Here is a 72,089-nt window from a genome sequence, read left to right on the forward strand (position 1 = left end):
TTCTGTTTGTAACTACTCGAAATATTCGTCTGAGACCCCATAAAGTACATATATTCTTGATCGTCGCTACATTTTATGTCGATCTAACCATGTCCGTCCGTCTTTCCGTCTGTCTGTCGAAATCACGCTAACTTCCGAAGGATTAAAGCTAGCCGCTTGCAATTTTGCACAAATACTTCTTATTAGCGTAGGTCGGTTAATATTGTAAATGGGCCATATCGGTCTATGTTTTGATATAGCTGTCATATAAACCTATCTTGGGTCTTGAATTTGTGGGTCTTGAATTCTTGGGTCTCTTGGATATCTATAATATCCAATAACTGCGCCAAGTATGGTTCAAATCGGTCCATAACCTGATATAGCTGTCATATAAACCGATCTTGGGTCTTGAATTCTTGAGCCTCTAGAGTGCACAATTCTTATCCGATTGGAATGAAATTTTGCACGTGGTATTTTGTTATGATATCCAACAACTGTGCTAAGTATAGTTCAAATCGGTTCATAACCTGATAAAGCTGTCATATAAACAGATCTGGAGACTTGACTCCTTGAGCTTCTAGAGGGCGCAATTCCTATCCTATTTTATTCTTACTTTCACCAACTGTGTCAAATAAGGTTCAAATTGGTTCATAACCTGATATAGCTGCCATATAAACCGATCTGGGATCTTGACTTCTTGAGCCTCTAGAGCCTCTAGAGGTCGCAATTATTATCCGATTTGCCTGAAATTTTGTACGACGGATTATCTCATGACCATCAACATACGTGTTTATTATGGTCTGATTCGGTCTATAGCCTGATACAGCTTCCATATAAATCGATCTCTCTATTTTACTTCTTGAGGCCCCAAAGGGTGCAATTCTTATTCGAATTGGCTGACATTTTATACAGGTCTCCAACATATAATTTAATTGTGGTCCAAACCGCAGAACAAATCTTTTCTTATATCCTTTTTTTGCTAAGAAGAGATGCCGGGAAAAGAACTCGACAAATGCGATCCATGGTGGAGGGTATATAAGATTCGGCCCGGCCGAACTTTAACGCTTTAACTTCTTCAATATTTAAATAGAATAAACATCCTTTTAGTCATTAATAGGCAAAAACTCATTCACTCATGATACAGGGAATTATTTTTGAAAAAAAAGTAAAAAATCATCACCCTAATGTACACCTTCATGAGGAGTTCCTCTTCCGACCCATTTATTTAGATCTACAGATCCAGTAAAAAAGTTATTGACAGGCAATCCCTAGGAATGGTCGCCCCTCAATATACATAAATATTTCTCAACCTTTATAGAGTTTTTGGCATTAAGAATGACAGACATTTAGGAGAAAAATCTTTTGCCTTCATGTGAAACGGTTTACCCTGCTATGACAGAAGTGTAGCCTCTTTCCATAGATGGGTTATTCGTGAGAAAACTGTTTAAAACATGCTTCATCAATTCTTCAATGTACTTAAACTAATCCCAGGGAATGTGCTCTCCTACAATTGAAATTGCTGGAATTTTTTGTTTTTGTTCTTCTTATTAGTGAGTTTTTGGAAGGTTTACTCTAAACAAGTGGTGGGCAAATACACACATTCTATAGGACATTATTGTGTACGTGCACTGGAACATAAGTCTTGAAAATAGAGAGAGCTTGTGTTAGTTTGCCCACCACTGCTTTGGACCAATTAACAAAGGCCAGAAAATGACATTGAACTGTGGAAAATTTAAACACCTCTTAAAAGGGTCAATGGAAACGAATATAATCGATCACACCACTCTCATGCACACACGCACATAATGAGTAACGGTTTACCATATGGCCCTAAGGGACTGGAAAACAGGCACATGTTTCATCGTCTCAACCCAGCAGCAGCATAATTAATTAGTTTCTCAGAATTATTGAACCGAAGTCATGGACGGTTTAAGAAAACAAAAGAATTGCCGAGAGGAAGATTGAAAGAAGAACACTGGAGGTAGAAGTGCGATATTATCCTGTTTCCTTGGAAAATTTCTAAAATAGGCGCCGAAGCAGTGTTGCCACACGAAATAATTGTTCAAAGCAATTAAGTTTTAGCCCTTGAACGTCCATTTAATGAAAGCAGTGTATATACCTCTGTTTTTCTTTGGTATTTGCGGGAAATTAGTGAAGTGTGAATATCTGTTATATAGTAAACTATTTGGACAGGGCCCGCTCTGCTGCGCCTTCTTTCACTCTCTTATTTTATCTTTGGGGGCGTTGGTACGGTCTTTCAGATATTTCGCCCCAATGTGGATATCATATTGGAGCTCTACTCCCAAATTTCTTTCATTTGAGCCTTATATTGCTATGGTCGGTAAATATGTCTGGTATGGGAATGTTTTTGAGGGTGAGGTAGGGCCCCATGTACCAGATTCGTGATCTAGTCTCAAATACCTTTCATTTGAGTCTAATTTTTAAATGTTTAAATTAGCATTTGGCGGGCCTTGGAGGTGGGGTTGAACGCCCTAGACATCCCACCTTAAATAAGTATATCAAATTTCTGTTTTTGAGTTAATATAAACGCGACAAAAACAAAGTCGCGTAAATCGCAACACCCACCTCTGAGATCTGGCGTTTTTGAAAATAGGGTAAGGGGAGGGCCCGCCGATTAAAGAATGAACTTTAATCAAATATACTTTTTTACACTTTTTTTCTAAAGCAAGCTAAAATAACAGCTGATAACTGACAGAAGAAAGAATGCAATTACAGAGTCACAAGCTGTGAAAAAATTTGTCAACGCCGACTATATGAAAAATCCGCTATTACTTTTTGGGCAACCCAATACATATGTGAGAGCTATATCTAAATCTGAACCGATTTCCATGAAATTCACCAGTAATATCGAGAGTCATAATAAAAATTGCTGAAAATCGGACGAACATATATATGGAAACTATATCCAAATCTGAATCGATATTTTCCAATTTCAATAGGCTTCGTCCCTATGCCGAAAAACACGCCTGTACCAAATTTTTAGACGATCAGATGAAAACTGCGACCTGTACTTTGTACACAAATTAACATGGACAGACGGACAGATAGACGGACGAACAGACAGACGGACATAGCTAAATCGAATCAGAAAGTGATTCTGAGTCGATCGGTATACTTATCAATGGGTCTATCTCTCTTCCTTCTGGGTGTTACAAACCAATGCATTAAGTTATAATACCTTGTACCACAGCAGTGGTGTAGGGTATAAAAATCAACGCGTACCAGATTCAACAGATAATGTTAAGTAGACAACATTGCCTTCTCTCCTACTTGACGTCAGTTGCATTTAAATATGTGTGTGTGCATGGGTATGCAACATATTGATAGATATGTAGAAGAATTATACTCTACACTCGGATTAACTGTAAAATTTGTAATTTGCATGCCCACACGCAGGTAACTGCAGAGTACCAGTGAGTGCCAAATAGCATCCTAATATGGTTTGAATGGCAACACTACTAACTCTGAATGTCATTCCAAGTAAACACCACACAAAAACAACAACAAACAACTCTGAACAAATGGGAGTTATCTAATGTTTGTATGATGGTTGGTACGTACCTTATGCTGCAGTTGCAGTTTGGTTTTTTTTTCGCTGACTCTTGACCTCCTACGTTGCCTAGTGAGAAGAGAAGCTCGTAAACCTTGGGCTCTTTATAATATTTGTTTAGTAGATGATGCTGTTTTAGTTGTTGTTGTCAATTTTTGTCCATGTAATATAACATTATAAATGATAATGCCATTAATGTCTTGGTCCAAATGAGCTGGCAAAAACAATAATAGGTGTGTTTTAGTTTTAAGCTGCTAACATAGAAGTTTGATTTCTATGAAATTTAAAATAAAAACTATTGCGCGGGGGCTAAATCCAGACAAGGCCGACTATTTGAATTCATCACATCACCATAGCAAATATAAGGGCAAAGTTGGGTTAAGGTAGGTATTAAGACTGTTTACTGTGGAAAGTTTTCACAAAACATTGTTTCCCTTGTTGTAGAAATCCTCAAAAGCGCTTTTTGCAATAAAGACATATAGACAATCATCAACATCAACATCAACATTAGGATCAAGAAGTCGCAATTATTATCCGATTTGCCTGAAATTTTGTACGACGGTTTCTCTCATGACCATCAACATACGTGTTTATTATGGTTTTAATCGGTATATAGCCCGATACAGCTCCCATATAAATCGATCTCTCTATTTTACTTCTTGAGCCCACAAAGGGCGTAATTCTTATTCGAATTGGCTGACATTTTACTCAGGTCTCCAACATATAATTTAATTGTGGTCCAAACCGGACCATATCTTGATATCGCTCTAATAGCAGAGCAAATATTTTCTTATATCCTGTTTTGCCTAAGAAGAGATGCCGGGAAAAGAACTCGACAAATGCGATCCATGGTGGAGGGTATATAACATTCGGCCCGGCCGAACTTAGCACGCTTTTACTTGTTCTTATATAGCAATGACCTTCCTGGACAGTTGCGAAACTGTGGTATTCATATGTATGCCGACGACGTACAGCTGTATATGACCTCTTCCCAGGAGAGGCTGATCGATGGCGTACTTCGCCTTAATAGTGACTTGGATAGGATAAACAAATGGGCAAATGCCAACGGACTACTTTTAAATCCAACAAAGTCAAAGTGCCTTGTGATTGGTAGGAATCGGGTGACAATGCCGGCTTATCTAGATGTGGCAATTGCTGGAGCCCCAATTGAGATTGTTTCATCAGCAAGAAACCTTGGGTTGGAGTTTGATGATAGACTTTCATGGAAGAATCATGTCAGTGCAACAGTGGGCAGGACCTATTGCGTTTTACGGAACTTATATATGAGTCGACAGTACACCCCTTTGCTCATTAGAATCCTTTTGGCTATGAAACTATTATTTGTGAAGTAACTCAGGAATAAATTGCACGTAGCCTTTAACGATGTTGTTAGATAAATTTTTGGTTTGCTTGGAAGAGACCGGGAATCTGACTTTGCCCGGCAAGTATACGGTGTCTCATTTAACTCGTACCTTAAGATACCCTCGTTGCAAATGATCCATAAGATTATTTATACCATTGCACCGTCATATGTGGCTTCTGAATTGCGTTTTGCCAACTCTAGAAGAGGTAAACAAGTAATACAAATACGTCATCAGTATCGTGTATCTGAACAACGGCTCTTTGTTAGTGCTATACGTCTCTAGAATAATCTTCCCAATAGTATTCAAATTATAAGTAATGAACGACATTTCAAACCTTCGATTGTCTTTTTTATAACTTTTTATTTATTTATTTTATCAGTGACTTTGATTAAATTGTTAAATTTTCTTTTAAGTTTCTTTTTCTGTTTTTTTTTATATTTTTGACCTTTTTATACCCACCACCGTAGGATAGGGGGTATATTCATTTTGTCATTCCGTTTGCAACAATATCATCGAAATATCAATTTCCGACCCTACAAAGTACATATATTTCGGATCGTCGTAAAATTCTAAGACGATTTAAACGACTAAGACGATGTCCGTCCGTCTGTTGTAAACACTGTAGAGCCTTCAAAAATTGAGATCTTGAGCTGAAATTTGGCACAGATACGTATTTTTGATGCACACTGGTTGAGTTCTTGGACTGGTCAAATCGGAACACTAATGCCCATAAAAACTTTATTTTTCATCCGATATTGCTGAAATTTGAAACAGTGGGTAGTTTGAGGTATTCCGACAGCTGACCCAAATATGGCTCAGATCGGACTATACATAGATATAGCTGCCATATAGACCGATCTTCCAATAAAGGATCTGAAGACCATAAAAGCTTTATTTATTACCCGGTTTCGCTGAAATTTGCAACGGTGGGTTATTTTAAGCCTCCCGACATCTGACCTAAATATGGATTAGATCGGTCCATATTTAGATATAGCTGCCATATAGACCGACCTGCCGGTTAAGGGTCTGAAGCCAATAAAAACCTTATTTATTACCCGATTACGATGAAATTTAAAATGGTGGGTTATTTTAAGCCTCCCGACCCAAATATGGATCTGATCGGACTGTATTTAGATATAGCTACCATATAGACCGACCTGCCGGTTAAGGGTCTGAAGCCCATAAAAGCTTTATTTATTACCTGATTTCGCTGAAATTTGCAACGGTGGGTTATTTTTAGCCTACCAACATCTGACCTAAATATGGATTAAATCGGTCCATATTTAGATATAGCTACCATATAGGCCGATCTCCCGCTAAAGGGTCTGAAGCCCATAAAAGCTTTATTTATTACCCGATTTCGCTGAAATTTGCAACAGTGGGTTATTTTAAGCCTCCCGACATCTAACCCAAATATGGTTCCGAGCGGACTGTATTAAGATATAGCTACCATATAGACCGATCTGCCGATAAAGAGTCTGAAGCCCTCAAAAGCTTTATTTATTAACCGATTTCGCTGAAATTTGCAACGATGGGTTATTTTAAGCCTCCCGACGTTTGATCTAAATATGGATTAGATCGGTCCATATTTATATATAGCTGTCATATAGACCGATCTCCCGATAAAGGGTCTGAAGACCATAAAAGCTTTATTTATTACCCGATTTCGCTGACGCAACGGTAAGTTATTTTTAGCCTACCAACATCTGACCAAAATATGGATTAGATCGGTTTATATTTAGATATAGCAGCCATATAGACTGATCTGCCGATAAAGGGTCTGAAGCCCATAAAAGCTCTATTTATTATCCGATTTCGTTGAAATTTGAAACAGTGGGTAATTTTAGGTCTCCTCACGTCCGTCCCAAATATGGTTTGTATCGAACAATATTTAGGTATAGCTTCCATCCAGAGCGATCTGTCGATAAAGGGTCTGAAGCCCATAAAAGCTTTAATTTTTATCTGATTTCGCTGAAATTTGAAATAATATGTAGTCACACGCCATCCGACCTAAATATGGTAAAGATCGGACTTTATTTAGATATAGCTGTCATATAGACCGATATACCGGTTAAGGGTCTGAAGCTCATAAAAGATTTATTTATTATCCGATTTTGTTGAAATTTGAAATACAAAATTCATCGGTGACTTATATTTATTAGACCACTCAATGTTCATGCCGAATTTGGGTGTATAATTTTTCCAATTTTTACCAGATTGCGGCCGAACTTAACGCCTTTTTACTTGTTTTTATTTACATATTGTATCAGTAACTTTGCAATTTGCTTAAATTGCAAAAATATTTTTTTACCAATTATTATTCTATTTAAATGAAAACTTTTTGAACTCATTGTACTTATCAATTCACCAACCCAGGCTTTATATAAAACAATGTCTTTTGTATGGGTTTTATCATAATAAAATACATATACTACCACTTTGTGAACGAGACGAGGAAAGATACCAGTTGTATCTGCAGATAGACCTAATCTAACATAAATGACATTTCTCAAATTTCCTCATACTTGGCCCTAGTGAGAAAAGCTTCTAAATGAATATAAGTGCCCTGGGGAACTTCCCCCCTTCCCAACATGACGAACCTTTAAACCCCTTCTTCCCATAAACAACAAATTATTGTCTAAGGCAATATTCCAATGTAGACGAGATCACACATCGCATACATCATGAGGTTTCTTTCTCTACCCACAAATATCTGCGAACCGATAAATTCCTAACTATCCAAAATATGTCTTTATGCAATAGTTGTCACTTACATAGTTGCATCGAAAAAAAACACATCTAATATTGGTACTATGGCATTAGAAATAGCACCAACATCAGCACTTATTATGAAATCAACAAGAACAACAATAAAGACTCTTATTACACGCTTAGTCAGTTGCCGACGACGCGAGTTGAAAATAAATTTTCCAAATGTTCGAATGTTCCACCAATGGCATTAGATAAAATAACACCTATCACAACACTTTGACACTTTTATGACTACTTCTTCATTTTTATTGCAATTTTTTTTTTTTTGGTTATGGATATGTGCATGCATAAATTGATACTATTTATAAAAAAAATAAAAAAAAATTTACACTTTTAATTATTCATAAACACGTTGGTAATGAAGAAATTTCATCAGTTGAACAATTCATCTTAAACAAGAGATCTTAATAACAGAAATATGATGACATTTCCTTAGTAAAAATAATGCAATTTGGGTTGATTAGCTTTACAGTTAATTTCTTGGTAATGTTTTTATATTCTGACGTCTTGTTCGACCTTTTTGTTGATTACGAGCTCGAGGTTGTTTCAATAAACAAAGCGGTAGTATTTTTATTTATAAACGTTTTAGGTTTTTAGGGATTGAATATTAATTTTATAAAAACAAAAAAAAAGTAGCCGAACTCAGAACAGATTTCCAAGCACCTCAAGCTTGATCTACTGCACTCCTTCTCCATTTTCTAACATCTAGTTTCGAGAAGTCTTTCTCAACTTGCTTTGTAATAATTTTCGCCTTTCCTACTGTGTGAACCGCAAAGACAACATGACCTAGTCAATGCACCCGTTGTATTTTGATAGGTTTAACCACGCTTATGTTGTCATACAAATCGTGGTTCGTACAACTAGTGGTTCATATTCTCCAACACAGACTGGTTCAGAATCTTTCTCGCAAACACTCCCAGTAGTGAACACCTTTATCTTTCATCTTAAAATCAACAAAAAACCAAAATCGTGCGGTTTGCCGATGATCTATCAGTTATAGTCGAAGTCGAAGCACCTTGACAATGTAGGTTAGGTTAGGTAAGAGTGGCAGTCCTTTACGGACTCACTTAGACAATTTTAAGTCCAATGAGATACCACAGTAGCGACAGGCCACGGCTTCTGGCGTTAATCGAACCCACGACCCCTGCGCTGGTAATCCAAGCACGCTAAAAATTACCGGGCGCCGTAAATGGCAATGTAAAGATGGATACAAACTAATGCATCTCAATTATAAAAAAAGTTCGAAGCTGCTCTTACAAATAGCAGTAGAAGTACAGAGACGTAAACTTTAGACTAAGGTCTTAGTTGAATAATCACTTCTCGGTCAATCAAATACCTAGACGTGAAGAAGACGTCCGCCAGTACTCATGTAAAGTATTCATGCAATAAGGCTGACAATATCGCAAACGCACTTCAATATATCAGAGAATCCCGACAGTATTGCAATTTATCAGTGATTAAATTCACCAACTGACTGGACTACTGTACTGGGCGACACTATGGGAAGATAAGTTGAAAAGATCCGTGCGAAAGAATATTTTTCCGATCTTCAGAAGGAGTTGTGTAAGATTTAAGGCCTATAAAAGCCACATTTATTATCCGATTTTGCTGCAATTTGGGACAGTGAGTTGTGATTCTTCTTCAATTTGACTCAGATCGGTCCAAATTTGGATATAGTTGTTATATAAACCGATCTCTCGATTTAAGGTTTTGGGGCCATAAAAGGCGCATTTATTGTCCGATGTCGCCGAAATTTAGGGCAATGAGTTATGTTGGGCCCATCCAGATTTGGATATAGCTGTCATATAGACCGATCTCCCGATTTAATGTCTTGGGCCCATAAAAGGCGCATTTATTGTCCGATTTCGCAGAAATTTGGGACAGTGAGATGAGTTAGACTCTTCAACATTTGTCTTTAATTTGGCCCAGATTTGGATATAGCTGCCATATAGACCTATTACCTCGATTATAGGTCTTGGGCCCATAAAAGGCGCATTTATGGTCCAAATTAGCCAACATTTGGGACAGTAAGTTTTTTTGGGCCCTTCGACATCCTTCTTCAATTTGGCCCAGATCGGTTTTGATTTGGATATAGCTGCCATATAGACCGTTCTCTTGATTTAAGATTTTGGGACCATAATAGGCGCATTTATTGTCCGATTTTGCCGAAATTTGGAGCAGTGAGTTGTATTATAAAATGTAGAAAGTTGGGAACCACAACTTTAGAACAGTCAGTGAATTTATCTACCTCGGCACCGCCGTAATCGAAACGAATGACACCAGTTTTGAGATTAAACGAAGAATAATACTGGCAAACAGCTGCTACTTTGGACTAAGTAAGCAGTTTGGAAACAAAGCCTACTGTCGACAGACGAAGATTACACTATACAAGACACTGATAATACCCGTGCTGTTATATGGTTCTGAAGCATGTGAAAGCAGATGAGGCAGTGCTTGGAGTATTTGAGAGAAAGATTCTTCGTAAAATATATGGACCAGTTTGCGTTAACGGAGAATAAAGGCGACGTATGAACCACGAGCTGTATGACGACGATAGCATAGTTACACGCATCAAAATACAACGGCTGCGTTGGCTAGGTCATGTTGTCAGAATGGATGAAGAAGCTCCAGCAAAGAAGTCTTTTGAAGGCAAACCGGGAAGACCAAAAGCCCGATGGAAAGATCAAGTTGTGGAAGACACCTCGAAACTTGGTGTCAGAGATTTTAGATTGAGCGCAGAAGATCAAAGCGCTTGGAACGCTATTCTAAGTTCGGCTAGTGGAACAAATATTCAGTCACAGCCAATTAAAGTAAAAAGTAAAGTAGAGTTGTGTTATGCCCTTCGACAACATTCTGCAATATGGCACAGATCGGTCCAGATTTGGATATAGCTGCCATATAGACCGATCTCCTGATTTAAGGCCTTGGGCACCTAAATGGCGCTTTTTTGTCCGATTTCGCCGAAATTTGGGACAGTGAGTTGAATTAGGCCCTTCAACATTTGTCCTTAATTTGGCCCATATCTGTCCAAATTTGGATATAGCTGCCATTTAGACCTATAGCCCGATTTAAAGTCTTGGACCCATAGAAGGTGCTTTTATTGTCCGATTTCACCGAAATTTGGGACAATGAGTTGCGTTAGACTCTTCGGCAACTTTCTGTAATTTGACCCAGATCGGTCCAGATTTGGATATAGCTACCATATAAAACGATCTCACGATTTAGGGTTTTTGGCCCCATAAAAGGCACATTCATAATTCGATTTCGGTGAAATTTGACACATCCGTGACGTATATGGTTCAGATCGGTTTATATTTGGATATGGTTAACAAAAAGGCCAATATTTTGTTCCAAAAAAATTGAACAATGACTTGTATTTATTAGACCACTCAATTTTCGTGTCGAATTTGGTCCAAATCGGACCTTTTTTCGGTATAGCTGCTATGGGGGCATAAATTATACATATTTCAAGGGATTATGACGAAAGGTGGTTTACATATATACCCGAAGTGCTGGGCATCCAATGTTCGGCCCGGCCGAATTTAACGCCTTTTTACTTGTATTTGGTTAATTAGGGGGTGGAAAAACCAATGACGGTTTGGTACTGAAACCAATAACGGTCTGGTGCTATAACAAATAGCAGATTGGTATTGAACCCAATACCAGTTCGGTAATAAGGCTAGTACCGAACGGTACTAATCATTTAATGTCTCATCCATACCATCCAGTATTGTGTTTGTACCATACGGTGTTGCTTTACTATCAATACCGTATGGTACTGAAATGAGCACGTTTGGTATTAACTTTTCTCTGGGTGTATGAGACAGACTATGTATGTACCAAAGGGCCTTCTTTTCTCCTTCAAGGTGTTACAATGAAATGTTATAAGTAATAATACCCCATACCATAATATTTGTGTAGAGTAAAAACGTCAATTTATATGACCCGTCGATATGGGCCAATTTTGAATTAACTTCCACTTTGATTACCATAAAAATCCATTGTAATGATTTTTTTCATAAAAAAAACATGTCTTCTAACAAAGAAAAGTTGACCAAACTCATTGTTAAACATGGAAAAGTGTCAAATGAATAAGAAAATGCCCAAGGAGGAACAAAACAGGACATTATTTTTATTTTGACAAATTCACACCTAACAAAAGCAGTAGCTCTAGAAAAAGAGAACTAAACTTTAGCCTCTGCGATGTGAAAGGAGGTGGGGATTGCGATTCATGGAAGAAGAAAAATAACAAAATAGGACATACAGTGAGACAGATCAACATAAAATTCTCTGAAATAAACAACTCCACAGAGACCATATGAAGGAGGAGTAGGATGGGTAATGGAACACCAATCCATAAATAAAAGGTAATATAGCCAAACAAACAAAAACAAGAAAAAAACACACAGAATGCGAAAGAGAAGAACAATAATAATAGGCAAATTTATAGATATTAATAAAATATTTGCGCACCCTTAGCACACCCTCTGGCCCTCCATTCAACTTTGCTACCAATAGCACCACCACCACTCTGCATTACTTCTACTTTTTTTATATTTCCTTGCTTGTCAACAGCAGCCACTGTTGCGTCAACCATTCATTTTTCACAGCCGCAGCCACCCTCTTTTCAAATTCTTCTTTAGACAGAGGTCGAATAACAAAAACAATACAAAACTACAGACAGGACACCTTTTTGCCCCTGCATGGAATGGGATGTAGTAAGGTGATGGTGGTTGATCTGTCAGCAACACAAAGCCCAGGGTGGATTTGGATAGACCACTAGCACCCGTCTTCGTTCACTTTACTCATCAAAGGTAAGCTGAGAGAAAGCAGAAGCCAGAGGCTGATATTGCAAAAATTGGTAGACAAATGCTGCAAACACAAAAAAAAACCAACAAATTCTAATTTTACCCAAGTGTCAAAGATAACAACATCAGCCAACGTCCTTACACACCACCCATCCACATTTTTCTATTGCCTATCCGACAGCCGTATATGAAAGGCATATACAATTTGCAATTACATTTTGGTTTTATTTTTTTTTTGTCTTCTTAGCGCTTTTGTTGTTGTCGAAATAAAACACGAATCCGAAAAAGGTGGTAGACAAAGCGATATCCATGTGTAAACCCTACAGCAGTAGAATCCGTCTTACAGTTGTGTTTAAAAGTTGTCCTCGTTTTGTCAGATCAATTATAGGAAGGAAGAGCTTAAATCAAATCCTTCAATCTAATTACAGCAATGGCGATCTGACAACAGTGTGAATGGGGGGGACGAACTCCACCCCCTTGCTTATTTTAGCTGTACACCTGCCCTTTGAATAGGCGGATCCGCCCAATGAGGCGGTGCGGATGTTGGTTTGCGATGTTAACGCGCACCACTCACTATGAAGGAGTTAGGATATCAATAAAAAATTTTAGTCGATTTATGACTTCTTCCTAGATTCTGGCCTCAGAATTTACAATGTTGAGGAAATATCTACTTTTCATATTAGGAATAGATACCTATACAAATTAGGCATTTAGGTCATAGACACAACTTTGACGAGTCTCGATGATACTGTTTTGACGGATTGGAGAGTGTCTGAGGAGGCCTCCTTCTCGATTCATAGATATATCTACTTCAATCTGTCTTTCCACTGACGATAATCCATCACACAGGAGTCCTAAGAGAACTAACTGGGACCGATATGCTGAATATGTCCAGGTACAAGGGATCTTGAGTTGGCGGCGAACGAGTTGGCAGGAGCCCAGGTGAACAGCTTGTAGGAGAACTGCCCTCTCATTTATCCAGGTACGCGGTCGCAGTCTGTTTGCTGGAACGTGAAGCTGAGGTGAAAGAGGGAGCAACAAGGCCAATAGTACCAGGCTAGGTACAGATTGGAACCTCTATAAGAAGTCCTTCAACCGTTACAAGGGCGAATTGAGATCGACTAAGAGGGCCTCATATGTCAGCTTCTGTAAGTCGGTGGAGGTGGTGAACTAGTCCTCTAAGTTTGGTAGAGTCTTATCTAAGGACCCGAAGACCCACGGGAGTGTTCTGAGAGATGACAGAACTTGGATGGATTGGAGAGTGTCTGAGGAGGCCTCCTTCTCGATTCATAGATATATCTACTTCAATCTGTCTTTCCACTGACGAAAATCCATCACACTGAAGTCCTAGGAGAACTAACTGGGACCGATATGCTGAATATGTCCAGGTACAAGGGATCTTGAGTTGGCGGCGAACGTGTTGGCAGGAGCCCAGGTGAACAGCTTGTAGGAGAACTGCCCTCTCATTTATCCAGGTACGCGGTCGCAGTCTGTTTGCTGGAATGTGAAGCTGAGGTGAAAGAGGGAGCAACAAGGCCAATAGTACCAGGCTAGGTACAGATTGGAACCTCTATAAGAAGTCCTTCAACCGTTACAAGGGCGAATTGAGATCGACTAAGAGGGCCTCATATGTCAGCTTCTGTGAGTCGGTGGAGCTGGTGAACTAGTCCTCTAAGTTTGGTAGAGTCTTAGCTAAGAACCCGAAGACCCACGGGAGTGTTCTGAGAGATGACAGAACTTGGACGGAGACTAGTTCCAAAACTCTCAAACTCCTTGTTTCCGGGGTGCTCGGACGTTGTCAGTGGGCCGGTGGATCGGTGACTTCCCACGTTACTGTTATCCCTCGGACACAAGGCTGTGCTGAGGCGCTGTCGGTTTTTGATAGAGAATAATCCGGGCGACAAATTCGTTCGAGCCCTTCAAATCAACCGGACCTGATAGGATATCGCCTGCCATTTTGCAAAGGGCGGGGCCGTATGCCATGACACTTCTGAAGGGTATTTTTAGGGCTAGCGTTTTGCTTGGCTTTGTTCCGACTGCGTGGCGGCAGATAATGGTTGTTTTCATTCCCAAGGCGGGTAACTAACTCTCTGCCCAAAAACTTTAGGCCTATCAGTCTGTCGTCTTGAATACACTTGAGAGACTGTTGGATGCGTACTTTAGGGTTCTTCTTGACCCATTGTTGGCAAACGGCTACAATCATGTCTACACCAGGGTCGGGTCGGTCAGTTGATAGTGCTCACCACGACGGTAGTGATGCGTTACCAAAAGGGAAACTTGGGGACAGGTGACTTCACGACTTTCTTGGATATTGAAGGGGCTTTTAATAAAGGGGAGTTGGGGCTATCGCTGTTCTCTGGTTGATATAGGAGTCCCCCCCTTCTGCTGAACTGGATTGATGCTATGCTTAAGGGCAGAATTAGCAATGCATCACTGGCTGAGGGTTCGATGAGGAAGATTGTATCCAGGGGGATGCCGAAAGAGGGGGTTTTATCAAGGAATTCGAAGCAGATGAAAGGTGGGGTGTGAAAAGAGTGAAATTGAGATATAAAATGGTTCCTCACCGCATACTAAAAAATCGAAGGGGTAGTTGACTCAGGAAATGTATCTACTGAACTGATGTCTGAGAAACTATAATCCACATCGCGAAAGTGAGGCAGATTGGTGAAAATATTAAATCCCTCTGTCTCAGACTCCTTTGAAAGGGAAGGGGAAGACTTCGAGAAAGGGTCCGACTATCCCAGTGTGGGTGGGTCATTCACTAGGATAAGTGCCAAGCTCTGCGCCAGCGCCAAAGGACCAAACTCATAAATTGCTTCTACCGTTCCAGATGGGGAAGCATCTAAGGAGAAATCGTCCGCACCACAAGTACACAACGCCCTTAGGAGGTGCCTATAGTTGAAGTTACATACTATTCGAACGCACTAAAAATGCAACTCTGCAAACTCTAATTGAACTCGAGCGTACTTTTGTGTTGACTTACGGGAAATAGGATGGGTATACTTATTTAGTCATTCCGTTTATAACACCTCGAAATATGCATCTAAGATCCCTTATAGTATACATATTCTTGATCGTCATGACATTTTAAGTCGATCCAGCAAAGTCCGTCCGTAGGTCGAAAGTACGCTAACTTTCGAAAGAGTAAAGATATGCGCTTGAAATTTTGCTCAAATACTTCTTATTAGTGTAGGTTGATTGAGATTGTAAATGGGCCATATCGGTCCATATTTTGATATAGCTGCCATACAAACCGATCTTGGATCTTTAGTTCTGAACAAATTTAGCACGTAGTGTTTTGGTATGACTTCCACCTACAGTACTAAGTATGGTTGAAATCGGTTGATAACCTGATATAGCTGTCATATAAACTGATCTTGGTTCTTGACTTCTTCAGCTACTAGTGGGCGCAATTCTTATCCGATTTGGCTGAAACTTCGATTTCCAACAACTGTGTTAAGTGTGATCTAAATCAGTCCATATCCTGATATAGCCGCCATATAAACCGATCTCCCGATGAGACTTCTTGGGCTTCTAGAGGGCACAATTCTTATCCAATACGGTTGAAATTTTGCATGTGTCGTTTTGGTATGACTTCCAACCACTGTTCCAAGTATCGTCTAAATGGATATATAACCTGATATAGCTGTCATATAAACCGACATCTCAGTTTGACTTTTTGATCCTCTGGATTTAGAAATTATTACTCGATTTGCCAGAATTTTCGATGTGGCGATTTTCTATTTGAAAAATTCATTCAAAGAACTTGAGAAATGCGATCCATGGTGGAGGGTATACAAAATTCGCCTCGGCCGAACTTAGCTCTCTTTTACTTGTTTAAGTTTTCCGGTTTGCTTTTGTGGGATTTGTTTGCAGAGCTGCATTTTTAATATGCGCGCATAGTATATAACTCCACCTTATGTTTTGTCATAAGCGCCTGGATGCGTAACTAAGCTAGTCATGATAAGATCCAGCGAAACTTGTGAGCATGAACTCGCTTCGGATGCAGGTGAGGAGGCTAATGCAAGTGTGTTGGAAAATCTGAATTCAGACCATGGCCTGGTTTCTGCAAATAAACGTCTAATTTTGTAAAGCCGCTTTGGCAGCTGCTGACGTAGTTATTATACAGGAGCTATGGCAGGATCAAGACTTAGTCCCTGGCTAAAAATTTCGGTATTCAAACTACTTAAGGGTGCGGGGATAGCATGCAAATAGACTCTGCTATAGCTGAAGTTTTATACCAAGCGTTTTTATATTTTTCTGACCACCTTTGTGTTAAGTCTCTCACGTTTGCTCTTCACTGTATTAGCATGCACAATGCTATGTCTAAAGGTAATATATAAGAAATAAATGAAAAAAGTAATTTATATTTCATAGAGTCTAATTTAATCTCCTCTAATTTTTGCAGAACTTTTCCTTTAGCTTGTTGCTGCTACTGCTGCTGCTACTCCTGCTACTTTCTGTACAGCAACGCCATCGCTGATTCCTATGTCTAGTGGTGGTTGCTGCTTCTGGTATTTTTTTCTCTTATTGCTCCTGTCTGCCACTTTTGTCTGACTTCCTCGTCTGTCTATGCATGTGCCACCCTCATTGTAATAAAATAAAGAAAAAAATATAAATAAATAAAGAAATGAAATGAATATATATTTGGGGGTATATCGCAACATATTACAAGGCACACTTGTACAGTAGGGTGGTTCATAGTCTGATAATTAATGTCACTATTTTAGAGAGTAAGTTATTTTGTTTTTTTGTTTTTTGATTTCAACAACTGTGACTAATGATTAAGTAAAATGTATGACTTACGAATTTAAACCTTAAGACAGATTTTTTTTCTTAGAGAAGTTTTCTTTTGTATGGATAGCTGAACAAACAAGAAGTGGACACGTCTTAAGTTGAACCTTGGGTACTCACCACCATGGATGAAATTTTTTGGTATGTGGTCGTAAGCGCGAAATAAGGCGGGATTTTGTGATATTCATATGTTAAGAAACTAAAAAGTACCAAATAGTACGAAAATAGTGCATGTTTGTCCAGGATGAACAGATAGGGCTTGAATTATGAAATTGAGCTCAAATGAAAGAGCGTCTCGAAAAAAAAGATTTGAAATTACGCAATTTGTACTATTTGGTACGTTTTTTTTTTTGTAAATTGAGCAAGAGTTTCGAATTTTGGTACTTAGGTACACTATGGCAACTTAAATTGGGAGGATAAATGAGGTTTTGGATTTCGGACATTTAGGTAATAGGTTAGGTTAGGTTTAAGTGGCAGTCTGCCATCATACTCACTTAGACGTTTTCATCCATTGTGATATCACGGAAACAGAAGAAGGGTGCCTTCTAGTTCCTACTGTTGAGCCGTCCAGATCGCTTAAAAACCCCCAATAACTTGCAAGTGTTCACATCCGCTAAATCAGACAGGTTCTCAAATAAATGAGAACCTAAAGTGGAACTCGTTCTGACTGCTAGTGCGGGACACACACACACAGAAGGTGTTCTATTGGGTTGCCCAAAAAGTAATTGCGGATTAAAAAAAAAAAGTCAATGCATTTTTAATAAAACTTAGAATGAACTTTAATCAAATATACTTTTTTTACACTTTTTTTTCTAAAGCAAGCTAAAAGTAACAGCTGATAACTGAAAGAAGAAAGAATGCAATTAGAGAATCACAAGCAGTGAAAAAATTTGTCAACGCCGACTATATGAAAAATCCGCAATTACTTTTTGGGCAACCCAATATAGTCTCTTCTTCTTTGATGTTCTCACAGCTTCTGCAAAAGTCGTTGCTGCCAACCTTCAGACTGTTAGCATGTTTTCCGATTTGACAGTGACCTGTCATGACGGACACAATGATTGAGACGCCTGTTCTAGCCAATGACAGCAACGCAGTAGACCTCTTCAAGTCTAGATGAGGCCACATAGTTTTGGAATGCTCACAACCCCCTATTTGTGACCATCTATCATTTGTTGACCTTCGGGCCTGGTCCTGAAAACTTAGTTTACATGTCGCTATAGGCATACCCACAGATTCCAGTGTCCCTGGAGTGTGTTAGGTAGTTCCTAGTCTCGCAAGCTCGCCCGCTTTATAATTCCCTGTGGTATCTCTCTTGCACGGCACCCACAACAGATGAATTTTTAATTTTGAAACGTTCTCCAGGGTTTTATAATGACTGTCTGAGAAGATATTTACGCCAATCGTCGTTATGACATTATATCTAAGCCATTCCACCACTTCCTTAATTGCAAGGATCTCTGCTTGATACACACTTCAGTGGTAGGGTAACCTTTTCGATATGACCAGTTTTAGATCTTTAGAGTACAGCCCAAAGCCCACCTGGTCGTTTAGTTTGGAACCATCCGTATTGAAGTCTATGTAACTTCTGTTACCAGAGATACCGTAGTAATTTTTATCAAAAAGCGGCTTAGGTAGGGTGTAATCCATGCAGCCAGGAACATCGGATATTGTATCAAGGATAACACAGTGTCCGTAGCCGTCACATGACCAATGAAAAAGCTTCCTTAACCTCACGGCAATGGTCGCTGCAATTTGGGTAGCCACAATGTCCAGAGGCATATGATGTAGCATTAAATTCAGTGCATCAGATGGTGTCGTCCTCAGTACGGCTGTGACGCACAAACAAGCCATCCTTTGGATCCGGTTAAGTATTAAGCAGTAGGCGGACTTTTAAAACGCCGTCCACCAGACCACAACACCATATAGCATCATAGATCTGACAATTGCAGTATATACCCAATGCATGACACGCGGTCTAAATTCCCAACTTTTGCCAAGGGCTCTCTTGCAGGTGCCTTTCTTGCTCTTTCCAAAATGTTGGATTTGAAGTTCAATTTCCTATCCAGCAAAACAGACAGGTATTTTGCGCTTTATGTTAATAGAACATTCTCTCTACCCAAGAAAACAAGTTCCACTGTAGGCAACTTGTATCTGCTGCTGAAAAGAACTACTTCTATCTTACACGGATTTATACCAAGAGCACTTTCGGTAGCCCACTTTGCGGTTGCATGTAGAGCATCCAGAATTATACCTCTCAGAGTGCTGAGAAACTTTCCCCTAACCCCAATTGCCATGCCATTAGTATACGCAACCACTTTTACGCCCTTTTCTTCCAGAGACAATAATATATTGTTAATGGCTATTTTTCAAAGTAGAGGAGACAGTACACCCCTTGAAGGCGTTCCTCTGCTGACCCATATTTTTAGATCCACAGATCCCAAGCCTGCCGTAATGCATCTTTTAGTAAGTAAGTTATTAATAAACTTTCTTACGGTAGAGTTGATGCCTAGAAACTCCAACTCCTTCATGATTGACGTCGGTTCTACATTATTGAAAGCACCTTCAATGTCAAAAAATGCTACCATTGTATATTTCTTGACTGCGAAAGAACCCTCTATGTAGCCGACTAGGTCATGAAGGGCTTTTTCAGTGGATTTGCCTTTACTATATGAATGCTGCTGCCGCGAAAGGCAATCTTCAAGGATCTTTGCCCTCAGATATGTTTCTATCAATCTCTCAAGAGTCTTCAGCATAAAGGAGAGACAGACTAATTAGACGAAAATCTTTCGCCTTTGTGTGGTAGGATTTTCCTGCTTTCGGGATGAAAATGACCCTCGTGTCCCTCCATCTTACAGGTATATATGACATTCTGATACAAGCAGAGTATATCTCCTTAAGCCAGAGAACCAGTCTATCAGACGCAGCTTGTAATTCAACCGGAGTCGAAGCTTCTTATTGCCCAAAGGATTTTAGCTGAGACACAACTTCCCTAATAACCAGTGACCATACCAGTGACATCCTCTTCTAGCGCCACGTTATCCGTTGGAAAATTTCAAGGGAAATATGTATCAACGAGTAGTGTTTCCTCACTAAACTTCTCTGACTTCTGAATATACCCCACCGTAAAAGGTCTCGAAGACAGAATCTTCCTTAGCTTAGAGGCCTCAGATGTATCCTCCACGGATGTGCTCAAAAATGCAGTTCTTTCGACCAATCGACAAGAGCCTTTTTTTGAGCGATTGAAAAATTGTGTGGTATCCAACGCGAACAAATTTAACGGTCAAATGTTCATGCAATATTGAATGTATGCAGGTCCCACTATTGCCTAAGGTTGTCTCAATCTCACGATAGGTCACATGACGGTCTGGCAATATCAGTTGGCGCACAGAACCAATGGTTTTTGGTTTTTTTAGTGAACTATGACCTCGCTTAATTTCACCATACCATCGATAAACACTTGTCCTTGATGGAGCCTCATCGCCAAAATTTTTATTAAGTTCATCAATGAACTATTGTTAAGTTAATCCACGTCGAAAGTTGTATACAATAATCGCACGAAAATGTTCACGACTTAATTCCATTTTTTTTGGGCGAGACGAATCTTTTAAATTACTGTAAACAACACAAATAGCGCTCGTATGTCAAAACGTTCTGAGTACGAATAAGCTCAAAAATGTCAAGCTTTACGATAGAGCTGTCAGTTGGCAGATTCCAACACAAGGGTTGTCCAATCTCAAAATATAAAAAGCAACCCTCGTATAAAAGAAATCTATAACTTAATACTCTTGCAACTATTGATTAAAGAAAACCCTGCGTATGAACTACAAACAATTTTGAAAGCTAATATGGAAACACCTTCCTTATGGTATCGGTAAAGGCATAAGCCAGAAGAATTGTCTGTCCCCATAAACTGCAGTGATAAAAAAATAAATGCATTCTTTTATTTTGCCTGTACGCCCATGCATTCATCCTTTCGTCTTTATTGTGTTCGTACTTTTATCACTTTGCCAGAGAGAGGATAACAGAAGACAACGAACATGGGCATATCTTTATTGGCGGCGGCATTTTTTGCTTTTGGTGGCTCGTTGAACATGCATAGGGAACCTGTGAGCGCGCTGTTTGCCGCCTTTGGCTGCCTATATATTGTGGATATGCGTGTTTTGCGCTTCTTTGTTGTAAATTATTTTTAACGAGACAAAAACACGGCAATCTGCTGCGGCTACAAAGGAATCGGATACTCTCTTAATAGGCTGACAGTGGATCCTGGCAAAATTAAATTTTTGGGTTGTGTTCTGTTAAACAACTTAAAGTCACAGTATCGATGCCTTTATTTCATATTGAGCAGATTAAATCACCCATGTTTCAAATTCCACTCTTGTGCACTAAGATAACTTCGAAACTTTGAGCCTTTGAGGGACCGTTGCAGCCACTACGTCACACAGTGAAATAAAAACAAGTAAGACCGTGCTTTGGATACCCACCACCTCGGGTATATATGTAAACCAGCTTTCGTCATAATCCGGTGAAAAATGCATAACTTATGCCCCATTGCAGCTCTATCGAAAAAGGGACAATTTGGACCAATTTTCGGCGAATTTTTGTAAATGTATCCAAATATAGACCGATCTGCCCCATATATGAGACGGATGTCGAAAAACCCAAAATAAGTCACTGTGTCAAATTTCTGTGAAATCGGATTATAAATGCGCCATTTATGGGGCCCAGACTTAAAATCGAGATATCGGTCTATATGGCAGCTATATTCAAATCTGGACCGATTTGGGCCAAGTTGCAGAAAAATGTCGAAGAGCCTAACATAACTCAATGTCCCAAATTACGGCAAAATCGGACAATAAATGCGCCTTTTATGGCCCAAAACCTTAAATCTAGAGATCGGTCTATATGGCAGCTATATTTAAATCTTGACTGATCTGTGCCAAATTAAAGAAGGATGTCGAAGGCCCTAGCACAACTCAATTTCCCAAATTTCGGTGACATCGGACAATAAATGCGCTTTTTGGCCCAAAACCTTAAATCGAGAGATCGGTCAATATGGCAGCTATATCCAAATCTGAACCGATCTGAGCCAGATTGAATAAGGATGTCGATGGCCATAACATAACTCTCTGTCCAAAATTTCGGCAAAATATGGTAATAAATGCGCCTTTTATGGGACAAGACCATAAATCGAGAGATCGGTCTATTTACTTTAATTGGCTATGACAGAACATTTGTTGTACTAGCCGAACGTGGAATAGCGTTCCAAGCGCCTCGATCTTCTGCGTTCATTCTAAAATCTCAGACACCAAGTTTCGAGGTGTAAACTTGATCTTTCCCGGTTTACGTGTACCACCGTGTTTGCTTTCAAAAGACTTCTTTGCTGGAGCTTCTTCATTCATTCTGACAACATGACCTAGCCAACGCAGCCGTCGTATTTTGATGCGTGTAACTATGCTATCGTCGTCATTCAGCTCATACAGCTCGTGGTTCATACGTCGCCTATTTTCTCCATTAACGCAAACTGGTCCATATATTTAACGAAGAATCTCTCTCTCTCAAATACTTCAAGCACTGCCTCATCTGCTTTCACAAGTACCCATGTTTCAGGATCATATAACAACACGGATAGTATCAGTGTCTTGTATAGTGTAATCTTCTTCTGTCAAGAGGTGGTCTTGTTTCTAAACTGCTTACTTAGTCCAAAGTAGCATCTGTTTGCCAGTATTATTCTGCGCTTTATCTCAAAACTGGTGTCACTCGTTTCGCTTACGGCGGTGCCGAGGATAAGATAAAGTTACTGACTATCTCAAAGTTGTGGTTACCAACTTTCTCCATATTCTTTATCTGCTCGGCTGTACAAGGTGTTTTGGGAGTTGAAAATATCCATATCGTCTTATCTCCATTTACTGCGAGACAAATTTCCACTCACTATCTTTCGATTATTTCAAAGGCTGCAGTTACTACTTCCGGTGACCGACCTATGATATCGATGTTGTCGGCATAGGCGAGTAGCATGTGTTCTCTTATGATTAGTGTGCCATATCAGAATATTTAAGATATCACACGATAGGCTGTCTCCTTGTCTCAAACCTCGTTTGGTATTAAATGGTTCGGAGAGATTCTTTCCTATTCTTACTGAGGAACACGTATCAGCAAGTGTCATCCTGCAGAGTCTTATTAATTTTGCAGCGATACCAAACTAAACTCAGACATGGCTTGAAATACCTTTTAGGGTATAGGACTATCGAAAGCGGCTCTGTAGTCAAAAAAGAAATGGTAGATTCGTTGATTCGTCCTTCACGGGTCTTTTCCAGGATTTGCCGCAGTGTGAATATCTGGTCCAAGGTGGATTTACTAGGTCTTGAGCCGCATTGTTAGGGCTCAATTATCTCCTTTTCTCCCGATACCTCTCCTTCATCTAGCGCGTTGCTACTGATTGCAGGGTTGCTCCATATGCAGCATTCTTGGCTTCAGCAGTATCTCGTCACTCTTGGCCGTACCATGGGTTTCTTGGAGGAGGCTTCCGGAACCCAAGTACAAATTTCGCGGCATTTTCCATGGAGTGGGCAATAGTTTGCCACTGTGCCATTATATCATCGGAACAAGGAGGGCTTTCATCAAGCAGTTGGGTCAGTCGAGTGGAGTATGCCGCTGCCATCTGTTGTGTTTGCAGCATTTCAGACCCCTTATCGGGAGATCGGTCTATATGGGGGCTATAACAAAATATAGTCCGATTAACCCGCCTATGGACAAAAATAGGATCTGTGCAAAGTTTCAGCTCAATATCTTTTTTTTTTAAAGACTGTAGAGAGATTTCAACAAAAAACGGACGGACATAGCTAGATCGTCTTAGATTTTTACCAATATGAAGAATATATATACTTTATAGGGTTGTAAATGGATATTTCGATGTGTTGCAAACGGAACGACAAAATGAATATACCGCCATCTTTCGGTGGTGGCTATAAAAAATGTAGAACATTAAAATCGAAAGCCAAGATGTTAATTTTTGTGTTGATCATTGTCTCCTTATATGTCTCTTTTGAACGACATATTGAGACTGATTAAAATTGCTCTGTATATATCATTCTTCACATTAGTAATACTACGGCAATGTTAGTTTTATTGTGGATTCTTGCGCCTTACCCTAAAATACTTTAAGCCTGGGTTCTACTGTAATTTCTTTAAAAATAAAAACAACAACAAGTAAAACCTTGGTAACTTCGGCAGCACCGAACTTTAAATACCCACCACCATGGATATATTAATAATGCTAGTTTATTATAACTCCACTACCATATCCTTTTTCATATTCAAATATGGGCTGGTCTGGATCATATTTGATTCTGGTCCCGATAGCTCCAATACTAGTCACAATTTCAGAGAAATCGGGCAATAAATCCGCTCTTTATGGTATTAAAACCCTAATTGAAATATCCGTTTATATGGTAGCCATATCTAAATATGGTCCGATTTGGACTATACTTGGGTCGGACGAAGGTAGGCTTAAAGCAACTCACTGTTTTAAATTTCAGCGAAATCTGATATCCAACTTTTATGCACTTAATACCCTAAATCGGCAGCACAGTCTATATGGGTCTGGGTCTAATTTCGGAGGTCTTAATACAACTCCCTGTTTCGAATTCCTGCGAAATCGGATAGGTTGAAAAAAGGGTGCAGATATTAATCCGCCCCATGCCACTATGGACATACACCTAAGCCAGTAAAAACTATAAAGTTAACTCTAAAAAGAAAATTTTAAGTTACGAATTCCGTGCTACTTACAAAATCCGTAATTGTTTTCAATACCACTCCCCTAAATTGGTTCATGTCTGGTATTGTGCCTTCACCTAAGTGCCAGCATCTGTTAGACGCGAAAACCGGGCAATGACAAAGGAAATGCTCCAATTTCTCATCATCTTGCCGCACCAATTTTTCATAAGTGAGCTCGTAGTCCTATGTGTGCCGTTATGATACAAATAGTTATCATACTTCTTGCTTCCTTTCAGTAATAGCCTCGTCTTCTCACGATCTGCATCCCCCATAGAATTTTCGCAATCCTACCAACCGTTTCGCTGTTCCACAATGTAGCATGCGCATTCGTCGCCCACTCCCTTAACTCGGACTGCGTCGACCCGAAAGGCTTCGGATTAACCAAGTTTATTGTCGGCAGTCCTCTGGCCTTCACCGCCAAATCGTCTGCCCTTTCATTTTCCCTTACTCCGTTATGGCCCGGCACACAAACGATGCAGATTTTGCCATCCTCAGAGAAGGCGTTAATCTCCTTCTTACACTGCAAGACTGTACGTGACCTTACCGTCCTGGTTATTATTGCCCTTGTGGCAATTTGACTGTCGGTAAAGATGTTCACACTCGACGTCCTCGCGTTAGCACCACACCACGGATCGCACGGATCACCGCCCGCAGGACCGTATTATGGTCAGGCAGTCTAAAACAGTTCTCAGCCACTGGGTTTCCGACGTAGACCTCAAGGCCCACTATATCCTCTAGCTTTGACCCATCCATGTAACATGGTCTTCCAGAGGGCAATACTAGGGTTCCGTCAATCCAAGACTGTCCCGATGGCAGCAGTGCCTCGCACTCGAGTTCAAGGTTCATCTCTGGTATCCGATCGGAAACCTCTTCCCTTCCTTCCAGGTTTCCTATCGTCACCTCAATTATACAGCGATGGTATGAGCTGCTCCCATCCTCATTCCATTCTCCCATCGCCTTAAGTCTCATAGCCGCAGTGGCTGCCTCACACTTAATCTGCATGTCAATGGGTCGGATATCTAGAATAGGAAATGCTCCAACGTCTCATCATCTTGCTGCACCAATTTTACATAAGTGAGCTCGTAGTCCTATGTGTCCCGTTATGATACAAATAGTTATACTGACCTCCTTCTTGCTTCCTTTCAGTAATAGCCTCGTCTTCTCACGATCTGCATCCCCCATAGAATTTTCGCCATCCTACCGACCGTTTCGGTGTTCCACAATGTTGCATGCGCATTCGTCGCCCACTCCCCTAACTCGGACTGCGTCGACCCGAAAGGCTTCGGATTAACCAAGTTTATTGTCAGCAGTCCTCTGGCCTTCACCGCCAAATCGTCTGCCCTTTCATTTTCCCTTACTCCGTTATGGCCCGGCACACAAACGATGCAGATTTTGCCATCCTCAGAGAAGGCGTTAATCTCCTTCTTACACTGCAAGACTGTACGTGACCTTACCGTCCTGGTTATTATTGCCCTTGTGGCAATTTGACTGTCGGTAAAGATGTTCACACTCGACGTCCTCGCGTTAGCACCACACCACTTCACGCTTTCGGTGATCGCACGGATCACCGCCCGCAGGACCGTATTATGGTCAGGCAGTCTAAAACAGTTCTCAGCCACTGGGTTTCCGACGTAGACCTCAAGGCCCACTATATCCTCTAGCTTTGACCCATCCATGTAACATGGTCTTCCAGAGGGCAATACTAGGGTTCCGTCAATCCAAGACTGTACCGATGGCAGCAGTGCCTCGCACTCGAGTTCAAGGTTCATCTCTGGTATCCGATCGGAAACCTCTTCCCTTCCTTCCAGGTTTCCTATCGTCACCTCAATTATACAGCGATGGTATGAGCTGCTCCCATCCTCATTCCATTCTCCCATCGCCTTAAGTCTCATAGCCGCAGTGGCTGCCTCACACTTAATCTGTATGTCAATGGGTCGGATATCTAGAATAGTCCCTAGTTGGCGTGGTCGTCATCGCTCCGCCTATGCCAAGACAACATGTTCTCTGAACCTGTTGTATGGTCCTTATGTTGCACTTTTTCTCCATAGCAGTCCACCAAACTACTGAGGTGTAAGTAAGTATTGGTCTAATTACGCTCCTGTAGAGCCAGTGGATTATCCTCGGATTCAGGCCCAATTTCGAGCCTACGGCCCGTCTACATAGGGCCCAACATCTGCGAGCTTTCTCAATACGATCCTGAATGTGACACTTCCAATTGAGTTTCCTGTCCAAGATCACACCTTTGACCTTGTCAAATATCGAAATCGTCTTATTGAGGAAACGTGGTACGTTAAATTGGCCCACCTTTGTCCTCCATTGAGACCTCTGGGTATAGCCCAGTCATATGCCATATGCAAGACCCTTTCGGCCCTTCTGCATAGCTCGTTCGGATCCTTACCCCTTAGAAGTATTATAACATCGTCTACTTAGCAGACCGGTTCAAATCCCTCATCAGTCAGCATCCGTAATAGGTCATTTATGGTGGTCACCCATAGGATTGGCGATAAAATGCACCCCTGTGGCGTGCCTTGTGCCACTTTCTCCCTTATATTATTTATGCCATGGACACACAATTTATACACCTGTTCCATGGCAAATGGTTTATCCAGTCTCTAAGGACCGGGTCCACCCGGTACTGGTCTAAGGATTGGATGAGTGTGTCGGTCCGCACATTGTTATGAGCCCCCTCGATGTCAATGCATACCGCCAGAGTGTACGTTTTGGCATCGAAGGATTCTTTTATTTTATACACAACCTCGTGCAGGGCAGTCTCCACCGACCTTCCCTTGACATAGGCAAGCTGTTTGTATTTGAGCAGTTCGCTGGATGTCCTACTCTTTATCATGGTATCCACAATACGTTTCACGCGAAATCGGATAACAAATGCGTCTTTTACAGGCTTAAGAATCAATGTGTGCAGATCGGTCTATATGGAAGCTATAACTAAATATGGTGCGATCTGGACCATATTCGGATCGGGTAAAAAGAGATTTATAACAACTGTTTTAAATTTCAGCAAAATCGAACAATAAATGCGCCGCAATGTATACGGCAGCTATTGGATTGCCCAAATTGCGGATTTTTTAAAAGAAAGGAAATGCATTTTTAATAAAATGCAAATTTAATCAAATATACTTTTTTACACTTTTTTTCTAAAGCAAGCTAAAAGTAACAGCTGACAACTGACAGAAGAAAGAATGCAATTACAGAGCCACAAGCTGTGAAAAAATTTGTCAACGCCGACTATATGAAAAATCCGCAATTACTTTTTGGGCAACCCTATATCCAAATATGGTCTGGTTGGGCCCTTTCGAGAATTTAACCTGCGTGTAGATAAAATATGGGTCTGTGGCAAGTTTCAGAACAATTACTCAGTTTTTGAAGGCTGTAGAGTGATTACAACAGACGGACGGCCAGACGGACGGACAGACGCACGAACATCGTAAGATCGCCTTAGAATTTTACGATGATCAAGATTATATACATATACACTTTTTATGGTGGGAAATGGATTTTTCGATGTGTTGTGCAAACGGAATGACTATATGAATATACCTCCTTTCTTGTGGTGGCGGCTATAAAAAAAATGCAAAATGTTACCCTTTTTGGCGCGTAGAATGCTGTATAAACACTTGCCCAAGAAATCCATGCATACAAAGCATTCCCACAAAGAGGCCGTCACAAAAACTGTGCATCCGACATCAAGGCAGGCTAACAAAGAGAACCATGAACAGCAAGCATCCAACATACATACATAGGTAGGAACATGAGAAATTGAAAACATTAACATTGAAACATTGCAACAGAAAGAACAAAACGAAAATTTCACAGAATGAACTGTCAGATCGAAAACGCCCTAAATGAATAAACAACAAAAAAAAACTAACTGAGCAATGTGAAAATGTGGAGAGGACCCACCAACTGACTGACTGTATAAATGGCTAACGTTCATCTGTCTGCAAGCTCCTCCACAGCTCAAAGACAAACAAATATGGGATGGATGGGACGAAAATCGGAGCTGTATGAAAGGAATGGCAATTAAATGCTCTTTTGCAAAGTGCATTGAAAATGTGATGGCATAAGCGAATGTGAACCCATGGTCAGACAGACAAAATTGAAGCAAGAAAGCTGTTATGCAAAATAATTTCTGATTTTTTTATACCCACCACCGAAGGATGGGGGTATGTATATTCATTTTGTCATTCCGTTTGCAACACATCGAAATATCCATTTCCGACCCTATAAAGTATATATATTCTTGATCAGCGTAAAAATCTAAGACGATCTAGACATGTCCGTCCGTCTGTCCGTCTGTCCGTCTGTCTGTTGAAATCACGCTACAGCCTTTAAAAATAAAGATATTGAGCTGAAACTTTGCACAGATTCTTTTTTTGTCCATAAGCAGGTTAAGTTCGAAGATGGGTTATATCGGACTATATCTTGATATAGCCCCCATATAGACCGATCGGCCGATTTAGGGTCTTAGGCCCATAAAAGCCACATTTATTATCCGATTTTGCTGAAATTTGGGACAGTGAGTTGTGTTAAGCCCTTCGACATCCCCCTTGAATTTGGCTCAGATCGGTCCAGATTTGGATATAGCTGCCATATAGACCGATCATCCGATTTAGGGTCTAAGTCCCATAAAAGCCACATTTATTATCCGATCTTGCTGAAATTTGGGGCAGTGAGTTGTGTTATTCCTTTCGACATCTTTCTTCAATTTGGCCCCGATCGGTTCAGATTTGGATATAGCTGCCATATAGACCGATTTCTTGATTTATGGTTTTGGGCCCATAAAATGCTTATTTATTATCCGATGTCGCCAAAATTTGGGACGGTGAGTTAAGCTAAACCCCTTGACATACTTCTGCAATATCGCACAGATCGGTTCAGATTTGGATATAGCTGCCATATTGACCGATATCTACGTTTTAGGTTTTGGGGCCATAAAAGCCGCATTTATAGTCCGATGTCGCTGAAATTTGAGACAGTGAGTTTGGTTAGGCTCTTCGAAGTCCTTCTTCAATTTGGCCCAGATCGGTCGAGATTTGAATATAGCAGCCATATAGACCGATATCGCGATTTAAGGTCTTGGCCCCATAAAAGGCGCTTTTATAATCCGATTTCACTGAAATTTGACACAGTGACTTATGTTAGGCTTTTCGACATCCGTGTCGTATATGGTTCAGATCGGTTTATTTTTAGATATAGCTAGTGTACTTTTAGTATTTGGTCCAAATCGGAACATATTTTGATATAACTGATATGGGACATAAGGTATGAAATTTCCACCGAATTTTGATGAAAGGTGGTTTACATATATTCCCGAGGTGGTGGGTATCCAAAGTTCGGCCCGGCCGAACTTAACGCCTTTTTACTTGTTTTTTTTTAAATAGTGAGTTAAGAATTACTTCTCAAAACCACAAACTTGTAGTTTTTCATAGGTTGTCTTTCCTCAGTTGCTGATGATTAGGTGTCATCACATTTGTTAAAATAACCATTGTTGCAACTGTCCAAAAATTTCCTCTTTTTTCTTGAGGCCAAGATTTTTGGGCCTTTTTAATGAGAACTTTGCACTGTGATGGAGGGTGGTATGAAGAGTTAAAATCATGGTTTTGCCATTAGTAGACAAGTTTTTCAAATGGTACAACAAAAAACTGGTAAATGGTATGGCACTAAAATATTCCAAAATTTCACTCAATGCCTTGCCTACTTACGCAAGTACCCAAACTTTAAAATCATACTAGAGCACTGACAGCAAAAAAATCTTTTCGTGATTTTTCGAATATATTCTAGTCCGATTCAATGCTTTCTATAGCAAAGAAATTATAAAAGTTAGACAAGTATGTGCTATTTTTCAAAACACTTTGACTGACATGGTGGATCGCAATTTTTGATACCTTTGTCAAATTGATTAACGTGCTCTACATACCCAACGGCTATTCAATACAGTGTAGAGCACTTATTGAGCCCTGTTTCAAAACAGAAACACCTTAATCAATTTGACAAAGGTGTTGATGAAGATACATGGTGTATCAGAAATCGCAATCCATCATGTCAGTCAAAGTGTTTTGAAAAACAGCACACACTTGCCTAACTCCTAACCTAACCTAACGATCCTTCTAGAGGTAGAAGCGATACTCTATCATAAAAATATTCCACTAATGTCAATGTGTTAAGCGACCAAGTGACATTCTAAGGTTAGAAGTCACGAAAACCCAACTATATTCGACAGTAGCCTTTCTGATACCTGAATGTTTCAGCAAGAAATAGAATAGAACACACGTTGAGAAAAAAAAATAAAATTTGCGCGCACACGCAAAACAGTTGGGAAATTTTTACGACAAACAAAATACTTTTATCAAGAAATTTTGCTTTTATTGTAACTGTGTAACGTTTTGCTTCAACACATCAAACGAATGCCAACAACCAAAAGCGTGCTAAGTTCGGCTGGGCCGAATCCACCATGGATAGCATGTGTTGAGTTCTTTGCGCGGTATCTCTTTTTAGCCAAACAAAGAATTATCAATAAGAACTATTATGCTATTGGAGCTATATCAAGTTGTAGTCCAATTCGGACCATAAATAAAGGGATTGATAAACATTGTACAAGTCATTGTGTAATATTTCCGTCCATTCGGATAAGAATCGCACCTTGTAGGGGCCCAAGAAGCAAACCCGGATGATCGGTTCATATGGGAACTGTATCAAGCTATAGATCGATTCAGACCATATTTCACACGTATGTTGAAGGTCATGGGAGAAGCCGTTGTACAAAATTTCAGCCAAATTGGATAATAACTGCGCCCCGATTTGTCCTATACTAAGCACAGTTCTTGGAAGTCATAACAAAACAACTCATGCAAAATATCAGCCAAATCGGATGAGAATTGCGCCTTCTAGCGGCTCAAGAAGTAAAATCGGGATATCGGTTTATATGACAGCTATATGCAATGGTCTGCAAGTACGTCCTATTTAGATTGTTTTATTGAGTGGTGGTGACCCAATAGACACTTTCTTCCTAATATTGATATCAGGTTCATGCTTTACTTCCGAAGACTATTCATTTGAGCCCCATATTGCCATGATCAGTAGATAAGTCCTGTTTGGGTGATGTTTTGGAGAAGGGGAGGACCCCCAGAAACTTGGTCCCACATTTGGATACCAGATTCGTATTATACTCGCAAATACCTTTCATTTAAGTCCCATATTGCCATGGTCGGTAAATATATGCCCGATTTAGGGGTGTTTTGGGGGTTGTGGTGATCCCTTAAACACTTGGTCCGACAATTGGATATCAGATTCCTTTCATTTGAGTTCCATATTGTCGTGATTGGTCTATATATATATTTGGCAGGTTTTGGGGTGGGGCAGCTCCCCTAGGTACCCCAACCGAAATTTGGATACCGAATTTTTGATTTTAGGTTACTATAAGAGAGCACAAAAAAAGTTTGCTTAAATCGCACCATCCATCTCCGAGATTTAGCGTTTCTGAAAATGACGGTAAGGGGGAGGGTCCGCCCCCATTCAGATATCAAAAAATTTAGTACCCTATTTTCATCACGGGATCATTATGCACCACCTATGAAAATTTCAAGATCGGTTCAGCCGTTTTTGAGTCTATAAGGAACACACAAACAAACAAACATAAATTGATTTTTATATATAAGAGTAGCTGAGCCCAACCCGCTCTGCTGCGCCCGATAATACTATATTGTACTCTTAATATAGAACTCTAAATTTCAACATTTTTGCCTAATATGTTCCAATTTCTACACTCAAATACCTCTTATTTAAACCCCTGTTCAGGGGTGTGGTGGATCCCCAGAGACTTGGCCCCAAAAGTGAAAGTCAATATCGTGCTCTCCTCCCAAAGTCCTTTCACTTAAGATCCATACTGTTATGGTCGGTAAATATGTCCCACAATTAGATATCAGATTCGCTTTCTACTCTCAAATACCTTTAATTTGATACCCATTTTGTAGTGATTGGTCTATAAATCCATTTAGCGGGTTTTGGGGGTGCGCGGCCCTCCTAGGCACCCCACCTCAGATTCTGATACCAAATATTTGATTTTAGGTTAATGTAAGTGTTAAAACAAATTTTCGCTTAAATCGCCCTTCCCATCTCCGAGATCTGGTGTTTTTGAAATTTGTTATTTGAATTTTGAATTTTGTTAAGGCCCGTCTTAGAGTGGGAAAGTTAAGAATTATACCGCAAACAACCGCAACGAAGTCATACCGAAGATAAATGCTGTATGATTAATTTTGACCACTCTGCCCTCTTTCTGTTCATGTTGGCTTCTCCAAATTAGTGTCATTAACTGGCTGTTTTCAATTGGATTGACTAAATCCATTTGAAAACAGCCAGTAGATGGCGCTAACTAAAATGTTAGTGCTACTACGCACTTGGAGTGGCTTAACGCCTATAACGTTGATCATCATGTCATCATTTTGTCTTTTTTAAATCAAACGATTTTCTGTGGTTAAGAACTAATTTGCCAGTCTTTATATTTGGTGCGATGGCGATAGTTCTTACTATTAAACCACGTAAAACTTTTGAACAAAAAAGTGTTGCCCAGCTGCACGTTGTTTGGTCTTGTCTATCGATGAGCTAAAAATGGTTGCAATCTTATCGTTAAGATTTGCAACTCCTCCTATCACGCTGAACGTATCCCCACACACATTAATGGCCTACATTATGATTGATCGACTGTTTTGGGATGAGGTGATCCTCTAAATATATGTGCCGAATAAGGATATCAGATTCGAAGTCCACAACCATATACCTTTAACTTAACCCCATATTGTCATGGTTGGTGTATACAGCCGTTTGGTGGAAGGTGGTTGTGCGCAACACTCCATCTGCCACTTGAGAACATTTTTAAATGACGCACTCTACTCATCTATATTTATCGCTTGATACCCCATTGTTTTAATGGGTCAAATAACCTATTGGAGGCGATTTTAGGGGTTAAATCACCACCTAGATTCTTCACACAAAATTTAATGTTATATTCGTAATCTGCTCCCAAATGACTTTTATTTGAGTTACATCAAGTTATGAGTAATATTCCCATTTGGTGAACTTATCGGGGGGTGAGGCGACCATCAATTACATGGACCTCATTTTTTTATCTCATATTCGTAGTCTGCTCCCGAATACATTTCATTTAAGTCCTATATTGATAAGTACGTCCAATATGTCTGTTTAGAGCAGTTTTTGGAGTTAGGCGACCCCTTGGATACTCGAACCCAATTTTTAATACCATATTCATATTCTACTCTCCAAAAGCTTTCATTTGATAGCCATATTTTCCCTATCGGCCCACTTTTGATTTTGGGTGGTGTTTTTGGGGTAAGGGGGAGGGCCGCCCCCTTCCGATATCAACAAATTATAAATCCTATACCTCCTTCCTGACCATATTCTTAATCTACTTCCGAATACCTTTCATTCGAGTTCCATACTCTCATCATCGTCTAATAAACCTATTTTGGGGCGTTTTTGGGGTCGGGGCGGCCCCTCAGTTACTTGGATCCAATTTTTGATATCATATTTGTATTCTACTCCCGAGAAGGACAAATCAACACCTACCATCTCTTTGTTGACTACAAAGCCGCTTTCGATAGCCCTATACGTTCAAATGTATTTCAAGCCATGTCCGAGTTTGGTATCCCTGCAAAATTAATTGGAAAATTTTCAGTTGGTGTTTTGGTATCACTTCCAACAATTGTGCTAAGTATGGTTCAAATCGGTTTATGACCTGATATAACTGTCATATAAACCGATCTCTCGATTAGGCTTCTTGAGCTTATAGAGGGCACAATTCTTATTCGATTTGGCTAAAATTTTGCACTGTGTTTTGGTATGAATTGCCATAATTGTACAATGCATGGCTCAAATCGGTTCATAACCTGATATAGCTGCCATATAAACCGATCTCCCGATTTTGAGGCTGTGGAGGGCTCATTACCTGATATAGCCCCAATATAAACCGATATCGCGGTGTAACATCTTGAACCCCTATAGGGCTTACTTCTTAATCAATTTGGGTGAAATTATGCTCAATGACTTCTACTACCAACTTCCAAACCAAGTATGGTCCGAATCGGTCGATAATCTGAAATAGCTTCAATTTTTATGCATTATGCTTTGTTTGCATATAAAGAAATATTGGGAAAAAAGCTTGACAAATGCGATCCGTTGTAAAGGGATATAATATTCGACCCAGCCGAACTAAGCACGATTTCACTTGTTCTATGACTTCTACGGCCCATATCGGTCAACAACTTGATATCGCTCATATATGTTTGAAACACTCATTCCAAGAACTTGAACTCACCTCTCCCTCAGTAGGAGAGACGCAAGAGAATAATATATGTCTACTAAACAAATAAACGTTTGTAGCTATCGAAACACTTTTGTCATAAAATAATTTTTGATTTTACAATGAATGAATGATTCATTTACCGTAGGCGAAGTTTCTAAAGGGCTTACAATAAACAAAGTTCTATAATTCAACATTTATGGCTACCGTTTGATATGTTGGAGCGAAACGTTATTTAGTTACAATAAGAACAAGTTGAATCGTGCTAAGTTCGGGCGGGCCAAATCTTGGGCACCACCATGCATTTCGCTACAAATGTAACCTCATTAACTGAGTTTCTATTTGAATTATTTTGGCCTCAAGAAGGCATATCAGGATATTAGTTCATAGGGGGGCTTGACCGACTCGAGCAAAACTTGTCACTGATGTTGTAAGCCATAAAATAGGTTTTTGGGCCATATTTCAGCCAAATAAGATAAAATTTTTGGTTTCTAACGGCTGAAAAAGTCAAATCCGGGCATCGGTTTATATGGGAGCTATATCTGTTTATAGATAATCATGCTTGGCATGGATATTGGAAATCATAACACAAATCTTTGTTCCAAATTTTAGTCAAATCGGATGACAATTGAGAGCTTCCAGGGGCTCAAGATTTCAGAACCGATATGGCCCATTTGCAATCAAAAAGATAGAATCAGTGCAAAATTTCAAGTGGGACATATGTGAGATACATTGCTGGGACGTATGTGAGATACATTGCTGGGACGTATGTGAGATACATTGCCATGTAAAAACTTCTCCTCAAAGAGGTGGCGCTCAGCGGCACACCGTTCGGATTAGGCTATAAAAAGGTGGTCCCTTATCATTGAGCTTAAATTTGAATCGCACAGCACTCATTAATTTGTGAGAAGTTTACACCAGTTTCTTAATGGAATGTTCATGGGCAAATTTGCATTTGCACAAACGGAATGACTAGATTAATATACCCCCATCCTATGATGGTGGGTATAAAAAAACTCCGTATTAAAAGCGTTTTATTTTTTGATTATTTTTTTTTTTTTTGATTGCTGTGCGTTCGGCCCCAAAAACATCGATATAGCTCAAGTCAAAATTCCATTTAAATTTATAAAAAAAAAAATCATCACATTGCCGCTTATCGCAATTTCCTTAATCTTACCCATGAGTCCAACTTTTATGGTTGTGAAGATGGCTTTTTTTCTTAGAAGCTAAAGAAAGTTTCATGGAAATTTGTTACAGGTTCTTAGTCTTTAATTGAAAACCCGCTTAACAATTCACCCACAAATCCTATTAATAATACCAAGTATGAAGAAACAAATGCTTCCTTCAACTTTGGAAAGCTTTTCCTTATTCGACCACAACAAATGAGATTAATGTGAGAAATGATTGTTGTCTGGCAAAGAAACCGGTTTTGCCACGTACCACGTGAGTACAAATCCCATCAGCTGTGTCCCCCGTATAATGAGCATTTGATAAGAAGTGTGCCTGAGCATTTGTTATTACTGCCATTGTGAATGCAGGAGTCTGAACCTCCCTCGTTGTGCCAAAACCCACAAAAACCAACCGAAACAAAGCGGACAACTTTGATGGCGGTAGTGCCGCGACAGTGCGTTGTTGTGTACGTGAGTTGGTCTACAGACCAAAAACACACAAAGAATTTTTCATTAAAGTTTTTAACGCCATGCCATGGACAAAGGGGTCAGGCATTCGAGCATGCGAATAGAGAGCAGCACGCCTTACAAAGGGTACATGGCAAAGTTTCAAAAGCCTGATGTCTGTTGGTGCGACCTCGATGCGTCTGTCCGTGCTGGATAGAGGGATAGAGGTTGTGTTACATTGCTGGTTACTCTTCGGGGGTCGCGGTTAGGTAAAACTCTCAAAGGAAATAAAGTGCGTGTGGTGTGTTGTTTTTGCCTTTGGACAAGGGGTCTGGCTGGCTCTTTGTGCGGGTACATGAGCGCGTATTAGTGCAGATGCAATGCATGCGCCGTTTCCGCAATTAAGAGCGCACAACAAATTCTCTGGTTCCCTACTTTTCGCCCAACCATTCATGCATCCATCCTTTTGCAGGCTATTGTGTTATTACTTCACACTCGTAATGAGCAAATCCAGGCATTCTCAGACGCTCACGTACCACTGCCACCATCATCATCACCACTACCATCACATGACGGACAAGCCAGCCAGACACAATGACAAATGCAACACACTCATGGCATATTTCGCGTTTATTTTCAAATTTCATTCGATTTAAACGTGAAACGGAAGTAGCAGCTATATACGAGTATGTGCCCTGGGTCCGTCTATGCAAACTCCATTCCACCGTGCCTCCGTCCGTCCGTCCAATTATATGTCCGTCCCTATCTCTGTGGGTTATTCGCCTTCTGGCCGATTTGAATCATTGTATATTTGTCGCCCTGCTTGTGCTCTTGTTGTAGGATGAGGCAGTAGAACAGAGTTGCCAGTCAACTGAATGGCTTAAAATTTTGCTCATATTAATGCTTGACTGCAAGGCTGACTGAATAAAAGACGGCTGTGTCAAAAGAGATGTAAATATGCATGGACGTATCCCATAAAAACGAGAGAAAAGGGAAAATTTAAGCTTTAGTGATACTTTTGAAGCTATAAAAACAAATCTTTAATATTGAAATTCCTACGCTCCCCATCTACTACAAGACAAAAAGGGGTTTTATATTTTTTTCCTGGCGAGAACATTAAAAAAATGCGAAAATCGAACATACGCAAAGCACGAAATTTGAAAATCAGACATTTTTTGGTTTTAGGCGAAATGAAGATGGATGGACTTCGGTGGAGGTTTCTAGATGAGTTATAAAACAATCTGAATCAAAATTTCTGGCACATGTGTTCAAAATTGTAACAACTACGACTCTGTATATGCAAATAGGGCGATGTATATATGGGGGTGGTGTGGACCCCCAGAAACGTGGTCCCGAAAGTGGGTATGAATTTGGTGCTCTACTCCCAAACACCTTTCATTTGAGCCCCACATTGACATGGTCGGTAAATATTCGGGTTTAGGGGTGTTTTGGGGATTGGGGTGGTCGGTCAAACACTTTGCATTGAAAATATATTGGCATTTTCCCTCCTCTTAAACATCATTTATTTGAACCCTGGTGGTCCCCCAGACACTTAGCCCTGAAAAATATGACCATCGTGCTCTACTCTCAAATACTATTTTTTTAAACCCCATATTGCCATGGGTGTAATGGGAGTTAATGGGATGAGCAAATCCCCAAACACTTGGCCCCGAAATTGATTATCATTGTTTTATCGGCAACAACCATCACAATTGAACTCATCTAACATTGGAGACCTTCTGTCAAAAGCTGACGGCAGACTGTTGCAGCTCCGTGGGACGACAACTTTGAACTTGTAATAAGGCGTTTGCAATGGCTGCTGGATTATGCTTCCTTTTCCACCACCGAAAGATGGGAGCATATTCATTTTGTCATTCCGTTTGCAACATATCGAAATATCCATTTCCGACCCTATAAAGTGTATATATTCTTGACCACCGTAAAAATATAAGACGATTTTGTCCGTCCGTCGGTCTGTTGAAATCACAGTCCTTAAAAATAAAAACATTGAGCAGAAACTTTGCGCAGATTCTTTTTTTTTTTTTGGCTATAAGCAGGCTAAGTTCGCATTTATTGTCCGATTTCGCCGAAATTTGGGACAGTGAGTTATGTAAGGCCCTTCGACATCCCTCTTCAATTTGACCCAGATGGGTCCAGATTTGGATATAGATGACATATAGCCCCATCTCTCGATTTAAAGTCTTGCCCCCATATCAGGCACATTTATAATCCGATTTCGCTGAAATTTCACACAGTGGCATATGTTAGGCTTTTCGACGTCCGTGTCGTATATGGCTTAGATCGGTCTATATTTGGATATGGCTACCAAAAAGACCAATATTTGGTTCTACAAAATTGAACAATGACTTGTACTTAATAGACCACTCAATATCCGTGCCGAATTTGGTCCAAATCGGACCATATTTCGATAAAGCTGCTATGGGGACATAAATTATGAATTTTTCACCGGATTATGACAAAAGGTGGTTTGAATATATACCCGATGGGGTAGGTATACAAAGTTCGGCCCGGCCGAATTTAATGCCTTTTTACTTGTTCAATATTTTACTAATTACTATTAATGAATTGGAGCATCTCATTTTTCAATACTTCCAAATTAATGATCCCTCACTGATGTGGTTTCTGTTACAAAATCATCCCCAACAGGTAGCCAACGGAAAAACACATATCACTTTCCTTTTCCTCCTTAAATTTAATGTTAACGGATATAATAAAAAACAAGTAAAAGCGTGCTAAGATCAGCCGGGCCGTATCTTATATACCCTGCACCATAGATCGCATTTGTCGAGTTCTTTTCCCGGTATCTCTTTTTAGGCAAACAAAAGATAAAAGAAAAGAATTGTTATAATATTGGAGCTATATCAAGTTATCTTTCGATTCGCACCATAATTGAATTGAATGTTGTGAATCATTGTGTAAAATTTCAGCCAAATCGAATTAGTATTGCGCCCTTTAGGGGCTCAAGAAATAAAATAGGGAGATCAGTTTATAGGGGAACTGCATCAGACTATAGATCGATTCAGACCATATTGGACACGTATGTTGAAGGTCATGAGAGAAGCCGCTGTACAAAATTTCATCCAAATTGAATAATAATTGCGTCCTCCAGAGGCTCAAGAATTCAAGATCCCAGATCAGTTTATATGGCAACTATATCAGGTTATGGGCCGATTTAAACCATATTTACAAGTTGTTGAAAGCCATAACAAAACACGTCATGCGAAATTTCAGCCAAATCGTATAAGAATTGCGCCCTCTAATGGCTCAAGATTCAAAATTCATCGGTATATATGGCAGCTATATCAAAATATGGACCGATATGGCCCATTTATAATCCCAGACACACTTTACTCCTTCGAAAGTTAGCGTGCTTTCGACAGACAAACGGACGGACATTGCTAGATCGACTTAAAATGTCATGACGATCAAGAATATATATACTTTATGGGGTCTTGAAGAATATTTCGAAATCCTCCATTCAGAATGACGAAATTAGTATACCCCCATCCTATGGTGGAGGGTAAAACCCAAAAGAAAATTCAACATAAATTTATGAGAGTTTATTAGTTTCCTACCACAATCATAAAAATGATATAACCTTTTGTTTCTCACTAACCCCAACGCTACTATAGACCTCCAGCTTCAACTTGTTGAATCCGTAGCACACAACTCCATTAGACTTGTTGAGGTCTGCGGCAGCCGGTCGCCTCATCCATCTACCAATCTTCAAGTCGGTGGTTGTAAAATTGGTCCCTTAGTCTCCCAAGTATGGATTAAGGTTCTGGGGGAATCTTTGGTATCCAAGCACGTGCAATTGGTTGGGAAGAAATATCTTCCTTCTTGACTAAATCTCGTGCTACACCTGGCCACATCTCGTCAATCTTCTTAAGGGTGCAACGATACTTTTCAATTGAGCGTTGATCCCCGATACCAACCTGCATAGCCACAGACTGGTGTAGGCCAAGGTAATTCCGCAAGGACATTGGAGTATAGAGATGGCAATCCATTGACTATCCCACTCCAATTGTTTCTTGGTATGCAGCCCTGTTATTCTCCCTTGTCGACAACTACCATCACCAAGCTGTCCTTAGCGACATTAGCAAAGGTTCCTGAACCCGTATTACCATTGTTTGCTTTAGTTCTTTTGGGCATGGGGTTTCCTCAACGTGACCGCATCGTTTTGACTGACTGCGGTGCCGTTTCCGAAAGTAGACGTGTAGCCTTTGGGGCAACCTGTGCAGTAAATCTCCGAGCTCTATTAAGGGAGCCTCTCTCCTTATCGATAAGAGTTTTGGGATCATTCGCACCAGGCCTCTCACTAAACCTAAAAGCGATGCACCTTTTATAAGCCTAACCTCTTAAAGAGCGTATTGATTTTTGGCGAAGAAGGCCTATGGCCTAGGCAAATTATAGGCATGTGGCGATAGAATAGGTTCTTGCCTTGTCCAGAGGACTCGAACCAGGTGTCTTCGTCACAAATCTCTGCTGACCAGGGTCGGCTAGTGGAGCCTGGAGCTACCGCTCCACCAGTCAAGGTTTCAGTAGCAGACAATATGCTACGGCCTGATACCACCACCGCACCTGTTGGGTCTTTGGAGTCCATTCTAAGCCAAACCCAGGGGTCTAAATCTGCCGCTCCATATATACAACTATCGTAGCTATCCTTGAGTGACTTAAATTTTTCTTTCAAATGTAATGACCTATTACAAGTTGTACAAAATTCTTGCAGAGCGAAATAAAAATACGTCCGCTCCTCTCAAAGGTTCCAACAAGAAAAGAGCAGAACTTATCGCACTGGGCCGGTAATTCACAGGATTGTTCACCTCGCCCCTCTTGGGTCTCTTGTGTATCGGTTAAACGTCCACAACCTCACGCGGTTAGCAAGGAAGGATAATGGACAACCAAGTGTCGAGGAACACATGGACAAGACAAGTGTTGACAGACCATACCTTTCAAGATCTGCAAGAACCCTTTTAATACCTTGTGTTCATGTTCAAAGGGCAAAAGGAGGTCCTTTTTCACTGAGCTTAAACTTGAATCGGACAGTACGCAGTGATATGTGAGAAGTTTTCACCCCAAAAGCGAAGTGCAGAATACGAAAAATATTCCAAATACTAGTGATGGGAGTTACCAAGAAGTGCAGGAATTATAACTTCATACTTTTCAGGGTGCTAAGTAAGGAAGAGGTCAAGAATATTGTTTTGGACAAAACGAAATATGTGTCAGTTCATAGTTGGGTCAATTCATTTTGTGCAGCTAAGAGCTCTGCGTATTAGCACTCCGGAGTCGTTTGGCTCGAATGTAAAAGCTAGAAGGAGTTGTGGATTTCCCTAGCAACAATGATTTCACCGTCAAGAATACCCTCCAAAATGTTACTAATTGAGTCGGAAAGGTCTTCAAAGCCATGTATTTCAGTCTCCCACTCCTTACAACTACGCCTCTGTACAGATGAATGGACGGCTTGCTGGGTTTTATGGTTGACTTGTTGGCTGGAATGGTTCGCCGCTGTATGGCTGGTTTTATAAACGGCAATGGGCAAATAACTACCGACTGTGCAATAATCGGTCTGAGGGCAAAGAGTTTGCTTTGCTCTTCTGATGATGCTAAAGAGTCTGAGAGATTCCCAAAAAAGAGTAAAAATGTTACTGAACTTTCACGAGTTCTAGTAGTTGTTGTTGTTGATGTTGTATAAGCAATATCAACTCCAACGGCGGGGGTTATATTCTAACAAATCATAAGCACAAAAAGTTCTAAATCCATTCTTTTGTCTCGTTTGGCAACTTTTTTCGGGCGGTAGTAGAATTGAATTACAGCTGCCGCTAGACTCACAACCACTGTTGATGGTAGTAGGTTGGGTTGAGTCCTTTTGAGTTAACTATCACCTTTGCAACTAAGCTTCATTTCAAATGGCTTTCATATGGAAAGCCTTATGAAGCTAGGCGGAAGCTCAATTCCATTGTGTGGACAGGACACTAATATTTTCGACTAAAACAGCCATAGAAATGAAACAGGATAAACTGGTTTTTCAAAAAATAAATATGTTTTGCAACATCTGAAGGGAGTGTTTACTATCAACAGGGGGTGCATATTTCCAAGCAATTGTAGCCAATTGTTTTGACAAAGGATACAAAAATTTGCAATGTTCACCATTTGTAGCTAAGAATTCTTGGAGTTTGATTTGCTGGATTAAAGATGTGAAACATATAAAACACTTTATGCATTTCTATCCTTCAAAAATGCAAATTGCAAATTTTTCCCATGATCATTCCCCTAAGGAACAGGGGCAAACTTCTCACATATCAATGAGTGCAGTCCAATTCGAGATTAAGGAGCCTCTTTTTTATAGCCGATTCGAACGGCATTCCGCAGTGCGAGACCTCTTTGGAGAGAAGATTTTCATGGCATAGTACCTCACAAATGTTGCCAACATTAGGAGGAGAAAACCACCGCTGACATTTTTTTCTGATGGTCTCGCAAGGGTTCGAACCCAGACGTTTATGAAGATAAACGCCTGGCGGACATGCTAACCTCTGCGCTACAGTAGCCTTCCATTTATAATTCACTACGGAACAAGTAAAAAGGCATTAAGTTCTGCCGGGCCGAACTTTGGACAACCACCACCTCGGGTATCTATGTAAACACCTTTTCGTCACAATCTGGTGAAAATTGTCTGTGTTGAGTGGTCTAATATATATGAATCACTATTCAATTTTTTAGAACAAAATTTTGGTCTTTTTGGCAGCTCTATCCAAAGATAAATCGATCTGAATCATTTTAAGATCAGATGTCGGGAGGCTCAGAAAAACTCACTGTTTCAAATTTCCGCGAAATCGGGTAATAAATGAAGCTTTTGTGGGCTTCATAACAGCTATATCCAAATATAGTCCGATCAGAACCATATTTGGGTCCTGTGTTAGGAGGCCTTAAATTACTCACTGTTTCAAATTTCAGCGAAATCGTATAAAAAATAAAGCTTTTATGGGCTTAAGACCCTTTATCGGCAGATCGGTCTATATGGCAGCTATATCTAAATATAGTCCGTTTTGAACCATATATAGGTCGGATATCAGGAGGCTAAAAATAACTCAGTTTGAAATTTCAGCAAAATCAGTTTAAAATAAAGCTTTTATGGGCGTCAGACCCTTTATCGGCAGATCGGTCTATATAGCAGCTATATCCAAATATGGTCTGATTTGGCCCGTTCAAGAACTTAACCAGCGTACATCAAAAAGACGTATCTGCGCCAAATTTCAGCTCAATATCTCAATTTTTGAAGGCTGTAGAGTGATTGCAACAGACGGACGGACAGACACACGGACATCCTTAAATAGTTTTAGAACTTTACGACGATCCGAAATATATATACTTTATAGGATCGGAAATTGATATTTCGATGTGTTGCGAAGGGAATGACGAAATGAATATATCCTACGGTGGTGGGTATAAAAAAGTGGAACGTATACTAAAGGGTGGGGCAAGCGAAACCATAACATGCTCGTAAAATTATAAGAGGTCTTTCATAGAGCAGAAAAGAACAACACTCTTCTAGTGTTGGTAGTGGATCAAGACTATGACCAGTTTTGCTAAGACAAAAGGTATGACAAAAATCGGAACTGACCTTTGAGATTAACATCGTACGGCAATGCAGTAACAGGTACCCACCACAGCCATACTATTTGGTTACCCATAATGAGAACATCCATGACTTCATAACATCTGAACGCTGGACTGCAACAATCAGAAGTAAGCTGATTGGAAGGGTGTTTGGAAATTTCCAAGGCTCGTGGCCCCGATTAGATCTTTACCCTGAAGTGTAATACTGGCGTCGAATACTTGACACCTCAACCTGTCTCTAGATGCTCTTCTAGGTCTCGATGTCTGGAAAATGGGTGATCCCGCTACTTAAGCCAAGAAATTATTTAAGCAAGTGTGAATGGTACCAACGCATTTCCTCTCTCTCGCCAGTAGTTAAAAAGGCTTGAGGCACCACTCCTCTCGAATTTTTTGAGGAATATACCATGCGTTAAGCACGAAGACTGCTTTGCATCTGGCTTTCCTTTTGAGGACAACGCTCATACGTCGCTCCGTTCAAACCTAAAACGTTGGATCAGGAGTTATTTATATGGTCGCCCCTCCTAACATATAGGGATTTTGGGAATATGTAGTCGAAGTAGTTTTAAGCACTTTTGAAGCTCTACCAACACCCGCTAAACGGCATCGAGATCGTATCATATGCGCACGATTGCACGATCATGTCTTAAGATTCCCAAGATTGTGACATCTGCGATATGTAAAACGTCTGTTTTTCAACCTTTCCTCTTATTTTTCTGCAAGAAGTACGATGTCCGACACGTCGGCAGCTGAATGTGAGGTTCAATGCCATAACCTTTCCTATCACCAACATTGCCGAAGTACTTGTTTACCGATTCCAATCCTCTGGCTCTGACAACCGAATCGTCTGCCCTCTCATTCCACCTTAGTTCGCTATGGCCCGCAACCCCAACGATGTGGATCGTGCCATCCTCAGAGAAGGCGTTCATCATCTTCTCACACTTTAGTTTACTTTAATTGGCTATGACAGAATATTTGTTCCACAAGCCGAACGTAGAATAGCGTTCCAAGCGCCTCGGTCTTCTGCGCTCATTCTAAAATCTCTGACACCAAGTTTCGAGGTGTCTCCCACAACTTGATCTTTCCATCGGGCTTTTGGTCTTCCCGGTTTGCGTGTACCACCGTGTTGGCCTTCAAAAGACTTCTTTGCTGGAGCTTCTTCATCCATTCTGACACTTCTCACACTCCTGGTTGTTATTGCCCACATGGCCAACTGACTTCCCGTAAAGATATTCATAGTCTACGTCGTAATGTTCATACCGTACCAACTCTTTCATTCTATGATCGCCCCAATTTCCTCCTACAAGACAGTGTAATGGTCAAGCAGCTGGCAAGAGAACTAAGTCTAAGCGTAGTCGTTCCGTTCTATTCTCTAGCTTCAAGACATCCGTAAAGCATTATCTTCCAGATGGCAATACGAGAGTTCCGTCAATCTAAGGCTTTACCGCTAGTAACAGTTTCTCACACATTCGAGCTCTTCTCGGGTACCCAATTCAAAAACTCTTCCAATCCAAACAGGTTCCCCATAGTCCCCTCGATTGACCTGCAATGGTAAAACCAGCTTATATTCCCTACCTATTCTCCCATCACCTTTAGTCCCATAGCCGCAGTGGTTTCCTCACACTTAATCTGTATGTCTTTGGGTCGGATTTCTGAAACAGTCGCCTGTTGGGCATTGAGCCTGTTGCATTAACCTTTGTTGCTATTTTTCTCCATTGCAGTCCACAAAACTATTGAGGCGTAGGAAAGTGTTGGTTTAATCACGCTCCTGTAGAGCTAGTGATCTATTCTCGGATCCAGCCCGCATTTCGATCCTACTTACCGTGTCTGTCTACATGGTCTTTGAGACTTCTCCGTATGCTCCTGAATATGACATTTCCAGTTTATTTTCCTGTCCAAGATCACTCCTAAGTATTTGACCTTGTAGGATATCGAAATCTTTCTCTTGATGAATATGGCGTGTCAAATTAGCCTTCCTTCGTCTTTCCCATAAACAAATAGATTTCAGTCTTATCTGGTTTAACATTCAGACCCCTCATATGCAATTTCCAGAATCCTTTCGGCACTCCTACATAGCTGATTCGGAACATTATCCCTTAGAAATATTATTACATGGTCGTCGAAAAATATGCCTTTTATAAACCTAAGGCCCTAAGGACCTTAAGGCCTAAAATAGAGATATCGTTCTTCACACTCTGCGTTAATGTCGAAGGCCTTTATGCAATTCCCTGTTCCAAATTTTGAAATCGGATAATGAATGTGGCTTTAATGGTTCAAGACAATACATGGGTGGATCGGTCTGTGTGACAGCTATATCTAAATATGATCCGATCTGGATCATTTTTGGTTCGGATGTCGAAAGATCTATGTATATTAGCGAAATCGGTTGATCCTGTTTTATTGATACCAAACGTGCTCATTGCAGCACCATACGGTATTGATAGTAAAGCAAAACCGTGTGGTATCAAACCAATACAACATAGTATGACTGAAATATAAAATGATTAGTACTAGCCTTATTACCGAAATGTATTTGCTGTTAATACCAAACTGTTATTGGTTTAAGTACCAAGCCGTTATTGTTTTAATACCAATCTCGTTTTCACTTGAATATTCCACCCCCTAATGAACCAAACTAAAAATCCATGCTTGTGGAAAGCACGCTTACTTTCGAAGGATTAATGCTAAATCCTTGAAATTTTGTTCAAACACTTCCTATTAGTGTAGATTGTTTGGGATTGTAAATGGGCCATATCGGTCCATGTTATAGCTCCCATATAAACCGACCTCCCATATATACTTCTTGAGCCTCTAGGGAGCGTTATTTTTATCCTATTTCGCTGAAATATTGTACAATAGTATGACGATTTCTATGACATTCAACAGATGTGCCAAGTATGGTCCGAATCGGTCTAGAAACTGATATAGCTCCCATATAAAAGGATCCCTCATTATAATTCTTAAGCCTTCAGAGAGCGCAATTCTTATCCGATTTGGCGGAAATTTGCACAACGACTTCTCCTATTACCTACAAAAAAAATCCGTAAAATATGGCCTGAATCGCTTTATAACCTTGTATAGCTTCTTTAATAACCGATCTCCCAATTTTACTTCTTGAGCGCCTATAGCTCAAAGTCGACTGGAATTTTGCACAATGATATCTACTTCGACTTCCCGCATATGTTCCACGCATGACTCGAATCGGTCCATAACCTGATATTGTTGTAATAATATAGCAATTCTTATCAATTATCCTTAGTTAGCCTATAAAGAGATACGTGACAAACGTGGCTCATAGTGTAGGGTATATAAGATTCGGCCCGGCCGAACCTACTACTGTTTTACTTGTTTCTATTTCACCGTTTTCTTTATTTGCAAATACCTCCACAGTAAGGACCCTTGGGTATAGAATGCCCCCTGTAGCACAGCCAATGCCACTGGTACAGATATAAGGATTGGACCAATGTGTCAGTCCTTACATTGTTAAAAGTCCTCTCATTCAAGGCTTCCTTTATCAGAACGTCAGTTATGAAAAACCTTTGATCAAGCTCTTCGTTCCAAGATTCCGGTGTTTCCGTGAGTCCTTTCAAATCCAGTGGAAATGCGTTTTCATCAAAAGCTTCAACATGTCCGCCGTTGCACAGTGGGCCAAATGGCAAAAAAATTGGAAATAAGTCTACAACTTTTTATCTGTTGATTTTAGCCATACAAAATGTTCTAGACATTTGTAGAGGAGGACATAGGCTTTCAGAAAAGTGCTGTTGTTGGTCCATATCTTTAATACAGGGTGAGCTACAGGGTGTCAAAGTTGACCACTTTTGACTTCTCCAAGCTTCTGGGGGCCATAACTTTTGATCTACTCAACCGATTTACATGATTTAGGACTCTAGAGAAAGAGCTTGACAAGATCTAAAAAACTTATGCATAAAGTACCATGCCATCGTGTACTGTTAAGGAGTTATGAATTGTTTAATTTTAAAATATGAAAATTTGGCCTTGGTTTTTTTCAGTGTTTTTTAAATAACTCCGTCAATTTTAAAGCTATAAACTTCATACTTCACACAAATTATGCCAGCATATGTGTGCATAAAATACAAAAGGAATCACGTGAATATCTTTGGCGGTTTAAAAATGGCATCGTTTTCAATATGAAAAATATTTTTTTTGTCAAAAAATTGCAAAATTTTTCAAAAAAGATACTCCCATTTCCTTTAAGTTTTCGCAAACTTTGGCCGTCAAAGCATTATCATTTCTTTCCATTTTCACAAAGTCGAGGTATTAAGAAAAGTTTTAAGTGCTAATTTGGCTAATTTCGATATCAAACAACACCGTTATCTTAAGACCAAAATGGCCAATTTTTTTACTAAACTTCAAAAGTTTCTCACTGGAAAAAAAGTTCCACGGGGATTTTTTCGCTTTTTTTGAACTTAAATGAAAGCTTAAAATGTTCCCAACATTTTAAGGTATGTCTCGCCATATCCTAGCCATAAATGAGATCGTAGCGATCAAAATACTGAAAAAAGTCAATTTTCAAGTAGTGCTATATTCATTGCTAAAAAACAAGTATTACGTCACATTTTATTGCAAAGATGTTAAATAAACTTTTATTTGGTAACACTTCTTCTACAAAACACAAAAAGAATCATGGAAATATCTCTATTCTATTCCATTTTATGGAACCGGCAATAAAAAAGTCAATTTTTCAAAAAAGTCGAATTTCCCAAATTTTGTTTTTGTTGTCCTAATTGCACATGACACACTATAGCCATATTTACGCAACATACCTTATCGTAAAGGAAATTTTCATACCTTTCCAACAATGTATAAAACATTTCTCAACTCGGATTCTATCTACTCTAAAATTCATTTACACTTCATTAAACTCTATATAAAAATGTCTATTTGTGAAATGGAACCTTATATGGGGCCTACACTAAAACATTGATAGATTTGCCCAGGGTTTACAATACAAATGTGTTAGAATAAAAAAAGGTCTCCTGCCAAAGTTTAAAAAAATTGGAATAAAAATATGTGTTTTAGAGCGAAAACACTTCGCATCGGCGTGCGTTTATATGTATATTAGCTACTCCCAAAATAAAAAAGCATTTTAGTTTTGTATTATTTGATTTTATTCTCTACCAAATAATCTAAGGTATCAAAATTTAAAAGCTCTTTAATTTGAATGGCATCGGGATCGTCCTTATCTATATCGTCACATATTTTTGGTAGCCATTTAGTTCTGATGCTGTATAGTACCGGATCAGACGATAACAATAAATATTGAAGTAAATCATAATTTTGGTTAAATTTGGTGCTCTTTCGGGTATTGAAAAGCCGGAACTGTTTAACATCTCTATTACGGGATTCCTGAGCTTCTTCTGTAAGTTCTCCTAACGGAAGTATGTTGTATTCCACAATTTCCTTGCCATGATGTAAGACTTTATGTACTGTCGGTGTTAAAGCTTTCCACGAATATAAATCAGATAAAATGTTTTTTGTGTCATTACTATAAGCTTCAAATTTGGTTGAATTTATCATCTTTTTGCTATTGATTACAGCCAAAATCACTTTGAATCGTCTTAGCAAGTGTTCATCAAGACCGGTTATTTTAGATGTCGATACGGGGTCCTCAAAAAACCGCCTTGCCGAGTTGCCATCATTTGTGCTTCCGTATCCGTAAAGAGGTTTATCTATTATAAGTCCCTTTTGTTTAAACTCCAACTGGATTCGATTCTTCTCTTCCTGCCTCATTTTGTGAAGATCTTGGTTGTTTCTAGCAGAGACATCGCGGTTTCCAGGGCTAGTCCGATATTTAAGGTCATACGATAAATGCAAACAATACTCCATGAATCGAATTCTACAGTGCAGGGGCGAAATACCGAAATTGAGCGCATTTTCGTTTACTAAATTTTCATCAGACTTGTCCTCGAATTGCCCATTCTTCTTGCCACAAATATTGCATCTCCAATTGGACATAACGCCAGTTAATGCGTTTGCCACCTTTCCATCGATCATAGTGAGTTGTAGTTGAAACGAAACTTTTATATTTCTTCCCAATTGGTTTATAACAATCATGGGTAATGCAGCAATTTCTTCCTTTATTTCGTTCACCAAAGATCGTGTTGTGTTCCGGTCTTCCTTTGTATACTCAAACCGAATTGGGCGACATAAATATTTTGACCCAGGTGTTCTATTTATCCATATATCTTGAAATGCATTTTCTTTCGATGATGAAGATTGGTCCTTGTACAATCTCATTCTCAATGGTACTAATGATGCCATGAAAATTGATGCGAAGTTGGTATCTATTTCTGTTTGTTGCTTATATTCGGAAAATCCAGATGATCCATCACAACCCCATTTGCTGATCAAAACCACTTCGGAATTATTACATGTGTTCAACTGTTCTTCAGTAAAATTAGAAATAATTCTAACAGCTGTATTTTCAACAAGATCAGCAAGTTTCACTCTTGCTTTTAATTCGTCCACGTATATATTTGATGGCACCATTTTCGTCCTGGTGTTGTACAATTTATGTTTTGAGGGTAAACAACCCCATCCTTTTTCACGAAGAGCCTTCCTCATTGTTGAGTATTTGTTTCTTGAGAGGCCTAGGTTCAAAATCAGGGCCAGTGCATCTTCCTCCGTGAATTCTGTAGTCGATTTTGGAGTTGGAATACTTTCTACCATTCTCTTTACCCTTTTCGGAGATGCTAATGGTAAAACATCGACAATTCGTCCAACATTTTTTGGTTGTGTTTTTAACAATGCTGTTTTGAACGTATCTTTTATTAAATTTGGCGGATGTGCCGCCAATAGTTCCTCTTGTTTTTTCTTTTTGGTTTTCTCCGTAACTTCGTCGTATGCTTTGCTAGGCCGGCCGGGAATCAGCGGTTTAATTTCAATAAGTAGATCCGATTTCAGCCACTTCTCATACATTTTGAAAAACTTGATTTTTGCGAATGAACATTCTGGCAACCTTCTCTCAAATGATTTGTAGAATTTTTCAAGTTTGTCTAAAGCGTCTTTATTTAGCCTTATTCCATATATGTGGTCCAAAGTGTAAACAAGTTCCTTAAATGACTCCGTGTATGATTTGGAATCATTTTTGATGTCCCATACAATTTTCGAAAGAGTGGAATACTTCAGTATGACTTCCATAACTTATAAATGTCCTTTACGCCTCTACAAAATATAATGAAGAAAATTTGGATTTTGTTCAAATATTTATGCAATATATTCACAATTAATGACCCATTTCAGGTATCAGACGCAATCGTAAAAAGGGGTCCAAAGTGCCTCTTTTTACTTACTCTTCTATAATTATTTACCTGGACTCGAATTTGGTTAAAAAAAATGACAATGAATTTTTTATGGGTAGGTTTTTTCACATTCATTGATACGGTGGATTTCCTGGGAATTCGACATAGCGAAACAGGTAACATTTGTCTGCATCAAATCTTAACACAAATATATATATATATGCAGGTATATTTCTAGGTTACTTTTTATTCAAAAATCATCAGCTTACATTAAAAATAGATGTAGGTACTATACAAACGCACGCCGATGCGAAGTGTTTTCGCTCTAAAACACATATTTTTATTCCAATTTTTTTAAACTTTGGCAGGAGACCTTTTTTTATTCTAACACATTTGTATTGTAAACCCTGGGCAAATCTATCAATGTTTTAGTGTAGGCCCCATATAAGGTTCCATTTCACAAATAGACATTTTTATATAGAGTTTAATGAAGTGTAAATGAATTTTAGAGTAGATAGAATCCGAGTTGAGAAATGTTTTATACATTGTTGGAAAGGTATGAAAATTTCCTTTACGATAAGGTATGTTGCGTAAATATGGCTATAGTGTGTCATGTGCAATTAGGACAACAAAAACAAAATTTGGGAAATTCGACTTTTTTGAAAAATTGACTTTTTTATTGCCGGTTCCATAAAATGGAATAGAATAGAGATATTTCCATGATTCTTTTTGTGTTTTGTAGAAGAAGTGTTACCAAATAAAAGTTTATTTAACATCTTTGCAATAAAATGTGACGTAATACTTGTTTTTTAGCAATGAATATAGCACTACTTGAAAATTGACTTTTTTCAGTATTTTGATCGCTACGATCTCATTTATGGCTAGGATATGGCGAGACATACCTTAAAATGTTGGGAACATTTTAAGCTTTCATTTAAGTTCAAAAAAAGCGAAAAAATCCCCGTGGAACTTTTTTTCCAGTGAGAAACTTTTGAAGTTTAGTAAAAAAATTGGCCATTTTGGTCTTAAGATAACGGTGTTGTTTGATATCGAAATTAGCCAAATTAGCACTTAAAACTTTTCTTAATACCTCGACTTTGTGAAAATGGAAAGAAATGATAATGCTTTGACGGCCAAAGTTTGCGAAAACTTAAAGGAAATGGGAGTATCTTTTTTGAAAAATTTTGCAATTTTTTGACAAAAAAAATATTTTTCATATTGAAAACGATGCCATTTTTAAACCGCCAAAGATATTCACGTGATTCCTTTTGTATTTTATGCACACATATGCTGGCATAATTTGTGTGAAGTATGAAGTTTATAGCTTTAAAATTGACGGAGTTATTTAAAAAACACTGAAAAAAACCAAGGCCAAATTTTCATATTTTAAAATTAAACAATTCATAACTCCTTAACAGTACACGATGGCATGGTACTTTATGCATAAGTTTTTTAGATCTTGTCAAGCTCTTTCTCTAGAGTCCTAAATCATGTAAATCGGTTGAGTAGATCAAAAGTTATGGCCCCCAGAAGCTTGGAGAAGTCAAAAGTGGTCAACTTTGACACCCTGTAGCTCACCCTGTATTAAAGATATGGACCAACAACAGCACTTTTCTGAAAGCCTATGTCCTCCTCTACAAATGTCTAGAACATTTTGTATGGCTAAAATCAACAGATAAAAAGTTGTAGACTTATTTCCAATTTTTTTGCCATTTGGCCCACTGTGCGTTGTCTGCTCTCACTCCCATGTCGTCTACACTGAAAAACAAGTTGAACCAAAATTTAAGATTTTTCCTTATTCGTAGGATTTTAGCAATGAAAAAGAGCCTAAGAACTAAAACTTTACTTTTTATTAAATATTTACTAGAGGATATGATCATCCATTTTAAATTGGATAGCCATTTTAAAATGGATAGCTACCCCATCAGGTATATATGTAAACCGAATATGGTCCGATTTGGACTAGTTTTGATATAAACATTAAGTGGTCTAATAAATACAAGTCACTGTTCGATTTTGGTTCAAAATTGGTCCTTAAGACAGCTACATCCAAGTATAGACCGCTCTGAACCACATAGACACGGATGTCGAAAAGCCTAACATAAGTCACTGTGTCAAATTTCTGTAAAATCCGATAATAAATTAGCAATTTATGGGGCCTAGACCTTATCGGTCTATATGACAGGTATATCCAAATCTAAACCGATCTGGGCCATCTTCAAGACGGATATCGAGGGGCCTAAAACAACTCATTGTCCTAAATTTCAGCGAAATCGCACAATAAATGCCCTTTTCATGGGTCCAAGACCTTAAATCGGCAGATCAGTATATATATTCAAATCGGATCGGTCCAGTGCCAAATTGAAAAAATATTTCAAAGGGCCTAACACAACTCACTGTCCCAGATTTTATGGGCCCAAGACCTTAAATAGAGAGATCGGTCAATATGGCAGCTATTTTCAAATCTACGCCGATCTGGGCCTAACAGAATTCACTATCTCTAATTTCAGCAAAATCGGATAATATATGTGGCTTTTATGGGCCTAAGACCTTAAATCGCCCGATCAGTCTATATGGGGGCTATATCAAGATATAGTCCCCATCTTCGTAATTGTCCTGCCTATGAACAAACAAAAATCTGGGCAATGTTTCATTTCAATAACTCTAATTTTAAAGACAACAGACAGACGGACATACGCACGGACATGGCTAGATCGTCTTAGATTTTTACGACGATGAAAAATATACCTACTTTATAAGGTCTGAAATGGATATTTCGATGTGTTGCAAACGGAATGACAAAATGAATATCCCCCATCCTTCGGTGGTGGGTATAAAAACTAAACATTTAAAGACACTCCTATTTGTAAGGCTATTTTGCGTCTTTAACTATGGTACACTGTAGTCTTGTCCCAAGGTCATTTTCCTAACATTCAACTATATTTTGACCGACATTTTAGATTTTTTGTCTTTAATAACAAGACGCTAAGTTAATTTATTAATCAAAATTTAAAATAAAAAATCCTTAAAATAAAGGAAAATATTTTTCACCAAAAGGAATGTTTCCTTAAAATGTCGGAAAATTTATCTTTAAGATACATTTGCTAATCTTTGGCTCGAATCTTTAAAATAAAAATAAGGGCAACAATTTTTTCAGTGTACTGGACATGGGTCTTTGAGAGAAACTTTTTTATCTTCGCGGCATCATTGAAGCTTTCGAGCTATTCGCAGAAAAGATTCCAGGAGGAACGTTTTGCATCTCTGATCATCTCGTTGTACTCCGTGAACCGTATGAAATACACATCTCAATAAACGAATGCTTTGGTATAAGATCGTGCGCCGTTTGAAACTTGTAAGGCTTTACTTTGAACTAGTTTTACAACATGTATATGTAACATCCTTTCAGGGGATACTTTCAGATCTTTGACTATTTGGTTGCCATAACGGTGTGGAATCCCTGGAATTCGAGCATTGAGGTGTGGCTGCAGTTTTTTTTTGATGTTATCAGTATTATTATAACGATTTATGGTGCGATACACAAACACTTTGTTCACTTTGAGGTGTTTAAGTTCGCCAACAATAGCCGGTTCATTTTCTAGCCAAAACTAACTCAATTACACTAGTACGATTGTACTTTATTTTAAAATAAAATCACAAACAAATGCCTTTGGTGACTTGTAAAAAATGTAATGAGCTTTCAATAAACCAATTATCATGTAGTTGTCATCTTTATTTTGATAGATATACAAGTGTGATAAATGGTAATAATTCCGGCCAGCTAGCCTGTTGCAGGGCTATATTCCGAAGTAGTTGAGTCAGTACGCTTTCTTGAGCTGTTTTTTTACTGACAAATCTCCGTAGCTAACTGAATTCGAGTTACCAGAAGCACATCTTCTAGTAAATAATTTATTAATACAATTTGTTTACCCTCCACCATAGTATGGGGGGTTACCTGACTTCGTCATTCCGTTTGTAACACATCTAAATATTAATCTGAGACCCAACAAAGTATATATATTCTTGATCGTCTTGACACTCTTAGTCAATTTAGCCCTGCCCGTCTGTGGAAAGCACGCTAACTTTGGAAGGATTAAAGCTAAGCTCGTTAAATTTTCCACGAATACTTTCTATGAATGTAAGAGGATGGGGTCGTGAATGGGCTATATCGGTCCATGATTCGATATAGCTGTCATATAAACCGATCCTGGATTTTGACTTCTTGAGCCTCTGGAGAGCGCATTTGGCTAAACAGAATCAAGATTTTCAGAGAGAACTAAAGAGATTATAATAATTACTATTACGCATATACGGCATAAAGGATCATTGTTTGCATAGTTTGATGTTAAAAAACGCTCCCTGAAGCAAAATAAAAAAAAAATTTTTTTGAACAGACTCAATTGAATTTGAGTGAATAGAATAGGCCGGATCCCATATAATGGACCCATAATCTAAAGTACTACGCACAAAAGTAATATATAATTGTTTAGTTATCATGGGATCTAAAAATTCTTTATTCCAACGCTTGATAAATCCCAGGCTTCTATAGGCTTTATTCGTAATTAGAGAAATATGTTTTCTAAAATCTAACCGTTGGTCCAACAGGATTCCCAAATCATGAATAGAATCCACATACTCTACTATACAATCATTCAAATAATAACATGAATCTATCTTCTTGAGCCGAAAGAAAGACATATATTTTCATTTCAAAGTGTTAAGTTCCAACAAGCTAGTATTGCACCATTTATAAAACTTGTTGAGACCAGATTGCAATATGCATTGGCTTGCCTCCTCATTAAAAGAGTAGAAAATTTTAATATAATCTGCATACATTAGAACCTTACACTGAAGTATTGCATTAGGCAGGTCATTTATAAACAATGTAAATAAAATTGGTCAGAGATGGCTTCCCTCAGATATCACATTAATTTTATTAGAAATAGCATTTCCTATTTTCACCATTTGAGCTCTACCCATTAGGTAAGATTTTATCCAGATCAAGAATGCGTTGGAAAACCCCATAAGATACAACTTTATTAACAATAATTTATGATTAACCTCATCAAAAGTTTGGTGAAGTCGGTATAAATACAACCCGTCCCATCCCAACTTTTCAAATAATTTTGGAATTATGTTCATTTACCGATTTAAATAAAGGAACAGTAAAAGATTCTTTCCAAATTGGTGTTAAATAGCCAGTCTCCAGAGACTTATTAAACATTATAGAGAGAGGAAGTGCTTAATTTTCTGCACAGTATTTAAGAATACATGAAGGGATTCCATCCGGGCCCAGGACCGTTATGTCCAATATGCATTTCAGATTGCGTTACACTGTTGTAATATTTAATAATGGAACAGTAATAGTCGAAAATTCCATAATACCATAGGAATAGTGGTGTGTAGAATTATATACTTTATCAGAATAGGTGGTTTTTAAAAATGAGGCTTATATATTAGAAATTCCAGAGTCATCATCTGCAACATCTTTTCCGAAATGTAACTTCTTTGGACAATCATTTGATCGACGCTTAGATTTAATGAAACCATAAAAAGATTTAGGATTAAATATCAATTCATTCTTCATTCTCGATATATAGCCATGGTATAGTCTTTTATTCAAGATAGTATATTCCGATTTTATGACGTAGTAATTTACAAAGTCCAAGGAAGAACCACTTTTTGCATGAAGTGTTTTAATTTGACTATCAACAACTGTGCCAAGTATGGTCCAAATCGGTTCTTAACTTGATATAACTCCCTTATAATCCGATCTGGGATCTTGACTTCGTGAGCCTCTAGAGGGAGCAATTATTATTCGATTTGCCTAAATTTAGCATGAAGAGTCTTGTTATGACTTCCAAAAACTGTGCGAAGTATGGTCTAAATCGTTCCATATCCTGATATAGCTCCCATATAAACAGATCTGCCAATTTTATTTCTTGAGCCACTATAGGGCAAAATTATTATCAGATTTGGCTGAAATTTTGCGCAATGAATTCCAACTTGGTCTCCAGCAGCCAAACAAACTATGGTTTCAATCGGTTCATAATTTGGTATAGGTCAAATAGCATAGCAATTCTTATCAATTATCCTTTGTTTGCCTATAAAGAGATATCGGCCAAAGGACTTGATAAATGCGATCCATGGTGGAACCCCGACTTAACTTACCACGCTTTTATTTGTTTTAATTATCTCATCAATATTGAAACTACCACTCTCGAACTTTGACTCCGACCAAGTGAATTGAACTATTTACACGATTCAAAATCGCAGTAATCCAGCCTTGGATTCCGACTCCGGGTACATTTCCCCGCTCCTACTCTGCAGCCTTGATATCTTTGGACAAGAGACACAACATACCTCTGTATTGCAGATGTGAATAAATTCATACCATTATCATGACTAAATGTTGGCTAAATCATCGAAATTCACAATAAAACAACAGTTTATATCTTGTGTTCATGAAAATTTTATTCTAACGGAACAAAGCCTTTGTAGCCAAATGAGCTAAGCCTTTAAAGAGGCTGTCAAATAAATGTTCATGTAACTTATCCTAAATCCTCTCGAAAATAGCGTATGCTTACCTCTCTAAAGGATGTGATGCATGGCGAGCCTTAAAAGTGCTCTAAAACTTTAACGATATGATGAAAATTGATTTCGGAAACTTATATAATCCCATAATCAAAATCATTACAAAATTCGATATAGCCCATCATCGAACTCAACCTGTCTATAGAAAAAAAAATGTGATAGCTTTATATGTTGATATATGTATGACAATTTCAAATTTTTTAACAGAATCTTAAGGGCATGAGGCAGACATTTTTCATTTTCTCGTTTTTTAGGTTTTTACTCCACAGGGGTTTGTTTCTCTGCTAACAATGGCTTTCGTTCACATTTAAAATGTAAGTAAAGCAAATAAATGTAGACGATTTTGATTATAACCCTCGTTACCTTTTGTTTGGAATGTTCCTCTGCGTTCCCATATCATCTGGAGATTTTTCTCCACCATTTTGGAGTTCAATGAACTTGTAAGACAAGTATCATCAACCTTTCTGTATGAAATAACCCCCAACGAATGAGCTGAGTTTCAGCCAAACCAAAACTGACCTACCCTTTAGAAATTGAAAGCTGTAGACTTTTGCAACCCCAAAAATATTCTCATACCACATTCTCGCCCCCAATTCTAGCCAAAAACTACCCTGAGTCATCGCCCTCTGCTTTTCGTCTAGTTGAATGCCTTTATTTGCCTAACTTTTTGGCCTAACACATACTCCCACACACACACACACACGTGAGCACATGAATTCCGTCAAGAAGGCCAGACCAACACCACCCCAACGCCATCATAAAACAGTCTGTTACAGGATTATAGGAAGACTATTTTGTTATTTATTATTCGAAATATTTGTAATAAGGAAAACATGTTACTAACAAATCTCCCCTTCGTCAAAATGCCCAAGAGGGTGGCATTACTGTTTGAATTTCTTTCTTTGTATTTGGGCATTGCAATTGCAAAGGATATTTGTTTACCTTTATGACTGGAATCGAAGACAAGATGGACAAGGACTGGGAGGGAAAAGGCAATAGCTTCGAATTGGGCAAAGGGAACACTTGAAAGCCCTACACAGGAAAATGTTTTGAGAGTTGGTCCATTTGGCAGTGTACTTTGGGGAACATGAAGAAAGGAATTCACTGCTTTATAGTACTCGTAGGCACAGAGCAAGACACCTTTGGGGAGAATGAGGGGACTCATAAGATCCTTTATTCGGCATTACACACCTTTACGCCTTATATTGTATTTATTTTTCTTGGTACAGATGGCATCTTTCTCAAGATGACGCAGGAGGGTTTCGACTGTGTGGCTGGCAGAGGCGTAGGATTGTTTTGGTATAATATTGGATACTCCTGTGTATCCTTATAAAGGAGCAGGGGGGTGGTAGTCTTCATACCGAAATCGAAGAAGTTGGAATGGAATTCGGCTAAGCACTTTAGATGAACTAATCTCTCCTTCTTCTTCATTAGAATGTTGATTCGAATTTGATATTTCATGCATTATAGGTGCCATACGATGGTGTGTACTCTTCACTTTAAGGATTGCATGTGTCTGGACATTGTGGCAGCCTTTCATAATATACGTTAATCGGCCATAGAGGTCGCATTTAGGAATACGATCGTGAATCAATTTTGCCCATGCACATTCCATTAAGGAACTGGGGCAAACTTCTCACATACCAATTAATACTGTCCTATTCAAGTTTTAATCGCGATGATTAGGAACCTCTTTTTAGTTGCCGAGTCCTAACGGCGAGCCGCAGTGCAATACATCTTTTGGGAGAAGTTTTAAGTTAGGTACCATGACATCGTGGTACCAAACAAATGTTGCCAACATAACCACCTCTGAAAAATCTTTTTGATGTTCTCGCCAAAATTCGTACCCAGACGTTCAGCGTCATAAGGGGATAAGCGCTACAGAGGGCTCCGGGGATGGCTTTGGGTTTGGTTAATTGGAAAAACACGAACAGTATTGTGTCCACCTCGAAAAACATGAATACAAGAAAATATTTCCACAGGGCGGAGTAAGTGGTATAGAGATTTAGTCCAGACTTAGGATGACAGAGTTAGCGCTTATGCTGATACCTTGACTATTCTTGCCACCGGGAACTTCTGGAGGTTATGGTGATTGCGCTCAGGGCTATGGGGTACAGCTTAGGGTTTCATGATGGGAGGAGTATGTGGAGCCTGTTTTTGCGAAGTAGGAAAGTGCTTGAGTTCATATTACTGAAACTGCTAGGAATAATCTTGGAGCTATGAAGGTCGGCATTCTGCAGACTGACTACCTAACGAGAGTAAGCATTATGGACAATAGTCTGCTTGTACTTGTGCCCATTAGCGAAGCCACTTCAGCTTTCTGGGGAGGGGGCTAAAGCCCTTTGATCAGCAATAAAATTAGCACATTTGATCGAAAACAATGGAATATTCGAAATTCTGGGGGTCTACAACTTTTCTGAGGGGGTGATTAGCCCACCCCATTGGATGGAACATGGCTCGAAGATGGAAGGAAATGCATCGAATATGTATTGAAAATGTATCGAAGATGGATCGAAAATGAATTGAAGATTAATCTAAGAAGAATGAGGAATCCAAGAAAAAGCGAAGAGGAATATCGATGGCGGAACGAAAATGAATTGAAGATCAATTGAGGATGAATCGAATATGAGTCGAAGAAGTATCAAAGAGATATCGCAGAAGAATCGAAGAGAACTCGAGTATGATTTGAATATTAACTGAATAGGGATCGAAGATGGATTTAAGATAAAGCGAAGGTTAATGGAAGGTTAATCGAAAATGGATCAAACATTAATTGGCAACGGATCGGAGATGAATCGAAGATGGATTGAAGTTTTATCGAAAATGGATCGAAGATATATAGGAAATGGATCAAAGGTCGATCGAAAATGTATTGAAGCAGGATCGGAATGTATCGAAAATAGAAGATAAATCGAAGATGAATTGAAGTAGATCGAATATGAATCGAATTTGAATCGAATTTGAATCGGCGACGGTTTGAAGATGCATCGAAGATGGATTGAAGATTCATCGAAAATGGGTGGAAGATATATCGGAAATGGATCAAAGGTCGATCGAAAATGTATCGATGGTGCGACGAGGTAGGATCGCAATGTTTCGAAGATGGATTGAAAGTGAATGAAAGATAAATCGAAGATGAATTGAAGATTAATCGAATAGAAATTGAAGAAGAATCGGTAATGAATATCTAAGGTTGATCGAAAAAGAATTAAAGATAAATTGAGTATGAATCGAATATGAGTCGAAGAAGAATCGAAGAAGGGTCGCAATAGAATCGATGATGGATCGAAGATGAATTGCAGATCAATCGAAGATGAATTGAAGATGAATTGAAGATGAATCGAAGATGAATCGAAGATGAATCGAAGATGAATCGAAGATGAATCGAAGATGAATCGAAGATGAATCGAAGATGAATCGAAGATGAATCGAAGATGAATCGAAGATGAATCGAAGATGAATCGAAGATGTATCAAAGATGTTTTGAAGATGTATCAATCTAAAATGGATCGAAGATGAATGGTTGACGATTCGAAGATGGATCAAATAGGTATCGAAGATTTATGGAAAATGATTCGAACATGGATACAACATGTATCGAAAATGGATCGAAGAGGTATCGAAGGTAGATTGAAAATGAATCAAAGATGAATCATAGATAAATCCAAGATAGATCGAACATGAATCGAAGATGATTCGAAGATCGAACGAAGTTCGTTCGAAGATGAATAATAGATAAATCGAGGATGGATCGAACATGGATTGAAGATACATTGAAAATGACTGGAAGGTGTTGGGAACAAGGATGGAATTGTTTCGAAGATTTATCGAAAATGGATCGAAGTTATTTCGAAAATGGATCAAAGATCGATCAAAAATTAATTGAAGGTGCATCGAAGATGAATAGAGGAATCGGATGAGAAATCCTGAGTCTCAATCAAATCAAAACTGACCTACCCTATAGAAATTGAAAGCTGTAGACTTCTGCAACCCCAAAAATATTCTCATACCACATTCTCGCCCCCAATTCTAGCCAAAAACTACCCTGAGTCATCGCCCTTCGAATGAGAAATCCACCTTCCATAGTTCTTTACGATATCTTGAGCTGCAGAGACAAGGAATATTAACACAAAAAAATATATATACTTAAATTTGACCCATTAAATATGGTATTGAATTTCAAAAAAAAATTTCAAACAATTTATTTTTTTAACAAAGAAATTCGATTTTCTTTCGTATCGCGCCAAGTGATTGGTAAACGAGGCATACGTTAAACATATTTATAATTGTACGAATGAAATTGATATTTAATAGTATAAACTGTACATTTATCAAAACTACATTGTGTTTCTTTTCACACATATGTAATGCTAAAAGAGGTGAAAATGAGTCAAATATATGCCTCGCTTCTATCATACGGCATACGTTAAACATATTTATAATTGTACGAATGAAATTGATATTTAATAGTATAAACTGTACATTTATCAAAACTACATTGTGTTTCTTTTCACACATATGTAATGCTAAAAGAGGTGAAAATGAGTCAAATATATGTCTCGCTTCTATGAAATACAGACACAAAGTCCCGTTGCTTGGCAAAAAAAATCAAGAAAAATAAAAAGTGTGTTTTTTTATCTCCTCATAAAATACAATTAATTCAAATATATTTTCAAAGTAAATAAAAATTATTATGAAAAATGTTATAGGCCCTCCTAAGTACCGATATCCCAATATGACTTCTTGAGTCCAAAATAATTCAAATACAAACTCAGTTAATAAGCGTATATTTTTAACGGAATCCATGGTGGAATCCAAGATTCAGTCCGGCCGAACTCAGCACGCTTTTACTTGTTATTAAAACATTAAAAAAGTTGCTTAAAAAAAGGGTAACTTTCAAATAATTGGATTAAGGAGTTAATAACAACTTTAATTGGTTTTTTAAGCTTGTCATTAAATAAAATTGTTGTGTAAAATTTTTAATCAATATTACAAATTTTTTATATTTAGAACCCATATAAGCAAATTTTTTAATTGAATGTACAAATTTCTTAATTGAATCCAGCATTTAAGTTTTTCTGTGTAAGCGATCGGTTATTTTCGTATTGAATGATGATTGGACGGCACTAAAAACTTTTATGCAGACGAGAATACGCTCTAAAGGGCTGCGCTATCTGGGGCGACTGCGGTAAAATAACAAGTTCTTCTTATGTTGGGTCTCTGTTTACAGGATGTGAAAGGAAACAGTGCTGATTTGCTTGCTAGATAAGGAGAAGATATTTTGCTGATCTCAATAACCCACAAATATAATAGATATTTGAATTAATTTATGAACAAACGTGGTTTAACCGACGAACACTGAAACCCTCAAACTGTTGATGTTTTTTACCTAACGCTGCCTCTATATTCTTGAAATTTTCGGGCCATTTAAGATTCGGCCATTTAACAAAAAATAAAATAAACACTTTTATGTAAACATCTCTTTCGTTTATGAAGATTTTGTTTATTTTCATCAACAAAGTAACCATTTATAGTTACTTCGACCTCCTTAATAATATAAATGATTAACCTTAACGTAGCAAATGAATGGTTAAATTGAAGTTACTTAATATAGCAACATTTTTGTAAAGGCAAATATTGTTTTGTTGGTGGTTGAATTAAGGATTCTAGGCAAGGAAAGTATACAGAAAGAAAGAATGAGAGTTTGAATGAAGGAATGAATGAATGTTTCAAAGGAGTCCTTGTTTAGGAAGTTTTGTTGAGAGCAGACATTAACTACCACCAACATTAAGGTGGTGTTGTCTGGCTACGTTCCATCAAGTATGGCTGTTGCTTCTTGGTTATTCGTATTACTCCTGTTACAACTCCGTTGTCGGCGGGAAGGGGTGTATAGCCAGGCCGACACAGGGAAGAGTGACGAGACATAAATCATGACAACAACCCCTGGGTTTAATATCCAACAGAAAAGTTGTTTTTGATTTCTGCTTTTGTTTTTTCAAACTTTTTCTTTTTTCCAACCGTTTGATTTTTATATTTCGTTTCATAGACATTTTCCATATTCAAGTGGCCTTGTGGTAAGTGGGTGGTCGCTTTTCTAGCTGTTTAAATGTGTGTGTGTGTGTGTGCATGAAAATCCCTTGATTTTTCAATGGGTGTCATGGGTTGACTGGCATCAAATAACTTCACAGTATGGGCACTGTCTGCCTTCCTGGCTGGTTGTGCCCAAGTTCCATCTCTCCAACTGCTGCCCGCCTGCATACGTAAGTAGCCGTCCCGGCCAAAAAGCTGTTCAATCGAATGAAACCGAACGAAGGTTGGGGCAAATGATTCGCTCAATGTATGCGGACAGACAGACAGCCTGTCGTCTGCCCTAAGATTTGTTGTGGCCAACAAAAATAGCAACAAGGACGATAGACAGACATGCAGCCTTATCTGTTGCCAGCATCGGGGAATTTTTATATACACACATACATCTATGTATATATATATATTGTAGTTGGTGTTTTGCAGTTGTATATAGGAAGCCTGAGTTGTTCTGCTTCCTGTTCCTGTTGCCGCTGCTGCTGCTGCTGCAATAGCTGACAAGGCCGGGCCAGTGGCAGCTCTCTCTATTCAAAGCCATAGACGAGAAGCATTTCATTTCATTTTGTTGGTGTTTTGCAATGCTGGATGAATGGCTGCTTGGCCGCACTGCACTACTCTCAAAGGCCAACGAAAACGTCAATTGTGGGTGTGGGAGTTGTGCAGAGCAGAATAGATTCAGAGCTATAGATTTGCAACCCCCAACGAAGTACACACACACACATATGAATATATATATACATCGAGAATTTCGAGGTGAATAAACTTTTGGGAAAATACATATTGTATCTCAACTTCAGTAGCAGCAGCCCATCATCTCTGTTATCCTGCCAAAGGATTTTGTGCAACAATTCGCCTTTGTCGGCTCACAGACTCTCGAATGTTGATGATGTTGCCTGCGGAGTACTGTACCAATACTGTACCATATTCCACCCTGCCCCGCTGCCATTTTGGCCTATCGTTAGTTGAGTAGAAGGTGAAGGTGGTTTCATTTTTCCGGTTCCGGTTGTTGTTATTTTATTTGATATATAAACGCATTTTAAAAAGCTTCAAATGTAAGTGTGCTTCCTGCCTCATGAGTCGTTTAGTATTCCCTGCCAACCCTCTCTCTCTACCTCACTCTCTGCGCTAAAATAGTGTTTTCCGAGGGTGGCATTGCCATTTGTGATACAAAGGACATAGCATATAACTAGATAGGGTGGTGGCAGCAATGGTGATGACGATGGCGATGATGATTACGACAATGTCGGTTTGGGTGAGCTTTGCACCGCATTTGCAACAGACCGCGTCAACGCATACAACGTGTGTGACGTCCTCCTACCTATCCCCCCCGCCCAAGGCATATATGGCACGGGTGCACAAGTCGTCGCAGACATTCCATACTTTTCTCGTTTCGCATCGTAGAAGAAAAAACTTTGAATTATTTAATCAAAGTACAGCTGTTCAATTTACCACCTCCCGCCCTTAATGGTTCCGGATAAAATGTTTCGCTAGGATCAAAGCACTTTAGGCACAAATGTGTTAGTTCATATAAGTTCACGTTTGGAATGTCACTCTTAAAACGAGGGTTGAGCGAAAGGAAGTAGAAAGGTATTAAGTTCGGCAGGGCCGAACTTGGGATACCCACCACCTCGGATATATTCATATATATAACCATATTTCGTCAAAATCCAGTGAAAATGGGTCTAATACCACTCACTCTACCGAAATTCGAAATAAAATCGGGTAAAAGATACCGATCACTGTGCCAAGTTTCAGTTTCAATTTTGAAATGGGGTAATAAATGTGCCTTTTATTGGTGCAAGAACTCAAATCAGGAGATCGGTATATATACCAATTATATCCAAATACAGTCCGAGCGAAATCGGATAATTAATGTGCATTCAATGGCAAAAAATCTTCGATCCGAAGATCGGTATATATATTATATCTAAATATTGACCAATGTAGACCATACCCGGTACGGATGTTGCGAGGCCTTAAGGTGGAGTTACATACTATGCGCAAGCGTCAAAAATGCAACTCTGCAAACAAATCCCCAAAAGCGAGGGCAAAGATAAAGCATTTTTCGCTTTGACGTTTGAACTCCAACGTCATTATGTATTGCCATACGTGAAGTAGTGTTTTAAGGTGTCAAAGTTAAAAATTGTTTAACTCTTCCGCTTAGCTTTTTATGGGATTTGTCTGCATGCGTTTTGAATACGCGCGCGTAGTATGTAACTCCATCTTAGGACAGCGCACTAGGTAAAATTTCATGACATCAGGCCCCCGCCATTTGATGACATCAGCGATAGGTTAAACGTCTACCTCAACGAACATGCCTTAAATTTTTCGCTGCAAGAGATTTGAAGTTATCTACCACCAAATCTTTAATCACTTGGTTCACTACAAATACGTGTGAGGTGAATAATGAGCTGAATGTGATAGTCGACGGAGAAACGAGTCCGACCATCAAGTGTCCCAAAATACTTGGTGTCATTTCCATACATTTGATAGCTCTTCCACATTCTCTACACATGCCACAGCAATTAGCGATAAAGTCCAAAGTAGAACCAAGATCCTCAAGTCACTTTCCGGCAGCACGTGGTTTGCAGATAAAGTATCCTTGTTGACCGCGTAAAAAGCAATTGACCGATCTGTGGTAAGTTATGCAGCGCCAGTGTGGTCTCGTCAGCTATGTGCCACGAAGTGGAATAATATTCAGATCTGTCAAAATGCAGCTCTTCGAACTGCGACGGGCTATCTCCTCAGTTCTCACGTGGACCACCTGTATCAGGAGACAAAAACCCTACCCGTTCGAAGACAACATTCTGAAGTCACTTTCGGGCAGCACTTGAGGTGTAGACAAAGAAACCTTGTTAGCAATGTACAAAGCAATTGGCCGATCTGTGGTAAGTTAAGGCCCAAATAAAATGAGCGCGTTGAGGAGCGTCGCGTTGAAAAATGCAACTCTGCAAACAAATGTCAAAAAATTAAATCACAAAAATTAAACAATTTTTAATTTTGAAGTCGAAAAACACTACTACGTATGGCCCTCGCTTTCAAGCGTCAAAGTTGGACATTTTTTGCTTTTGTGGTATTTGTGTGCAGAGGGGCATTTTTGCAACACGACGCTCAGAAACAAAGCCCAACCCGTTCATTCTGTTTCAGCCTTTACGCAGCGCCAATGTGGTTTCGTCAACTATGTGACACTCAATGGAAAAATATTCAGATCTGTCAGAATGCCGCTCTTCGAACTCTTAACTGCCCAGCCAAATCCATTCAACTCCACCCAAATCCACCCATCCTCAGAGTTCCTAAATCTGGATATTTAACAGAATCAAGCAGACGATGGATAGAACATAACACACTAATACAACAACAACAACAACCCTTTACATCCTAGACCTATTTTCTTAACTAAACCTTATGTGTGGTGTTATGCTCTGTGGTGCCTTGCGATTGTCAGTTGTACGAACCTCCCTTAGACCAATCAATTATGTTTGCCCATTGGTGTGGTCGTAGGACAAACATCAACATGGTTCCTGGATAAGAAAAACCTCAAATATTACTGCTATTAGAAGAATCTTCAAAAGCCTTCGAAGCTACTTTACAACGCAAGTGGCTGGTAATATATTTGCAGAAATCGGATCATGCCAAAGTTTCAAATTCACCACTGTTTCATTCGCCTTATCGTTGCTATCCGACAGGAGCCCATACCCACAATACTCTTTTGGTTTTGTCATGATGTATTTCCTTACGCAAGCGGGCGCAACTGAGAAGAAGTGGCTACACACTTCAGGGCGCTGGAGGATTTCTCACCTGATGGTTTCTTGGCTGTTGTCAAAGTACACTTTGAGCCTAATCCTTTTATTCTTCAAACTCTTAGAGGGGTCTATGTTTTTGGCAGGCTTCAGAAGACGATATTTAATCGGTCTTGTTTTCAAGAATCTTCTGCTTAAATGAAAAATGTACTCCTTGTGCTTAAATGAAAGATGAACTATAAAACAATTTACAATCCCGGCCCCTGGGAAAAGAGTATATTCTCTCTTTTGCCCTACGAAATCTGGCAACAAATACTTCAGCCAGTTATAAATGTCTGCTTATAACAGCAAATACTATCTGCTGACTGTCACAAGTTAGTTTTGCCGCTATTACAATAGCAGTTCTGCTGTTATGGCAAAAAACTTGCTATTTTAGGACAGCAGGCTGCCCACTAAAATATCTGTTGTTTGCTGAAAATCGCTGCTCCTCAATTTATGATGGGTTTGTTTAGGGGAAAGTAAAATAAAGTAAAACAAGTAAGGGCGTGCTAAGTTCGGGAGGGCCGAATCTTCTATACCCTCCACCAAAAATCGCATTTGTGGAGTTCTTTGCGCTGTTTCTCTTTTTAGATTTTTGGAGATTTATCAAGTTATAGTCCGTTTCGGACCATAAGTTGATTGAATGTTGAAGACCTTAAAATTGCGCCCTATAGGGGCTCAAGAAGCAGAATCGGCAGATTGGTTTGTATAGGAGCTGTATCAGGATAAAGATCGATTAAGACCATAATGGTATGACGAAAGTCATCTGATAAGCCGTGGTACAAAATTTCAACAAAATCGGATAAGAATTGCGCCCTCTATACGCTTAAGAAGAAGATGGCAGCTATATCAAGTTATGGACCGATTCGAACCATACTAAACACAGTTGTTGGAAGTCTTAATAAAAGACATCATTCAAAATTTCAACCAAATCGGATGAGAATTGTGCCCCTATTGGCTCAAGAAGTCAAGATTCAAGATCGGTTTATATGGCAGCTATATCAAAACATAGACCGATTCAAACCATACTCAGCACAGTTATTGGAAGTCATAACAGAACACTTCATGGAAAATTTCAGCCAAATCGGATAAGAATTGCGCCCTCTAGTGGCTCAAAAAGTCAAGACCCAAGATTTCAACCATACTCAGCACAGTTGTTGGAAGTGATACCAAAACATTATGTGGAAAATTTTAGCCAAATCGGATAAGAATTGCACCCTCTAGATGCTCAAGAAGTAAAAACCCAAGATCGGTTTATATGGCAGCTATATTAAAACATGGACCAATTTGGCCCATTTACAATCCCAACTGACCTACCCTAATAAGAAGTATTTGTACAAAATTTCAAGCATCTAGCTTTACTCCTTTAAAATTAAACAAGTAAAAGCGCGCTAAGTTCGTCCCGACTGAATCTTGGGAACCCAGCACCATGGATTCTGCTAAAAATGTATACAAATTAAGTTGAAGGGCATAATTTTATTCCACATATCCAACTTCCTTCAAACCAGCAAAAATTAAAGCTTCTAGAAACCGAACAAGGATAATCGAAAGACCGGTTTATATGGGAGCTATATCAGGTTATAGACAGATTTGGACCGTACTTGGCACAGTTGTTGCAAGTCATAATAAAACAACTCATGTTTAATTCCAGCCAAATCGGATAAGAATTGCGCTCTCTAGTGGCTCAAGAAGTCATGAACCAAGATGGGTTTATATGGCAGCTATATCCAAATATGGACCGATATGGCCCATTTACAATCCTAACCGTCCTACACTGATAAGAAGTATTTGTGCAAAATTTCAGGCGGCTGGCTTTACTCCTTCAAAAGTAAGCGTGCTTTCGACAGACATACGGACGGGCGGACATGGCTAGGTCGACTTAAAATGCCATGACCATCAAGAATATATATACTTTATGGGACCTTAGATGAATATTGAGAGGAGTAACAAACAGAACGACGAAATTAGTATACCCCCATCCTATGGTGGGGGGTATAAAAACTCTTGTTTTTGCAAATTTTTTTTACGGAATAACAAATTTCGTTGAGTGTTGTTTCGCCTCGTTTCCTTTTGTTTCTACCCTCATGCATCATCTATGCACATTAGACGAGTGTCAATTTATAGCTGATACCCCCAGACGGACTTAATGGTTCCAGAGATGTCTTCATCTTATATGTATGGGCAGCATTGAAAATTTTCCTTTATTTCTTTCGGTACGGTTTTATTTACTAATTTCCAATAATTGTTATTGTTGTACATATATCGTTTTCTTAGACGGTGATATTTTCACTATATTTCCAATGTTATTGGGGATGACTTGGTAGATGCTGATAATGGTGGTGGTGTTGGCGTTGGCGATGGTGGTGGTGGTGGTAGCAATGATGAGTCATTATTGGTTTTCCCTGTCATTCAAAAAAAAAGCGGTAGACAAGCCTCAAGGAAAACGACACATACGCACGCTTCATCTGGAATTTTCTTCTTGAAATACGAGAGGACTTTTTATACACCATTATGTCTGGGGAAAATGCATTAATATTTCCAATGGATAATTACTTTGCGAAAGCTTTCTCTGATCTGGGCAGCTGACATATTTTATGAAAGGTTCGCACAATGTTCCTGGATTTTCTTTAGAGCACCAAAAATGTAATTAACATCAAAAGAGGGGAGAAAAATATCATCAATTAATTAGGCATTGGTTTTGGGCAGACAGTTTGTTAATTTCTTGACACAGCTTAATTTCAGTACACAGCCTAACATGGATTATTAAGACCATACATTTTAAATGTCATTAATGGCAAGAAAATGGCTTCTAGGCCTTTTGGTAGAGTTGACTTTCAACCTATATCAAAAAAATTAAATAAAATTTGTTTCACTCACATGATATAAACATTCTGTCAGGATTTTATATAAAACGAGTAAAAGCGTGCAAAGTTCGAACAGACTGAATCTTATATACTTTCTACCATGGATGGTGTCTTTATAGACAAACAAAGAATAATGGACAAAAATTGCCATGCTACTGGAGCTATATCAAGATACGAACCGAATAGGGCAATACAGACCATAGGGCTATATAGACCATAGGGCTATACAGACCATAGGGCTATACAGACCAAGAAGTATAATCGAGAGATCGGTTTATATGGGAGCCATATCAAAACATGGACCGATATGGCCCATTTACAATCGAGAGATCGGACTATATGGCAGCTATATCCAAATCTGAACCGATCTGGGCCAAATTGAAGAGGGTGTCGTCTGTCCTAACACAACTCACAGTCCCAAATTTCGGCGAAATCGGGCAATAAATTCGCCTTTTATGGCAGCTATATCCAAATCTGGAACAAAACTGGAAGCCAAATTAAAGAAGGATGTCGAAGGGCTTAACACAATTCTCTGTTCAATATTTTGGCAAAATCGAAGAATAAATGCGCCTTTTTTGGGCCCAAGACCCTTAATCGAAAGATCGGTCCATATTGCAGATATAGCCAAATCTGGACCGATCTGGGTCAAATTGAGGAAGGATATCGACTGGCCCAAACTGTCCCAAACTGTCCCAAATTTCAGCAAAATCGTATAGTAAATGTGGCTTTTATGGGCCTTAGACCCTAAATCGGTGAATCGATCTATATGGCAGCTAAATGAAGATATAGTCCGATATAGCCCATCTTCGAACTAAACCTGCTTATGGACAAAAAAAGAATCTGTGCAAAGTTTCAGCTCAATATCTCTAT

Source organism: Stomoxys calcitrans, chromosome 3 (assembly GCF_963082655.1).
Source record: "Stomoxys calcitrans chromosome 3, idStoCalc2.1, whole genome shotgun sequence".
Lineage (NCBI taxonomy): Eukaryota > Metazoa > Arthropoda > Insecta > Diptera > Muscidae > Stomoxys > Stomoxys calcitrans.